Source organism: Thermothelomyces thermophilus, chromosome 1, assembly GCF_000226095.1.
Source record: "Thermothelomyces thermophilus ATCC 42464 chromosome 1, complete sequence".
In the NCBI taxonomy this organism is placed as follows: domain Eukaryota; kingdom Fungi; phylum Ascomycota; class Sordariomycetes; order Sordariales; family Chaetomiaceae; genus Thermothelomyces; species Thermothelomyces thermophilus.
In genome coordinates, this window is record NC_016472.1 from 426,149 (window position 1) to 491,178 (window position 65,030).

A 65,030-nucleotide genomic window follows, 5' to 3' on the forward strand; every position below is an offset into this window, starting at 1 on the left:
ACCATCTGGGATGGTAACGACGCAATGGGAAGGGGATAGGTTGCATGTACATTTTGAAGATCCCTGGTATGTATGTACATACACACTCGCATTGCTTCAGACCACAGCGTCCCGTTATTTGTACACAACACCTGTTCCAAATCCAACCTAACGTATTCAGAATCGTAGACGGCATGTGCTTCGTCCATCATCTAAAGCACCTATTCCCGTAAAAAAATAACTTCCGTTCCTGCTAAGATGTGGCCGGTGAAGTAAAGGTAAAGGATAAAAGAGAAAGAATGAGAAAGATAGCCAAAAGAAGGTGGTATCATGCCCAACAAGTTCACAGTCACCAATTTTCCCTCTTTGCGCCTCCGTTCGCCCCCTCCTAAGATGCTGCCGGATCAACCTGTCAGATGGCCAGTAACGCCTTCGCCAAAAAGAAAACCGCAGGGAAGAAAAAAGCCCAGTCCCTGCCGCCATCGCCCCAATGCCAATAGAACACCCAGCAAAATGACCGAATCGATGTTGAGGAAGAGGGCTAATTCGAGGGAGATGAGGTAAAGCAAAAAAGGAGAAGAGAACTGACGAACCAAAAAAACAAAAAAAAAAAAAGGAGAGCCGCGGGAGAAGCAAATAAAAGATACAGATACAGAGTAAACGTAAAATAAGGAAACGACAGGGTATATAGCGAGGAAAAACCAGACAGAGCCGAGAATCAGATATGGCTCCCCCCATCGCCAGCAAACCCAGCCCCGGTGACATGCTCGGCCTGCCACGTCAGGTAGTCACCCAAGTCGTGGCTGAGATTGAATCCCATTGGCACCATGTACTCGTTGCCGTCTACATCATGGCTGACGACGAGATCCATCATGGGGCTCTGCGGCAGGCTCTGGATGCTGTCGACACTGGGACGCCGCGTCGCATCGATGGAGAGGCCGGCATGGTTGCGGCTCTCAAAGGATGCCGAGTGCGTCAATTTCGGTTGGGAGGGCGCCTGCCCAAAGGTTGTGCTGCTCACGCTGCGTCGGTGGCCGGGGGAGTAGCCGGGTCCAGGCGGGACGAGCGACCGGGAAGGGAAGAAGCGGCCGGCGATAGAGTCACCGAGAGAGAAACCGTTGTTGTTATGATTGTTGCTGCACTCGGCGCCGGTTGCGGCAGGCGGATCAATCCGCCGCATGACGGGACTGCGGCCGTTGACTACCGTCCGCGGGCTGCTGTTGGGCGTGGAGGTCGGCGACGGAGGCGAGAGAGTAGGGGTGCGAGGGAAGACGGGGGTCCAGGGCTGGATAGGAGTCCGAGGTTCGCTCGGACCGATGAGAGACCCTGGCCCGCCGAACCCGAAGCCGCCGAACCACGAGGTTAGCTCTTCGAGCTCATCCAGTTCCGCCTCGGACGGCCGTGAGTAGTCGGTCGGCTCGCTAAAAAAGTCGCCTGCGCCGCCAAGGATCGCCATCTGAAACGCCGTCCAGTCCAGCGTGTCGTCGACGGCCGCGGCCAGTTTGCCGATTGGCAGATCGGCCTTGGCCAGGCGGATCTGGCCGTGCCGGAAGGTCGGCATCGTCAGAGTATAGGGATTGCTGTCGAGGAAGATGTAGTCATCCGTGTTCGCCTTGGCCGCAGTTCCGGGCGGCAGCGGTGTCGAGGTCGGGGACAGGGTCGCTTCCTCGGGGCCCGTCGTGATAACCTCAGGGATGGTGGGGAGGGGTGGCAGTTGCCTGCTCGGCATGCGGCGATGCGTAGGAGATTTGAGCGAAGGGGGCATTGGCGATGCAGCCAATTGAGGCGACGGCGCCGGCCGAGGTGGCGCGGCCGGCTCGCCCTCAACAACCATCATGATCGGCAGGTTCCCTTCATCTTCTCCCCCATCGCACGACTTGGCGGTTGGTGAGTCAGGTTGTTGTACAGGCAGCGGCGGTTCTTCCACTTGCGGTTCGGTGCTTGCCTGGCCAATCGCCGCCTCGCCTGCTGGTTTCAGCTGCCCTTTGGAGGGCGCCGTGGGCGTCTTGCAGTCCTCTCCTTGAGTCGCTGTGGCTTGGTTGATGACAGAGGCGCGGGGGGTAACCATGTCCTCCGCCATCGCGGCATCAAGAGAGTCGTCGAGGCTGAGAGGCTCAATGGGCGTAGTAGCTGCGCTCTCTTTCCCTTCTTTCCCTTCTTTCCCTTTCGGCTTCTCCTTGATGTGAGTGACGCCGAGTTCGGGGGACCTCGTCCAGCGAGCTGCCCTGCTCATGCGGATCTCTTGCAGCGTGCTTTCGGGCAGCATCTCGTCGACCTCTATCCGATGGAAGATGCGTATTGTGAACAAGTCCTTGGCGCTTTCCGTCAATTGCCACACGGATGATTGCCTTGCTGCAACACGGGGCTTTCTCCGGGACTTTTTGGACTTGGCCCGCTTCGGGCGAGAGCCCGAGGGAAGCCGCGCTTGGGCGGGTAACAAAGGGTCTTTCATCGATGTCTTTGTTGGAGACTTGACGGACTTGACCGAGCCTTGGCTTCGCCGCTGTGACTTCCTGCGCGCAGGAGCCGACACTGGCGATGGATTTTTGGGCTTCGGGAACTTGTCCAATTCAAGGTCAGACAACTTTCTGTGGCTCACGGTTTGGCCCAGTCCTGATCCCTCGCCGGCTTGGGGCGTGAGAGTCCGAACGTCCTGTGAGGAGACGGTGCTGTTGTTGGCCCCTCTGGGTGTCACTGGTGGCGGCGTCACCGTGACAGCTTCCGGCGACGTCGGCTGGCCGGTGCTGGCGGTCGCGGGTGTTGACGGCAGAGTATCCGGTGAGGTCACCGGCGTCTCAAGGGCCATGGCCATATCGGCTTGTTGGGGAGGGGACGAGGGAGGTGTCAGCTGAGGCGGCTGAAGCGTGTGGGTCGGCTCCGTGGCCCTGCCTCGCGTTGGATGTTGTTGGTCCTCAAATTGTTGGGGCAGAAGAAGCGGACTTCTTTGAGGGCTCCTCTGGGGACTCCTCTGAGGGCTCATCCAGGGGCTCGCCAAAGGACTCCTGTCCGGACGGCGGGGAGGCGAAGAGCGAGGGTTGGCATTCACGACGTAACCGGAGCCATTGTCAACGCTGCACAAAGAAGTAGTGGAAGACTGCGGCGTATCGGGCAATGGCGGGATGCAGATGATCTGGTGCAGGTCTTCGCTCCGCCGGACGTCGACGCTCGCTTTGGACCGCTTCATCAACCCCATTGGCGGCCTCCATGTCTTGATCCGGCTGAGTGTGTCCATCTCGTCATCGTCATCGTGGTAGAAGTACGACCCCTCGTAGTCCTCCGGGCCGTCATGCTGCTTCTTCTGGGGACTCGGGATCAGTTTGCGGATGCTAAAGGCCGGCCGGGACAACATGATGCTGTCCGAGAGCGGCTCAGGGGGAAAAGGGAAAAGGGAAAAGGGTGGGAAAAACGGGGTTAGGGATGTAAGCACATGGCAAGCGGAGAAGTATGGAGTTGAGGAATCTGAGGGGGGAGTGGTTGCGTTCCAGATCTCTGGCCACCAGATCTCTGGCCACCGTCTTGCTACTACCGGCCACCTTCGTGTCGGTCAAGAATGTGACGGCAAACACAACAGACAGTACGCGGTGAAAGGGGAAGGGAGGGGAGAGGTCAAATTCGCCGGGAAGGGCAGGGCGGGGGCGTGAAGGGAGGGGGAAGGTCAGAAGGTATGGGACGCTGTAATATTAAACAGAGCGGCGCATGGCCGTACACTACTGCACCCATTGGCATCCGCCGGGGCCGCCTCGCCCTGCGACTGGCTCGAGTCTCGGAGTGTGTGCTAGTGTGGTCTTGCACCGAGTGTGGCGTTCACCGCGGCCGAACCTGCCGGGCCTGCAGTCCATTAGTTAGTTACCTGCAGAAAGGATGCGAGACCAGGGCCCCGGTTTCGCCAAGCGGGCTGGGGCCGCATCACGCCAGTCGATGGAGAAGCGATGGTTCCGGTGGTGGTGCTGAGGGGAACGTCCCTCCCTCGCTCCTCGCCCATCCCTGCGTTCCCTGTTCTTTGTCGTTACGTTAGGTACCCATGCTGTGCCGCCAAAAAAACAAAACCAAAAACGGCGGGGGCGTCTTGTAGGCAGCCAGGGCGCTGTATCGGACTTTTTGTAATCAATTACAATGTTGTGATATCCTCGTAAAGTATGCAGGAGTGGAAATTCGACGGCAAATGCGCCGATGCGAACAATCGAGCCTGCCTGCCGACATCCTCGCAGCAGTTAATCGATGCGTTCGTGCGCGCGGTGCCGGTTGCTCGAGAGGGGCATCCCAAGGCCACTCGGGCGGGGGATTGATCGACGCGTAACCTGATAGAGAAGGCGGCAGCAACCCTTGTTCCTTGACCTTGTCTCGCAGCGACCCTACACTAAAGTCACCCCCAGCCCGTCCTCTCGCTGCGATCGCGCAGAGCAATCTGCAACAGGAACAGCCGGGCGTTTTGTGCCCTGGAGCTGGGTCGGGCCCCTTCAGCTCGCAGGCAACTGAAAATGCAGCGAAACGAGCAAGTCAGAGAAGGACCGGAAACAAGCGGGGTCGCCGCTGCAGGGAGAGGGTGACTGCTCAGGTTCCCCATCAGCGATGCAGCTTACTGTCTTCAACGCGATGGAGGTGGCCTCGTGATGACGAGAAGCCAACACGCCGTAGTTGGGAGGAGTCGAAGCCGGGTTAGCTACAAGAGACACTGCTGAGAGCGGAATCCGCTCGGGTATTGGTCGGCTGGTCAGCATTGGGGGTTCTCCGGCGCGACTCGCCGTCCGGAATGCTGCCTCGTCAAGCACCGCGAAGGCACAGAGTGCGAAAACTATCTAACGACGAAGCACTTTTACATATGTAGTTAGTGACGGGACCGAATCCACACACGCTGTAACCTGTGCGGGCAGCAATTGTTAATCACCAATACCAACGAGCCAAATCTGCATTCGGCGATTGTGGTCGAAGAAGTTGGTGATAACGATGGTGAAATGAGGATCAGAGCGAGGGTTCTCACCTCGACCATGCAGGACCAGAGAAACAAAGCTGCGTCGATCGTGGAGTCGGGCGGGGGGCTGAGCTCCGACGCGCATGGGAGGGATTGGCTGTGAAGTTGGGACGAGAGAGACTGGAGAGCGGCAGACCAGGAGCCGCTGCAGACTGCAGAGGCGGGAGTGCCCCGCACCATGTGATCGGTGGGCAATTTTGGCTGCCTTGGGTTGGCGCACCGGCCAGGCTCCACCGTTGAGGTCGATGGGGACGCTTGCGCCCTTAGCGGCCGTAGCGGCCGTAGTGGCTCTTTCGCGGGCCGCCCTGTGCACGAGCCTATTGAAGCGCGCTTGAGGAATGGTGGTGTACTGATTACAGTAGTGTACTAGGTAGTGTAGGCGAACCTCATCTGGATCTCGGCAGCTGGGACTCGGCGAGGGAAGTTGCACCCGACCCAAACGACCGACTCAACGGCAATCTGAAACCAGTTTTATCATGATCAACGGTCATTGCACATTTGAATATGCCAATTGAGCAGGCTGGATCCGGAGCCAGCACTGACAATATACCCGGAGAAGCGGCATTGGGTTGCTCGCTTACTCGCATTACTACATACAATAGTTTGCGCTCACCAGAAGCCCATGCTCTACTTGTACGCATGACGGATAGTGAACGTGCTATGTAGTAACTTGCGTATTCCGTGACTCCGCTCCCTCCGAAGCTAGTGCAATTCCGTACACAGTATCCGTAATCACTCCTCCGTAATATCCACCAAGAAGCCCTCCCCAACCCCCACAAACCTTCCTACCCCTGCAGAGGAGAGAGAGAGAGCCTGGTCCCATCCGCAAGCACGCACGTGGAGAGCGACAGGCCCTGCTCGTGCTGACAAGTTGGCTTACGTGTTTTCTCCCCTGGAATGAGTGCACCTCTGCTGGCACTAGACTGCTCATGACTGCACTCTGTTTAAATGTCCTCCTTTAAACAATTTTCTGCATACGGGTTCAAATTCTCGAAAGGGTTCTCTGCCGGTCCAGGTTGGCAGGTCAAGAGGCAGGCCAACAAGCTCCGGCCATACGACGGAAATGAAACAACCCCCGGGTCGACTTTGTCCGATCCTCGACTATCGGCCCAATCACCCGACAACGTGGGAACCGGGGAAGAATCCTACTAATACAGTACGGAGTAGTGTAATTCGTAAATTCGTAATCGCAGTGCGATTGCCCTAATACACGGTGTCCAAATTCAGAACCGCCGCTCTGCAAGCCTTGACGATAGCCGCCAGCTCCAGGCAGCCAGTTAGCTGATCGAGCCGAGCATGGAGCGTGTGCGGTAGTTTTTCAAGGGGGGGGGATTTTTCTCTTCGTCGGCTGCACACCATCTCGACTGCAACTGCCGCGAAGGTGCAGAGGCGCGGCGCCCCAGCCAACCAGAGATGCAGCCGCGATGGCAGCAAGCGCAAAAGCGGGAAGCTTCGCCACAGCCCAGGACCATTAGTGTATGCGCGCCTGCCTGACCCCTGCCGTGCACTGCAATCCCCAAGTAACGGCAGCCGGGTTGTGCGGCCCAGCGTCTTGTTCCTGACTTGCGCGCGCTGTTGCTTTGCGTTGCCCAGGACACCTGCCGTTTCGTGGCGGTGCTCTCCACCCTCGCCGGCGGCGAACGGAGAATTCCTCGCACGACAACGTCATTGATACACAAGGATGCAAGGCACTCAGGCGCTCGGCTGACCATCTCGGCGGTAGCAAGTATTACGAATTATAGATTACGGATTACGGATTACGGATTACATACAAGTCACTCGACTACAACGTGCAGAAGAAAAAAAGAAAATCAAGACTCGACAAAATCCTCGGTACCTTGAAGATGAGACTAGCCATTGCAAAGCCAAAAGCGTCTGCCTAAAACTCTCGGTCTTCCGGTTACCGGAGCCTTCGTCCTACCTCCGCCTCGGCCTCCACGGTGCCGGGTTTGGGTCCCAATGCCGCACGTCGCCTTCATGGCGGATATCAGGCACATATGGACGCAGTACATACATTGTGCGCCGCTGATGCTGGTCCGAGAAGGCAATATGGAGTATTCAATGACCGCTGATCTCGAACTCGATGGCCTCGAAGTCCAGGCCGGCAGACTGTTTGTTTGTTGACATGAGGTCATCGCCAGGTCCGCTTCACCGTGACCCCGCCTGTTGATCTGCTTCGTTTCGGAGCCAGGTCGAGAATCCTCCAATGCTCCATGTACACTACTCTGACGACCTCGACCGGGGACCCTTGAGGCCGAGTGATCGGTAACACCTTCTGTTCTCCCTTGTCAATTCATTGGACGGAAGAAGCCGCCATCCTTTGCTCCCGGAACCCCGCTACGGATCAAGACCGCACCGTTCATCGGTCAACCAACACCGGGTTGCTGACTGAGCCACGGTTGCACGCCCTGGACAAAATGGCTATGGGGAATAAGGAAGGTATCCGTACCTACCTTATGTATGTACGGACCAGTACGTAAGTATTACTGTACGCCGTTCCAGGCGCACGGCAAGCATTGTTCTGGCGAGATCCTTTCGCGGCGCACCGATGGCGCTGTTGTTTCATGAAACGGTAGTGTATTTTACCTGGGCCACCTCGCCGCAGGTGCTTTGCCTCCGTACGGTAGGTGCTGTTGTTGGATCGCCCATGCGGCGCCCTTCTCTGGCCAACTTCAATCCTATCAGAGACGGTCCCATCTCAACGGTTCCCAAGGTTATTGGTTTCCACAGGCGCCGCCCCGACCTGTTGGAACAGTCAGGCCCGAAACCGCGACCTGCTTCAAGTTCGTACACCACATGTCTTCTTTCTCGGTTTGCAAGATCTCATCGGCTTCATCGAGCGGGCCCAACACGGAGACCGCATTTTCTTATATATATACACAGTCGTTCAACATAGCTTCAACACACACCGCCGGGTCTCCTTTAACCCCCCACCTCCCCACCCCGTGTCACATTCTCCCCCGTCCGGGAACTTGACATCCGGACCAGGCCGCGTAGCAGCTCCTGCTATCTATAGACGCAGGCGGCCTTTCTCTGCGCCGGCCCCTTCGCCCTTCGGCCCCCTTCCCCCCAAAAAAACTCCCCCAGCCTTCTGTCTGTCCAGCCAGGGCGACTTGCCCGTTGGGGCCGATCTCCGGCTCCACTGTAGCAAGTGCCGCATCCAGCCGTCCGTCGAGAATCAAGCATGCCCCCTCCTTCGTCTTACTGTGTACACAGGAAGCGTGCCCACATTCTTCGTAACGGACCGCTGGTGATGGAACTGAGCCCACCTGTGCCTCCGTCTAAACGGAGAACCGGCTGCCTGTTACGGGCCAAATCAACCGCCGCCAGCGTTTACGGCCGCGTTTCTTTCCTGCTTGGTCGGTTGGTCGGTTGGTCGGTTGGTCGTTGTTATTGCTGTCGTCTTCTCGTTTCAAAACATATCATTGTCCACCCATGGTATTCTGATCGCTTCGGTCCATCATGGGCTCACACTCCTTCGTCCGGTCCGACTCGACCAATTTGATGTTGGCCCACGCAATAACGGTCCCGTTGGACGGTTACGTTAGGACCTGGCTGGCGAAACCGTTTCCTCCTGCTCTTGCTCTATCCCCGCTTGCTCGTTGTTGGGCGCGGTGCCGAAACAAATGTACAACCTCGCGTAATGTATGGTGTTCGTGACCAGCGCCATGATGACGATGGTAGGCAAGACGTACTAGAGCAACCTTCTCTGCATTGCAAGTGCGATATAATAATACGCGCATCTCTGCTCGGTGGCGTCCCTCTCCGCCGGAAAATGGCCCGGAAACCAATGGCCTGGAACAGAAGCGGCCATGGGCCGACCCCGTAACCATTCTCATCTTGGAAATCTCTTGAGAGATGGCTCTGAGATGCGGTGTTGTAGCATGACACCGAGAGACGCAGAGTGCCCAGCCTCCACAGCTTCTGGTGGGCCTCCCGAAGTCCAACAAGTCACTTGTGTTTGAATAGGCCGCTACATGACCTCCGGAGCTTATCCAGTTGATGACTTAGTCGAATCGAGTCGAGCACAGGAGGGTTAGGTATCCCGTGGCGTCTCTTCAGGGAAGGGTGGCATAATAGCATCGGGTTGAAGTTGCAAAATTCTCAAACTGCCAGTCCGAGAGGTGCGCCGTCACGCCTGAGAGCCAAAGATTCTCAGTTGTAAATATCGAGGCTAGAACTGGGGCGACAAACTCACACGCCGGGGCATACTGTCTATTCAACCTGTACCATCGCCTTCCTCCTCCCCTTCTCGGTCATCGTCCCCGTCGTCCTCACAGACCGCATACGGCACGAACCGAAAGTCCAAGAAGCTCGGCCCGGACCCCTCCACTTCCACCATGAACTGCATACTCAACACTCCTTGGCCGTCCCCGCGCATGCTAACCTTGCTTGCGATCCGCATGGCCTCGCTCGCCGATTTGATGATGTTGAACTTGAACGTCTGCGCCCACCGTCCCCTGACGGAGAAGGTCTCGAGCAGATCCCGGCCCTTGGCAAAATCCACGCTGCTCGACCCGAGCGGGCCGCCCGAACTGGTCAGTCGCAGGTACGGCTCAGTCCTGGATGCGACGATGGTCAGCTTCTCGGGGCTCGTGGGCGCCAGCTCGGTGAGCGCATCCAGCAGCCAGCGGGCAGACGTGATGATCTTGAAGGACAGGTCTTCGATGTCGAAGGGGATGTCGTCCGGCGCCTCGGGCACGTAGGTGGTCAGGTTGCACGTAGTGCTGACGCCGGCCTCGTCGAGCACAATGCTGAAGGGCTCGCCCTCTCGCGTGTAGGAGAGCGAGCATGTGCCCGACATGCCGAGGGTGTGGTTCGAGAAGGCGTCCGGGCGGTAGTTGCGCAGGTTGCTACGATACGGATCGGCGTCGGCCTTAGCCTGGCGGGCGGCGGCATCAGCAGCACCGAAGATCTGGAGAGTTTCGAGGAGCGCCGGAAGGGAGATCTGGAAGGTTGGGAACATGGGATCATCGTCTGCTTCGGCGTCTTCGCCGGCGTTGGGTGCCGAAGGGAGGTTCGTGGTGTAGGTGGTAAAGAGGCTCTTGCTCCAGTGGGCGACCCCTTGGCAGCCAAAGTCAGCATTCGAGAATTCACGGACAGACAGCCCTATAGCGTGTTGTACACACCTTGCATGACCCGGGCGTGGTCGGCCGCGAACCTTAGGCCGTGCTCTGTGACATCGACGTGCACCTTGTTGGTAAAGTTGATCGCCTTGAGGAGCTGATACAGAGGCCTCGTGGAACTGGCAACCGCCCGAAGTATGGGGGGAGTTGGAGCAGAGCCCTGCGATTCCATGGTGACGTATTGGAAGAATTGCGCGAAAAGGACTATGTGTCAAGCCTCAACGGATCTTTGCTTGGAACTGCGCGAAATCGACTTGGTTTCAAGAGACAGAGCTTCTATCGTACAGACTTGGCGGGAGGGTTGGGGTATCTCAGACGTAAACTCCGACCGCACAGAACATGTAAACCACGCCAAACCTGCAAAAAAGAGTTCTCCGTTAATTCGAGTCTTGCTGAGGATGGAGGAGCAGGGGAAAGTCGACATACGCAAGAGCTAGGGATGCTGGGACGGCGAGAAGAGGTATGTTCAGGACTGATCGGTCTAGAAGCAACGAGAACCATTAGAAAATCAAACTGGTTCTGGAAACAGGCGCGGAGAGCAAGTGGTTGCAGCCATACTCAGAGTAAATGCGCCGCCGAGGGAGAGGCCGGTCAGCAGCAGAACGAAGGCGACGATGAATTGGCTGTCCTTGCCGACGGTTGGGACAAAGGGCGAGCCAGCTGCTGCCTGCCAGACCTCATGCAGTGATGAATCCATGTGCTGCTGATGCCGCGGGCTCTGTAGGGTTTTGCGGGTTTTGCAAGAGGAAGCCGAACCCGGGAAACGATGAGTTGCTGATGGTGGTGGCCTGGCTGCAAGCAACTGAAATGTCAATTGGACAGCTTTCGCTTGCTGCTTTGTGAAGAGGGAAGCTTGGCAACCGACATGGGGGGCTGCCGCCTCTCGCCTTGAAGCTGCTAGTTAAGCCCTGCAGCCAACTTGAGCCCCACTTCTCCGCAATCTATCCGTACACTATCATCACCTTATCCATCAACCGCGGTCTCGAATCCAACGTTCCGGCGCCAACTTTCCCATCGCGTGACCGCTGCGCGTTCATCAAAATGAAAGACGAGAGTGAGTCTGCCGCTTTTTAGGACCCTCAACTTTACTTTTCCCACCAGCTCTGCTGACTTTGATGCCACAGACGGGAAGCGCAAGGCATCAGACGAGCCGTCGTCGCCTGTCGCATCTAAGCGCGTCAAACACGACAACTCGGCCGAACCAGAGCAGAAACCCGCCAACATCCCGCCAATTCCGTACCCTGAAAAGGTGAGTTTAGCCCACTGCCGCTCATATCACGTCCCCGACCTTTCTCATGTCCAACTTGCCCCACCTTCCCTCCCCTTTCCCCCCAAGGGCTAACCAACATTGCTCTCGTCCAGCCCGCGGTTATCGAAGAGCGCAATGGAGAGATCGAGTTCCGAGTGGTCAACAATGACAACCAGCGCGAGAGTCTCATCATCCTCACTGGCCTCAAATGCATCTTTCAAAAGCAGCTACCGAAAATGCCTAAGGATTACATTGCGCGCTTGGTCTACGACCGCACACATTTGTCCATCGCCATCGTGAAGAAGCCGCTTGAGGTGGTCGGCGGCATCACGTACCGGCCGTTCAAAGGGCGCAAATTTGCCGAGATTGTGTTCTGCGCCATCTCGTCGGACCAGCAGGTCAAGGGTTACGGCGCCCACCTCATGTCGCACCTAAAAGACTACGTTAAGGCGACGTCGGACGTGATGCACTTCTTGACGTATGCCGACAACTACGCGATCGGCTACTTCAAGAAGCAGGGCTTCACCAAGGAGATCACGCTCGACAAGTCCGTCTGGATGGGCTATATCAAAGATTACGAAGGCGGCACCATCATGCAGTGCACCATGCTCCCGCGGATCCGCTACCTCGAGATGGGCCGCATGCTGCTCAAGCAGAAGGAGTGCGTTCAGGCCAAGATCCGGGCCTATTCCAAATCCCACATCGTCCACCAGCCGCCCAAGCAGTGGCAGAAGCACGGCGTCTCCCCGATCGACCCGCTCTCGATCGAGGCGATCCGCGCCTCGGGCTGGTCCCCCGACATGGACGAGCTGGCGCGCCAGCCGCGCCACGGGCCCAACTACAACCAGCTGCTCCACCTCCTCAACGACCTGCAGAACCACCCGTCGAGCTGGCCCTTCCTGGTCCCCGTCAACAAGGACGAGGTGCTCGACTACTACGACGTCATCAAGGAGCCCATGGACCTGTCCACCATGGAGTCCAAGCTCGAGGCGGACCAGTACAACACGCCCGAGGACTTCATCCGCGACGCCAAGCTCATCTTTGACAACTGCCGCAAGTACAACAACGAGTCGACGCCCTACGCCAAGTCGGCCAACAAGCTCGAGAAGTTCATGTGGCAGCAGATCAGGGCCATCCCGGAATGGTCGCACCTCGGGGACTCTTAGGCAGGGTTCTCCCCTTCCACCTCCCCCCCTTTCTCCTCCTCCTCCTACACCACCGTCGCCTCCTCCTCCTCTTCCTTCGATCCTGGCCCCCTCAAGAAACGGTCGGCCGAGCGCCTCTCCACCGTCCGTGCTACTAGAGGCGGTAGTGGTGCCATGAACGAGGTAGGCGAGACATCCAGCGCAAGGCAGCGCCGCGGTCGACCTTCTGGTCGGGGTGGGAGGCGTGTCGGGACGCGGCGTTGACGGCGTCTGGGGCCAAGTTGTGGTGATTGAAGGGGAGGGGTTGGGATTGGGAGCCACGATGGAATGATGGAGCGGGTATATGTACATCCATGGTTACATTTGATTTTATACCGGCGTTGAGACGGCAGAGTTGGGTGGGTGGGTGTTTTTTTTGGCGTTGTTGGAGGAACCATAAGGAAATCCGGTGGCCCAAGACCGATGACTTCCATCCTTTCTTTTCGTTTGTTCTTCCCCCAAGCTTTTTTTCTTTTCTACTGTATCGCACAGCTTTACATACTCAATTCGGCAACAATGCCTTCCTCTCTTCAGTGTTCACGGTGCATTCTCGAGCAGTCAAGTGCGAATTAATGACCACCATTTCGTGTGAAGAAATAGCTAAATAATCATTATTTCGGTTGGTACTATCGTAAATAAGCTCGACCTCCTCATAGATGGCGAGCTATCGAGCTGAGGCCCAGATACAGATAGCAACCTCCTCCGTTGCCCGACTACGCGACCGGATAAGGTCTGCCAGCGCGAACAAGACGGAGACACTAAAGAGTAAAAAGATACCGCATAAAAGCAAAAGTACAACAGGCCATCGCTCATTAGCAATATGAATCGGATCCTCAACTCGACCACCGCTTCCGCACGTCCTCCGCCTCTCTCCTCCGGAGCTTGCTCCGCCCAAACATCTTGGTCCACGCGGCATCCCACGGATCAAGCTCCACCGCCCTTCTCGCCAGCCCGCCATCTCCCAGGCTCCTCTTAGCCTCAGAGTGAGTGTGCGCGGCCGTGATGTTGCCGCAGTCTGGGCGCTTGAGCTTGTTACCGAAGACATCAGCGGCCCAGATCAGCACGCCGTTGGTCCACCCGAAACCCTCGACGACCTCATACTCGCCGCCGCCGCCGGCCACGTTGGTAGCGCTGTCGGCGTACTTCTCAAACATGATGCCCGTAGCGTCCGGGCTGACGCCCTGTAGCTGTGGGAAGTCGCTGGTCGAGCCGCCCGTGGCATACCAAGTGCAAAAGGTGGAGTCCAAGTAGCGCTGGGCGAGGCGCAAGGCCAGCTTCTGCACGCCCTGGTAAGCCGGGTCAGACTCGCCAAAGGTGGCCGGGGTGTTAAGCAGGCCCTGCATCAGGACGTGCTGCAGCGGAGGCCAGACGTTGGGCTGGTCCCACTGCTGGCCGGTGCGGTAGTTGGTCGCGGCGATAGCGCCCTTCTTGGTGTCGAGCCTGCGCGACACGCGGGCATAGGCTTTTTGCACCGCGAGGGGGTTAGACTTGAGGTGGGCGGGGGCCGCGCCGGTCCAGAAGGGGTAGAGCTGGGCGACGTGGAACAAGACCTGCTGACCTGGCGGAGCCGCATATCGGTCGAAGGAGGCGGTGTCCTCGTCGGCCGGAACGAAAATGTTTTGCGCGTTGGAGGTCAGATTGTAGTCAAAGTAGGACCAGTGCGTGGCGTTCCACATGAGATTGTACATGGCTTCGCTGCGCTGCTTGGCAGCCGAGGCGAACCGCTTGGCTTCCGAGGAGTTGCCGGCCTTTTCGAGGTACTCGGCGATGATAACCTCGTTCTCGTAGAGGATGGAGTTGAGGTCAACGGGGACCATCTCGCGAACATTCAGCGAGCGGAGCGGGAAGTAGACGTCCCTCGCAGCGTCGTCGGGAACCCGAAGCCATCGCGCGGTGTAATCCCAGCCGGACTCGGCGCCGCTGGCTAGGTTGGAGTACAACACGGCCTTTTCCGTCTCGTTAAGGGGTGTCTTGACCGGGTATATTATGCCCGAGGCCGCGTAGTAGGACCCGTTATTAGCGGTAATGTAGTCCTCCCGGTACGACTCCGGGCGCGGCTGGTTGTTTTCAACGTGGTACCTGCAAGAGGCAAAACGTATTAGCAGCTGGTTTCCGAGGTTCGTCCGCGCGGGCTCACTCACCTGTGCAGAGTATACGTCTTGCCGTTCGACGCCGTGACGGACACGCTCCGGTTGTTGGTGAAGAAGTCGTGCTCCTTGATCAACAGCGGTAGGGCCCTCTCCAGGATGCTCGTGTCGTTGGTGTAGTCGACGTAGCTCTTCACCATCCGCGTCAGGAGAGGGGGCTGAGACCTGTTCAAGTAGTAGATCCTGGCGCCGTTGGGGATGAAGCCGATCGTGTCGATAAAGTCGAGGAAGTTCTCGATGATGTTCTTGGAGATCTGGGTGAAGGCACCGCCGGTGCGCAAGAGGCCCTCGAGAATCCAGTACGAGTCCCAGTAGTAGGGCTCCCGGAAGCGGCCGCCAGCCACGACGAACGTGCGGTTCACGGGGATGAAGCTGTTGGCGCATCCGGAGCAGTCGCCCGGGCCGGCATAGCGCCTGGTAAGGTCGGGCCAGATGTCGATCACCTTGCTGACGAATTCTTTGATGGTGCGATCCTCGAGCTTGTTGAGGAACTTGGGGTCGATCTGCAACTCGCCCTTGGGCACCTCTTCGAGCTCGTGTCCAGCCGGGGCAAAGTATTCGGCCAGGAAGTTGTTGAGCTCCGAGTTGTTAGACAGCGGCTGGCGCAACTTGCTGAACGCTGCAAGCACTTCGTCTACCGGCTTGAGCGTGGGCCTGGGCAGCAGAGATCCGGGTCAGTCCATGTCTCACCGTGGACCAGCAAGAGTAGGGCACTGCATTCCGGGCCAGCAGGAGGGCTCATGACTCACATGTCCACAAATGTCTTGCTGTCGACGAAGGGATGCGCCAATTCGACGCCTTTGAGCAGTTCGCCATGGCAGTAGATTGGCGAGTCGCAGGGCGCCGTGACCGAACCATTGATGTACAAGGCTGCAGCGCTTGAGGAAAGGCCGGCGAGCGCCGCCGTCGCGGCATGTCGTAGCGCCATTGGGTAGCTCTCAGCACGTCGTGGTGGTGCTGTCTTGCTTACAACGGTGTTGCTGTACCGTGTGGGTGGGACAGAACGAAAGAAGGCCCCGAGGGAAGCAGGGGATGTTGGGCCCTTTTAAAGAAATGAGAGAGAGAGAGATGCCGCCTGCTGCCCGGGTGGGTTGGAGAATTGGAAGGAAAGAGGAGCCTCTCAAGACTCAAGAGCCTGCTCGGCCGGGCCTCGAACCCGGATTGAAGGGCTGCCCGTCTTAGCTTCCAAAAATGACGGCTTGAGGGACGGGATCGTGGCCGAAGCTCTCCGGGGGCGGTCGAGGACCTCAACAAAGCTGTGCATGTAACCTTGCTTGCAGGAAGCCGCAGCTCTAGTGTATTCTTCGTACGTAAGGTAGTATTGGGGATGATGCCCGGACCCAAGGCTGGCCCTTCGTGTCCGGGGCATGGGGTAACTTGATCATGATCGTCGCTTCTCCAACTTTTCTGTTTTTCTTCCCGCTTTCGGAATCGGGAAGCAGGCATTGAGGCCTTGTCATTCTCAGCAAGGGCGTTCTATTTGCATCTGACTTCACTAACGTATTATTGAAGAAAGCATACGAAGCTGTAAGCCATATAATAAAAAGACAGCATCTCTGTACGTTTTCCCCAGATTCTGCCATCCAAGTTTCTTTTCTCATGGCTACAATCACTTTGACAATTTCGCGAGCGGCAGGAACTGCGAGGAACGGTTGGGAATTGGTGTTGGAGCTGCATTCCCCGCAGCCCCAAGCCAATTCCCCGGCGTAGCCCCGAATTAGGTGCCCTGATTCGCCGGGCTCTTGTGACGTCAAGCCGGGCTTTGGGGCGGGACGACAGGGGTTTAGTGCGGGGCAAAATTAGCTTTCCCCAGCCGGCAATGGCTTTTCCCCAGCCAATTCCAAAGTCCCGGTTCAGCTCAAAGCTGGGTTCTAAAGAACGCGTGGAGTTTAGGCCAGCCTCCAAAAGACGTCGATGTCAGTGGCTGCCGCTAGTTTGCTTAGCCTAGATCGTAACCTTGATCTGGGAAGCACAGACCCGCCCCTTCATGCTGAAAGCAAAGGGATTCGGCATATGTACGGATACCTACTGCAGTAGGCATGTATCCGTATGCTGTTTACACTAGGAATTCTGCAGTGGATACCCTTGCGTCGTCCCGGATATTCCGGCGGATTTCCGGCCAGGCCACACACTCTTGTGCCCAGCCTCGGCCAGCTCGTCTGCGTGGGCCGACTCCACGGTGAAGCCGAATCGTGGAGAATCCTCGGCCCTCCGGTCGGCCCTTCTTTGCTTCGGGGCGGGGGTGTCGTGGCTCATATGACTAACCAACTGACCGGGAGCAAATCTGGGGATAGCTCGTGCCCTTGCCCAATTCGCTGCCCAGCCGTCTGGAAAATTCTGTGCCAAGTCAACAAACAGACTTGTTGGCATTACTGCAGTAATCCGTACAAGCCACACCATGCGTTAGTTAAGGTAGCTTCGCACGTGGGTACAGTACATACTAACCACACTACACTAGGGAAGGCCTCTGCACGCCACAGTACTTTGTATATTTCCCCGAAGAACTGGCTTATCCGGAATTGGTGACCGATGAGAAACTCCTCCCGCGGGCTAATGCCGGCTTTAGTCCTGTTCGGCTTTGTTCGAGACTCATCAAGCCGATGATTCTACAAAACCCTTCGGGGAGAAGGAAAGAAGGAGAAAGAAAGTAAAAAGAGAAAAAGAGAGAATAAAGCGACGGAACGAAGAATAGTAAAAGAAAGAAAGAAACCTAACATCTGAAATAAGAATGAAGAGGGAAATAAGGAAACGATGTAGTAGTTATGGAAAGCATGAGTATCATTCGGTTTGACGGAGCGGTCAATTTCTCCCCTACATAGTAGTCACAGAGATGGTGGCAAGGTATGAGCCAAGAACAAGGGCAAGTCTCAGATTTCTACTATGTATACAATTTCTGATTGCAGTACGGGCAGACGCTTCACCGCGACCGATACATGGACGCTTCGCCAACCCTGTCACGAGAGACCGGGTCGGCTCCTGCCTTCTTACTCTCAAACACTGCTTTGAAGATGCTGGCTAGCTTCGGTACGACCACATCGCGCCGCTCGTAGATCTGATAGTGTATGACCAGCCTGCCGCCCATGAGCTTGAGTCCGGCCTCCTTTCCGAGCTGCTCAAACCTGGGCTCCGGGCAGCGAGCGTCCTCCAGGTCAAGCCAGACCATGTTGGTGTGTACCGGATAGACGAGCTTGCCGCCCAGGTCCGTCCACAACTTGGCCACCTCTTTGGCGAGGATGTGCGTGTTCCGGAGCTTGCCGCCCTCCCCGTTGGGACCCTTGCCGAACGTCTCGTCGACGGCGACACGAGCGGCCGCCGTGATGACGCCCGGCTGGCGCAAGCCACCGCCAATGAACTTTCTCACCCAGCGCGCTTGCTTGATCAGGTCCTTGGTGCCCAGCAGGATACTCCCGACGGGGGCTCCGAGGCCCTTGGAGAAGCATAGGGTCACCGTGTCGAAGCAGGCGGCATAGTCAACCAGGCTGCCGGCCCCGGCGGCGACGACTTCCCAGAGCCGCGCGCCGTCACAGTGCATCTTGATGCCGTGCTCCCGAGCAAAGGCCGAGATGCGCCGGACCTCATCCAGGGGCATGATCATGCCGTTCAGCGTGTTCTCGAGGCTGATGACGCGGGTAGGGCATGTGTGCTCGTCGTCGTCCAGGTGGACGTTGGCCTTGATGTCTTCCAGAGTGAGATAGACTCCGTTCTTTGGCACAATCGGCTTGGCCAGAGCGCCCGTCAAGACCGAGACGCTGGAGGAAGCGAACGGTCAGCTGACGAATCCGGCAAGTAAGTCATGACGCAAGGTCTCCTCGAGAAAATTTCTCACCCTCCGGCCTCGTAGTTCACAATGTGGGAACGGTAGTCGCACACGACACCGTGAGGGGGCTGCGTCAGCAGAGACCTCAAGGCTACCTGGTTCCCCATGGTGCCCGACAGAACGAACAGACCGGCCTCCTTGCCGGCCAGGGAAGCACAGTAGTTCTCCAGATCCGTAGTCGTGGGGTCCTCCTTGAACACATCGTCCAAAAGCGTGCACGACTGGATCGCGGCCAGCATGGATGGCGTCGGAGTGGTCATGGTGTCACCTTTCCGTGGTCAGCCACAGGAACTGGGGGTTGAGTCTTCGGTACTTGGGAAGGGGAACAGAAAGGGGGGGGGACGGGAGCCGTTGCCGGGACTCACTCCTGAGATCGTAGCCGCCGGCCCCGGCACTGCCGACCCAGGCATTGTGCTTCGGGGCGCCCGTGACCTCGGCCGTGTTCACGTTTGTTGCAGACATCCTGGATGTTGCTCGCGGTGCCCAGGTCCCAAAGAGACCCAGCGAGGCCGGTGGAAACGGTTGCTTCTTCAAATGCCCTCCAGGACCCAAACGATCTCTAAGCAGGGACGCGCGGGGTCGGGAACACGTCAAGCCGAAGAGGGCACTCGCCGGCAATGTTACAACGACTCTTCGCCGCATTGCATGCCCGCCTCGAATCTGCCAGTCATGTACTGTACATACAAAAATAGTCGTTTGGACGGGCGGATCAGTCCGGGTGGCTGACTTTGGAGGAGGCACCTTCCTCTGCCATTCGCTGATCTCGAGCGGGCGGCTACGCGGGGTTATGTTTTCAAATGGTGGAGATGGGTTTCTCACCTGCCTAACCCAGGCTCGCTGAAAGGTATGTACATACAGTACAGTACTAACCCCAAATGCCTTGAGAGCGGAAACCGTACAGTACTTTAAGCTACTAATACCCAAGATCACTAAATCTGTACCTCCCATACACTTGTAGCATGCTGCCACATCGACAAACATCTACTTTACGCTTAGACCTTAGTACTGGAATATATCGGTAGGTATATGCATGCATGTATGTATGTACGGATTACATATATACAGTACATGCATACACTTCGAAGGCAGGAGCAATCCATCACTTTAAGGCCAGTGCAGCCCACGCTTGTGATGTGATGGCAGGTGCGACCCACTCACGTGGCAGACTTCCGAGACGGCTGTGGGCCCGTTTTGGCATTCCCGGTCCCGCCTGCTCTGAACCCGGCGAGGCCACCGGGTAAAAAAAACATGGGCACTCAACAACCAAAGCCTTTCGCGCGTGGCAGGGTGCGGCGGCGAGACTGTTTCAAGCCACCGCGTTGGAAACTACACTAATCGAGGACTGAGGCGCGAGAGGCCCTGATTCAAGGATTTCGATCCTAGCGTTGCTGCGCTACAGCCGCGTTAGAAATGGCCTAGCGTTCGTCGGTCCGTCATCATGCAGCGGTTTCCACCGCCCGGGAGTCCGAAGGTTTTCGGTGCCGGAATGATCAAGCAGAACCCTCAAAAACAGGTTGGGGGCGACCAGGTATCGCTCTGGGGAACACAGCTGCATGTAATATGTAATACACAAATCTATATATATGAGAACTTGTTCCTCGCCCTTCTTGCACCTCGTGCTTCTCTCGTGGATTTTCTCCTCGCTAACCAATTAGGTCATCACCCGAGAGGGGAGAGAAATTTTATAAACTATGGTGTTGCGTTCTACAGCTCATTTTGAATCTCTTATTGTTTAGAGAGAACCATCTTTCTTTCTCGCCTGACACGGGGTAAGCAACCGCAGCCCTGCCATGCCTCGTTTCTACTTCAAACGCGAGATACACCCACGGCGCCTCGGCTGCCGTGTTTGCACATCAAAGGCACCTACCCCTCCCCCCCCCCCCCCAAAAAAAAAAAAAACCTGTGAAACAGACCCTCGAGTAGTTCCTAATGACAAAAAAGCAGACACGGAAGCGACATCCAATCTCAGCTGGGATGCCTGTACTCTGGGGACTGGGAAAGATGACACACGTCCCGGGCTAGAACTCTCACCGGCTCATATCTTCGGTGCTCGTGCTAGCCCCGCAGTCGTTGGCCACTCCCCGGCCGACGAATCCGTCCGGGAATACGGCCTGATGCTGTCGGATCCCGCTCTGCGCCTGTATTTGGCTCCATGATACGGGGTTGTCAAACCCGAGTGTCTGCCACTCCCAGTATTGGAGCACCTCGGGCGCCGCACTGTTGAACGCTGAGAGGCCGCCATCTTCGTACATGTTCAAGGTGTTGCCCAGGCCGTCCATGGCCCCCTGGGCTGATTGCCAACCGGGCTGGCTGTAGGGAATCGAACCCGCCGGGCCAAACGAGAAGCCGTCTCCTTGCACATACGGAGTGGTCGGGAATCCGCTCGACGGCACATAGACGGTCGTCGACATGGCGCTCGTTGGCGACATGAAGCTACCCGTCGAAACCGGGTACGCCGGGTGAGCTGGGGTCGGAAGCGCGAATGCGTTGGATTCCAGATGGCGATCGGTCGATGCAACGCCATTTGATCGCAGGACCTGTCTGGGCTGTGGCGGTCCTTCCGCTGACGGTGGTGATGATGATAATGATTGGGAACCTATGGATCGACCGCTCTCCGGCAGCGATATTGAACTCTCGCTGTGTGGTTGGAAGTTGGACGAATCCGGCGTGGAGTTGCTGTCAGAGCTCGCGCTGGTTGATCTGTGCCGGGGGTTGATATTCTGCTGCGCTTCGGCGCGGGGACCTTGCGAAGGTGAAGAGGAGCCGGTTGGCGACTTCGTGGGGACATGAGCTCTGACAATTGACGGCGTAACCCTCTCTCCCTTCATACGTTTGGTCGACCCAATCACACCAAGTTCCCTGGCGTTCAATGGCAGTTTGGCCAGAAGGCCCTTGAGGATGCGGTACAGCGCTGATGTCGTCTTGGATTGTGACGCCACCTCGGCCAGCATGCCCAAGCTCTTCTTTATCGCTTCGAGGATCGTCTCCCGCTGCGGAAGATTGCGAGCCTCGTCCTGGATAAAGGCAGAGCACATGACGGTTGCCGCATCGAAAATGCAAAAGATGGCGTAGTGGAACTTGGCGCCCACCGATACGAGGTTCTCGAAAAGCCTCCACGACGCCTCCATGAGACCTAGCGCCGCATCAACACCTGCCGCTCGAAGACTGGCTTCAAGCTCCGACATAGGCTCGGCCGAGCTCCGCGCGAGAAACGGCCTCAGCTGACTGAACAAGCTCATGTACGCAATCAGGTGCAGATAACGCCGTTGGAAGACAACCCAATCGAACTCGTCGTCCCACCGCATTTCCGGCTTCTCAACGGCGTACTCGGCCGGGAGGTTTTCGATCCAGTTCTCAACCACCTCCTTCGCTCGTCTGGCTGCTTTCGCCTTATCCTCGTCTGATTTCAACGGGCCCCCGACCTGCGCCGCCAAGTCGATGCAAAGCTGACAATGAAGGTTCATATGCCGGAACGGCGACGGCTGATCGGGGCGGTCTCAGGTGTACTCGAGGGTTAGTGTCGGCATTACGACGTTGCAGGTAGCATGGTTGATAATGAAAGGCCGAGACAACATGGAACTCAGCGAGCTGAAGAGCGTTAATTAGTAGGCCGCCTTCGTGGGCCGGACATGATGACCTACAAATCCCACAGATAGAGGATAACCCAGACGCGTCTCCTCATCTCACGGTCGTACTCCGACATCCCCTCCGAAGAGGAGTCTTGGTGTAGACCTTGGACGGGCGTCAGCCAGAGCCTGAAGACTACGAGATGTGACTGGGAGGCATACCTATCTCGTTCGCAGCGTGAACGGCCCTGCCCAGAGCATGCCATGATTCGTTCCACTTCTCGGCCGACTTGAACCAGAAGGCGGTAAGGAACAGTTGCTGGACATGGACAAGGCCCCCTTTCCCTAGCGGGATGCTGCTGCTGATCTTGTGGGCCGCAGCATGCATGCGGTTCGCGAGAGTTAGGACGTTGGTGGCGAGTTCCGTCTCCAGCCTCACTCTGACGTTGTCGTCCATGATAAAATGGAGCGAACAAGCGCAAACACGCAGGATCAGGCTCGTGAGTTCGGGGGTCACCTTGTTTCGGGGTGTCGCCCACCAGCCGTCGTACTGCGTCCTGAACTCAGGCGGGTACAGGGCGTAGTACTGATGATTTGCACCGTTAAGCCAGTTGTCGACGAGACAATCTGCGGCAAGTCAACCCCCGTACCGAAGCCATTGGCGGGATACCGAACAGACATACCGGTGTACCGTTTCTCCGGCATCAGACGTAGGGCGTCCTTGAGTTCGTCAGACTGTTCGCCGTCGCTTTCCTCCACTAGATCCCTGACTGCCTGCTGAATAGTTAGTCGGCTTCTCGCGGCCCTCTCCCGTGGTGCGTTGGCTCACTTTCGGACCGGAACCCTGACCAAGTACCAAGTGGTGGTGATGGGACAGGTATCCCAGGCCGGCCAAAGTCCCGCTCACGTCGACATCCGAGGCCGAATCATCGTCCCGTTCCAACGGAGCGCCTCTATCTGGGCCGTCAAGACTGCGCTTCCTAGACGTCCTGATTACGGTGGGAGCACCAGGTCAGTGGCGAGGCGATGCGACAACATGGTCGTGGACCTGACCTTGAGTTGCCGTCATGCGATCGGTCATCCTTGGGAGATTTTGAAGCGCCTGCTTTCGATTCAAACCGGCAAAGATGGGACACTCCTCGCTTTAAGCAATGGTTGCAGGGAAACTTGCGGTCACACTGGGTCGAGTCTGTCAGTCCAAAGTTTTCTTCTTGCGCAAAAGCAAGTTGACCTCGTGACGGCGGGGGCGCCCCGGCACGCTCAGAGGCCTTGTTACCTTTTGTTTACGCCGCCGGCATTCGATGCAAGACGCCACCGCTGTTGTTGCAGCGTTTGAAGCCATGTCTACCTTACGCGAATCTGTTCGCTGGTCGGTGAGTGAAAAGGAACGGATTCGAGATGGAGTTCCCTCAGAAGGATCACAGAGGCTCTGTGGGGTCGATGCCGGCAGCACGGCGGCACTTTGCCGTCGCGGGTAACGGTAGGGGGCAACAGGCGGCACCCCAGGGAAAGTGTAGTGTAAGCAACGCCGCGCCTACATACACACACAGACACACACACACTTTGTGTGGTAGGTTTGCTGAGATACTTTGAGCCTAGCCCCAACTCGGCCAGGCCAGGCCCCCCCCCCTGCTGTAACCCTGTTGTACCACAGCGACAATCTCGCCAAATGAGGATTCACAGAGGCCCCAATCACTGCCTGCCAAGAACGCGCTGGGGGTGGGGAGAGGACATCGTGGGCGCTGCCGCGCATGCAGCTTGAACTCTTGCGATATCCGGGGCGTTGGGACCTAGGCGGGTTGGTTGGTTAAAGGAAGCCAACCCTCGATCCGTTTGGGGTTTTGGCTTTGCAAAGTCGGTCGGACAAAGGATTGCCTAGCAATAGACGGACTGGTTGGCAGGAGCCACCCCCATACTAGTACAAATGCCTTTAGCACACAGTGCAATTACAGGTAAGCATCCACACGGCCAGGCAGACTATCTTTCCCCGTCGCAAATGCATGATCTGGGAACCTTGTTCTTCATTAAGCGACGGTCTTTACGGCTAGTCCACGATAAGTGTTACACAAGGTAAGATTATTAGGCACGCGCTTGGTCGTCGCCATAGGTCGCCTCTGCGTGTGTCTGGCGGACGAGTCGGCAGCGGCAGCACCGATCTACTGTGTTGTTTGTACTGTAAGCGCTCATCCCATGCCCCGTGTACACTAGTGTACACTAGTTAATCCGCACACTAGTCTATTTCCGCAGCAGGCAGCGAACCGTTGCATTCGAGATTAGTAGAATCCTTCCACCAGGACTACTCAATTTACACAGTAAAATACCGTGTGTGTATGTGATATTGTAGGGTTCCATGCCGAATCTCTCGCAAACCTTGTACAGAATGTATGTCTATACATGCATATATACTACTACGTTAAAAGCCGTAACAGTCAAGTAATCTGACTCTTGTGTGTATATGGTATGTTCCTGCCTGAAGTTTTGAGCCTTCATTTCTGGCAACCGCGGCATCACCCTAGCACCGTGCCCTCTTTTTCTCATTTCGCGGCCAGGTCGTGAACAAAGGCAAATGCCCCGGTAAGTCGAGACCCCGCAATACCAGCTTGAATGAAAAGGGGCCCGGTTTACCCGAAGCAGAGCGATGTTTGCTTTCCTCGGTCCCGGGGCCGAGATGTTCGCTCGCTCGCTCGCTCGCTCGCCCTTTCGCTCGGTAGGGGAAAGGGGGATGGCCGTGCGCGAGCCACTTTTGCACTGCACCCTTCGATCCCCCCCGCATCTCGCCAAATGGCGTGCGGTATGTATCCGTACAGATTACACACACACACCTCTACTTGTACGATCCGTAGTTACTCGCGCACACACACGCACACACACACACACACACATAAGGTAGAAGCAGGTACGGAGTATTTCGGTATCTGTGGAGGTTTCCGAGGCCGAGCTTACTCCTAACTACACTGTACGGAATACTCCGTACTTGCACCTACACTACACCCCCCGCCCCCCTTCTCTTTTTTTCCGCCCTTTCCCCAAAGAGGCGAGTGGCTGAAAGAGCTAAATTCCTGGGCAAGATGTTTGTCGGTCTTCTTTGGAATTTAAATCCGATGGATGGAGGTTTGACGGCGACGTGACATCAAAAAAAGAGAACAACGCCTTGCCTGCTTGTGCTTTGGTCGTGTGCATACCATACAGATTACTAGCCATTCGATGTATGACAATGTATTTGATGTACGGGATGCCGCTTTCCTCCACATGTACAGAGAGGGTAGTAGCTGAGATACTACACCTTTACGTTTGGCAGCCAATTAAGAAAGAAGAAAGAATCCTAGGAGCAAAACATACATAGTAGGGCAAAAAGAAAAATAAGAGTAACCAGACCAGTTCCCACTCCCCGGCTGCGACGCTAAGTAAGAACCAATCCTGTCCGGCCGGTCAGGCGATCGAGAGGAGCCGTGCCGATGCTTCGGACTGTGATGCTGATGATGTTCCCTCGGGAGACTAGGAACAGAGAGAAAGAGACTCATCCCGAGTGCAGGACATACAAGCAATATGTTTGAGCGCTGCGCCTCGCATCGTCTTATTCGCTGGCCTGTCTCCCTCTTTTCCTACTGCTGACCGGTGAGGAGACGGGCTGTTCGATAGCCGGGATTGGTCGAGGCCGGGGATGCCGTCTTGAGACCGTGTGTGGTTTTGTGCTACGAATTGCATGTCCATGTGTTGGTGTTTGTGGCGTATTCCGCGCGTACGCATATGCACACTCGCAACAGACTCGACTACGCCGGAACCTTGCCGCTTCACTGCTCGGTAGCCCCGAGGCATCATACCCCCCTTCGAAACTGACAACATGATAAACACAACGTTGCACATGGTGGGACATCCAACTTTGAGAGTGCTGGTGGTGACCCGTTACCTTAGCAGGACAACGAATGACAGAACCATTTCAATGCTTCTCAAACTCTAAACGCCCAACAGAGCTATACCCTGATATGCATGAGGTGAAAGTCCCCCTTCCACCCTGACCCAAGCCTGCGATGAACCCAAACCGCCTAGACCAAACACAGCCGGCTCCCCGGACAAAGCCAGACAGACAGTTACTTCAAACAGAAACCATTTCAGGTGTAACCAGACCCCAACATGAGACGGGAAGCGGGAAAAAAAAAGGAAAAAAGAGAGAGAGTAACTCCCCTTTGCAGAACCCCCAACAAGCCAATGATGACATCCAACAATCACAGCAGCAGCATCGCGGCCGCCGCTACCACCACCACAACCACCACCACCACAACCACGCTACTTCATCGCCGCCAAGCCTCAGGAGAGACCAAGGCTTATCCTCTTGAAACCAAAGCGCTCACGAGTGAGCAAGCCGGCAAGACCTCACTCCTTATTCAAACCCCTCCCACACCTCCCCGCTCCTCCCCGTCTCCGTCCCTCCAATCTCCTCCCCATCGCCCTCCAACTCCGCTCTTAGCAACCCACTCAGGACAGTCACGTCAACCCCGTCCCCTTCCATCAGCTGCCCGGCTTGCTTCTGCCCCTCGAGCACGTCGTGCAGCCGGTACAGGTGCCCGCTCTTGGCCTCTAGCTCGCCCTGCAGCCGCTTGATCTCGCTCATGACGCGGCGGCGCTCCCGCATGCCGATCGACTTGTCGAGCCCAAAATAGATTTCGTTGAGCTTCTTGAGCTCCATCTGCAAGTGGTCGATCTCGTCCTGCGTCTCCTTGATGAGCACGGCGAGGGCTTCTCCGGGCGGCATGGCCGGCCGGACGGTGGGGTCCTCCTGGCCTGATAACGGCGGTTGGTGCATGCGGTCCGAGACGGGTATGGGCTTCTCGGCCGAGACGATCTTCTTGCCGCGCCGCACGTCCTCGGGCGTGATGAGGATCTTGTTGGAGGCGGGAGCGGCCGTGGAGGTCGTTCTGTGGCCGGCCGGAGCCGACGTGGTTTTCTCGAAGCTGTTGTTGCCGCCGCTGCCATGGGCGGCAATCCGCACACAAATGTTGCAGTTGACAGAATTGTGCTTGCAGATCCCGTCCAACACCCGGCGGGCGTCTCTGCTGAGGGAGGGGAGGGGTTGCTGCGGCAAATCCTTGGCGGTGCCCTGCTTGGGACCATCGAGCGTGATGTCGGGCATGAAGAAGGCAGAGGTCATGTTGGGCTCCGTCGCGTCGCGGTCCGCCTCCGAGTTGCGGCGGAGACGCGACCCAGGACGAGGGAGGTCTTGAGTGTTGCCCTGCGAAGACCTGCGGTTGCGTACCGTGTTGGGAGCCTCTTCCTCGGTCTGGAGGCTCGCCACGCTCAGCGCTGACTTGACGCTGAAGCGGCCGGTGTCCTCGAATTGACTAGACTTCTTGAGGATTCCGGGGGGCTGAGCCTTCTGCTGCGCCGACTTGGAGGGGATTCCGCTATCCGATTTGCTTCTCTGAAGAGTCGGGGGAAGCGAGGGCGGCAAGTGGTCGGTGACTTCGAGATCCTGCTGCTGCGCCCGTTTCTGAAGCTCCCGATAAGTATGCTTCAGCTTCACGATTTCGCCCTCCATGACGCTAGCAAAGTCAGAGTCCCCGTCGGTGAGGTGAAGCTCCCTTGTGGGGTCGTCGTCGACGTTGACGGCGCTGCTCTTTCCAGTCATATCGTCCATCGCCGTCTGTGACTCCCGTGGCTCGACGATGCGAGTCACCTTGGCCGACTTCCCCGTGAACTCTTGCTCCGCTATTTCGCTGATTCTGTTGGATAAGCGCTTGACCTTCTGGACGGCTGCTTCACGGCGCTCGAGCTTCTTCCGGAGCGCCGCCTCCCTCTGCTTGAAGTCATCGTCCAAGCGGACACAATCGTCGGTATCATCATCCACCGCCTTATTGGAGCGGGACTGGTTGTGGCGAGCCGCCTTAAGCCTCTCATTGACCCACTGGCCATGTGTTTCCTCTTGCTCGGAGCGAAGACGCTGGTTCTCCTCCCGCAGTCTTTCATTTTCGATAGAAAGGTCGAGATTTTCCTCCTTGAGAGAGCGAATCCGGCCCTCCCTCACGCTGAGCTCGCTGTCCTTCCGCTGCAGCTCGGCGGCCAGCTTTTCCGTCTTGGTCTGTAGCCGTTCGGCTTCGGCTTGGAGTTCGGCATTCAACTCGAGGACGGCCGTGTTCGTTGTCAGGCCCTCAATGTTTTCGAGCATCTTGTCTCGAGAACTGATGCCCTTCTTCAAATCGGCGATGTGTTGGTCCCGGGCGGCCACTTGCGCCTGCAGTTTCTTGTTCTCCTTGTAGTAGTTGTCATTGTTGCGCTCCATGCTGGCATGGTCCTGTGCGAGCTGGCGCTTCTCCTCCTGCAGCGCTTCGTATTGCTTGCGCACCGAGACCAGCTCCTCGCGAGTCATGCGGAGGTCTTTCTGTACCCCGCTGAGTTCCCGTCGGAGCTTGTCGTTCTCGGCGGTCAGACTCTTGTTGTTCTGGAGTGCCGAGTCGCGTTGATTTTTGAGGGTTTGGTTCTCGGCAAGCAGATTCTCGTTCTCGAGCTGCAGTTCCTCCTTCTCCTGCAGCAAGTGAAGAGAAGACTCGAGGTCCCTCTGCGTGGCTTCCAGCTCGGCTTGGAGCTTCGTGGCGCGCTCGCGGGCGACAGAGGCCTGATGCAAGGCCTCATCGCGCTCCGCGGTGAGGGCAGCAGTGTGGATGTCGTTGACGCCGACCTGTCTACTAGCCTGGTCAAGACGATCCCGCAGCTGCGCAATCTCACGCTCCAGATCCTCGTTAGGCCCACCGCTGCGCCGGAACGAGGCATCGGATTCTGAGCCGATGGCACTATCCGAGAGCTTCCGGCCCTTGAGCCTCTTGAGCTCAGCCTGGAGCAGGTCGACTTCGCGCTGCAGCCTCTCGGCCTCGCGCTGCAGCATCGCATCGTGGTCGTGGAGCTCGCGGACCTCCTCCTGGAGCTTATCCATAGAGACGAATATCTCCTCGTCCTCCTTGCTGATGCCGACTTCGTGAATCTCGTCGTGGTCCCTGCCGTGCTTGTCCAGACGGACACCAGACTTGCCCGACCTGACGAAGACAGGGACGCCGTTCTTCATGGTACTAAACTTGAGAGTCCCCGAAGTCCAGTCGGGGAGATGGCGGAGAGGAGGTAAGAAGAAGGAGCGGCTGGTGGGGGTGATGACGCTGTTATCGAGCCCGACGGCGTGAGCCGGGGTTGCATGGTCGGGTTGTGCATCGGAGAGAGAGCGCTTCGGAGTGGCGTCGTGTCTGGTGGTGTGTTTCTCGGTCCGGATCTTGGACGCCATGTCCTGGAGGGAGCGCTTCGCGGCATCGGGGGACAGGACGGCGCCCGGCTGGGTGGGCGCGAACCGGGACCGGCGCGATGCCGAGGCCGGCCGCCCAGGCGAGAGGGAGAGGACGGTAGAGCAGTCGGACTCGTTCTCAACGCGCGCCTGTAGATCGGCGCGGACGCGCTTCCTCTTTGCGTCGGCCACATTCCCAAAGGGATTCTCATCCGCACGTTCCTGGTTCGGGGGCATGTTCTCCTTCCCGCCCGGGGAGGCAGAAACGGGCTCGAGCGCTGCGGCCATGTCGTCTGTTTTGGTGAGGGACACGTCGGCCTTGGACAAGAGACCAGTCCACTCGGGAAAGGTGCGAGCAATGACCGACGTGTTGAGGACCGTGTCCGTCTGCCTGGCGCCGAAGCGGCCTGACCGGGAGGCGTGGCGCTTGGAGGGATTGGGCAGCTCTTGGCTCAGTCGGCGGGTGCCCTCGCCGTCGGGACTGAAGGAGAAATCGGAAAGATTCCGGGAGAGCTCTTCGGTGGTGGTGCTGACCGTGTCGTGGGAGCCCGTGGATGATGGTGGTGAGCTGAAGGGGTTCTGGTGCATACGATGTTGGAGCATCTCTTTTCTGAGTCTAGAAATATGCTTGGGCTTGCTGCTGGCATGACTGCCTCTGCTGTTGGTATTGATGTCCATGGCGAGCCTGCCAGAAACGCGTCGAGCGCGGTGCCGGTTAATTGAGGGGCGTATCGGTGGTGCAGCAGGCGCGATTGGGTGCAAGTGCAAGTGCGGGCGACAATCAACCTCGATTTGCTCGAGTCACGCCGAGGTAGGTGCGCTGCGATTGCTGCAACTTTACGAGAAGGTGCGTTTTAAGCTGGGCGCAGTTGATTATTCAAACTGCATCTTCACTCCAGAGGAGCGCTTTCCACAACGTTGGGCGCGGGCGATGATTGAGCGGAAGTCGCGAGTCGACCCTGGCAGGCAAGCGAGTGTCGGAGACATGGGAGCAAGGACGCGATCGATAAATCCATTTGTTTACATGCAGGGGTCAAAACACTCCCAGGTGGGCCAATTTGACGGCTCCGGGGGTGGGGCTGACGCTGGGTGCAGGGTGCGCTTTCATTGGTGGGACTTGCTGCTTTCCTCCTCTGGTAGCGTACTATGTAAGTAGGACGATGGGAGCCAGCAACATCGCCTTCACTTGTGCCACGCTACAGGTGCAAGCACGCTATCAGTCCAAACACGCAGTGCACTAAAGGTCACCGGCACGTTTCAACTTTCATAGTTCCGTTGCCTTTCAATGTTTGCATTTTTTTTGCTCAACAAGTCGTTCCGTTTTCGTTGCCCACATCCATATCATAGTAGGTATTGTAAAACCCATCCACTGTGACCTCTCATCAAGGTGATACTGCAAACCATTACTGGGGGGCCTAGAGCTATGGCTCGAGGCAGAGTCGGAGATCTCTTGCGACGGTATATTCCTCGCAAACCAGCTGTTTCTCAGCGCTCCCCGGCCAGCCTCCTGCTCTGGACCTCCCCGAGCGCCCTCGTACCACTTAGCAGGGTGACGGCCGCGACTGCACCCATGACCGGTAGCACCTGGAACAGGTTCCAGGTCGTATAGTACAAGAAGAAGACAAACTCCATCGCCAGTACGGACCCAAAAAATGTAGCATGCGACAGCGGCGCGGCGCCGAAAGCCTTGGAGAGGTGGTTCAGATTTCCGCCGAGCGCGACCCACTACGGACAACAGTTAGCAATGAATCTGTGACGTGGAATCTGGGAAGGAAGTTGGAAAAGCAAAGAGCGAGCGTGGAATGGAGGAGGAGCGTACGCCGATGAGTAGGGCCGGTAGCGTGGCAATGACAGCAAAGCCAAAGACGAGCGACACCAGCTTGGGTGGGTTCTTAGGGTCGGGGCGGAAGATGTGATGGATCTCGGGCTTCTTGCCGTATCGAAGGGGCTTCTCGTATGTTGGGGGTGGGATGGCGGCGTCCTGCTCGATCTTGAGGTCGAAAACGGGCGCGTCGAGGCCTTGGACCGATCCAAAGGAGGCCAGAACGACGGACGCCTTCAGGGGCTCGGTAGCGACGCGGAGCTGGATGGGGAGGTCCTTTTGCGACTGTTGTCCCGCAAACATCAGCAAGCTTGTCCCCAACTCGTAAACGTGTTCGCGGCGCCTTACAATCTGAACGACCGCCTTCCCTGTCTCCTTCACCGTCAGCGGAAATGGTGCTTCGAGCCCAGACTCTCGCTCCTGCAGCACCAGGAATGCTTGGTGCGGCCGCTTGCCCTTGCCATTCTCCTTGGCGGTCAGGATCAGCTTCAGTGTATCGGCGCTTCCGAGGGAGATGGGGTTTGCGAGAGGGCCTTTTTGACTAAGACTGTAAACGGAGAGTGGTGTTAGTATTAGCGTCCATCGTGCGCCCGGCTTGCTTGATGTCGTGGCTCCGCATACCTCTCCTTGATGGAATCGCCCTTCTTTGCAGCAACCTGCACGCTGCCGTCGTCAAAACCCCAAGCAGAGGCGGCTTGAGCAACGCCTGCTGCAAGAAGCAGCAGTGCTGTGGTAATTGACTGTATAAGCCGCATTTTGGGTGGGTGCCGTGGGAGCTAGAGTGATTGCTTGCTCGTCGTTTAAGAGCGGCGACTGAACGGCCAAGGCTGACGACGGGTTGATTCCGAAGCTCTGGACACTTGTTCAGCTCTGGCACCTGCACAGCTAGCTCCAACGCACGGCTCATCTTGCCAAGACAACTCGCTCCTTGGGCCAAAGTACGGATAGTCCGTACAGTTTGCACTACGCCAAATCCGGCTAGCGCAGCATCCAAGCTTGGCGATCAATCCCCCGTGCCGAGACCGTAGTGTACAGAGTAAATCCGAGCAAGCACCCAGAATACTCCGTACTCTGGCACACATGCAGCATCGAACAATGCAGAACCGCAGGACCTCTCCAACCTTGCACAGGTGCCTATATCGATTGCCGGGGCGAAACTCTCGTGGTAATGACGTTATGTGGGGAGAAATGCCGATAAGAACGTATTCTTTTGGGATTCTGTTGGAAACTTGCAATGAACAGCGAAAAGCATAGAATAGGGCACAGTTACTCCGTATGTCTTGCTTTCATTCCGTACCTCAGCTTCCTTAGGGACTCCCAAAAACATAGCCAACTTTGGAACCGTCTGCTTCTTTTCAGCCTCTTTGCTCTCGAAACGTTGTTGGCTAGTACGCAGTACAGATGTCAATATTTACCCTTCTATACGGAGATACTTCGATCGTATATGGATTGCCTTTTTTTTGCCACACCTGGTTGTTGTCTTTCCATGCCCCGAAACGTTGAATCGAATACTGGGTGAGGATGGGAGGTCCTCTCGCCTGCGTAGTCAGACGAGGTAGAATACGCATCAAGCTATACTTCCGTCCAGGTCCTTGCGGGACCGCTTATCGCGACAGTTACCCCCGCCGCTTTGTTGTTGAATGGGCGCCCGGGGGGTTGCACTTGTATCCAGACAAATCACTCCACGCCACCCCCGGATATCCGGCCAAGGCCAAATCAAGAAATACATCGGGGCAGACGGCTTTGGCGCGGAGCAGTTCAGTGTTTCCCAACACTCCGCCGCCACGACAGCCTAGAAGGAAGAGGCGAAATGCGGCAAAGCCAGATACGAAGTTCGGCGGCGGTTGGGAATCGAATAGATTGGATCTTTCCCTGGCGGGGTTTCTCGTATGCAAATCTGCATGCAACCAACCTTTTTTTGACTAATAATCGGCATGTCATGGCGTACCTTAGCGACGTTGACTCCGTACTAGTACAGACTTGGTAGTATGATCTGGTACACACTAGAATAGGCAATTGAGCTTGGTATCGCCCATTTTCCCACCACATCACAGACGCCCAGAGAACAAATGCACACTCCAGCAGAGCAGCCCACCCGCGCGCCCGCCAAATGGCATCCATCAGAACACTCGACGCAGATGGTTCCTTCAGCGCAGCGGCGCCTCGCCAGTCTCCTCGCCGTCATCAGAGACGTGGATGGATTCGCCGCCTGGAAACGAAACGCCGCACAGGCAACCCAGATAAACCGAACCCGAGCTTGGATGGACAAATACGTCATATCCGGCATCAGATGAACGTACCGCTGGGGTAGTTGTAGTTATCCCAGTTCGTGTCAGAACCCCGCTCGGTAGAAGACTCGTTTGTTGCTCTCCGTAGCGTACGTATTGGTCCACAAAACAAGTGGGCCATTCCCGGTCCTAGCTTGAATGCTCTCAGCGGTTTACACTAGTGTATAGTAGCGTGGTGTAACTGACCGGGTATGTGCACTCCTGTATACTACTAGTTAGTAGTGTAGGCACTGGCGACGGGCACATGCACTGCTCAGAACCCAGCACGCGTTGAAGAGGACATGACTTGACGATAACTCCCTGCGATCGGCCTGATTTCGCGTCGTCGGAGAGAGACGATCGAGCCGCGCCGCAGGCGCCGCTTGCTTCAAACAGCACCCTGCCTCCTTCTCGCGATCCTAACAACAGTTTCCAAATGCAGGGCTGCGTCGCGGAACTTGCAGGTACTGTGGCTGCTGATCCCTGCTCTACCTGCTCTAGCGGAGCGAACGCGGGGGAACATTGGAACATGAACCGACAAGGATGTGTAAGCTCGAGCCTATCACGAGAGCGTCCCCGATTGAGCTGCCAAGCTCGGCCAATCCAAAGCAGCCGGTGGCCTCGGGAGCTTCCATGACGGATCCGGGGTTGCTGGAGCCGTTGAGCCGTTTGCCTTTAAAATCACGGCAGCGCTGTTCCTTCCTTCAGTGCCGTTCTCATCATCCTTGACCAGCTCAAAAAGCCAGCCTGCGCTCGCTCGTTTTGAAGAAGTTGTTTTGGGCCTGATTTCCTTTTTTTTATCCTCACTTTCGTTTGTGCAATTCAGCCATTGCATTGAAGCAAGCTTGGGTATATCCCTCGCTGTAATTGTTTAATTTGGCTCCGTAATCATCCCCCCTGATTCCTGATCCCTGAACCCGGAAAGCTTCATCAGACGAAGGTAAGTCAACAAACACCGTGACAAGTGCAGAAATGCGGGCTCCGTCCCCACGCCACCTCCATTGCTCTTTCTTGTTTTGCTGTCCGGCTCCGAGGTCCGAGTTGCTCACACAATATCTAACCACAAGTGGTCCGGCGCCCCTTCAATCTGAGCTTGGCAACTCCCAGATACCGCAACTCACTTCCAACGAGCTCCCCCGTCAGCATCCGCGATGGTTTCTTTCCGGACAACACTCCTGGCGCTCGCCAGCGCCGTCGCCGTCTCGGCCGATTACTACATCGACCCCGACTCGGTTCCGCTCTCGCTCCGGAGTAAGCTTAGCCCCCCCGAACTGAAAATTTCTCCAAGCGGCCCCAGCGGGAGGACTGACAGTGGCATGACAGAGGCGTGGTGCAGCGACCAGCGGAGCATGTGCAAGCCCATCTGCCTTGACATGGGCGCGAGTGGCCCGACGTTGGACAACTCTTGCGACCCCGTACGTATTTTTCCCCGGATCCCCCGGATATTGCAAATGAAAAAGAGAGAGAGGAACAGGAGAGAGAGAGCCATGGCAGACAAGCTAACCGGTGCCTTGACCAATAACAGGAAACCCTCACGTACGGTTGTGTCTGCAGCGACGGCAAGCAGCCTAACGTGTCCGAGTACACCCTGACGTTGCCGTACTACGTGTGCATGGCCTGGGGCGAGCAGTGCGTGGAGGGGTGCGGCGACGACAACCAGTGCCAGTCGGACTGCCGGGAGAAGCACCCCTGCGGTGCCCAGAGCCCCAAGAAGGCCAATACGACGCAGACGTCCTCGTCCACCACGGCTTCCGCCACCGCCGCCCCGACCGACCAGGTCTTCGACGGCCTCGGCGACGGCTCGGACGACTCGGACTCGGATAGTAGCAACAAGGGCAATGCGGCCGGCGCCCTGCGCCTCGGCGACTCGTATGGAGTTGCCCTCCTGGCCGGTAGCCTGTTTGCTGGCTTTGCCCTGGTGCTCTAGATGGTTTCAATCTAGGCGACAGCGAGAATCGGTAGATGGAAGTCGGGAAGTTGGTGCGAAGTCAAAGGACTGGTTGTTGGTCTTAATAAAGGCGGGCCGAGAAAACCTGGATCTGCCCAACAGGTCCTGTGGTGGGAAGTGGTTGGTTCCTTGGCAGCGGCGTGCCCCACGATTATACAGATAGGAGGGGAAAGTATAGGTTATGGCTAATTTCCTGTTTGAAACAGACTCAGACCAGAGAGTTTTGTGTAGTAATACTAAGGATTACAGCACAGGCCCAGCACCGGAGTAGTATGAGTACCTCCCGGGCCCCTCTTCCAAACCATGCTCTTGAATGTTTAGGACCAAAGATCTTCCTCTCTCGAACAAGAACACATTGCCCCATAAAATCCTTTGCTGAGGAATGTAGGTTTTGTTAGTCTTCTGCATCGTGTCATCCCCCCCCCCTCCTTCTCTGAATTGCCATTCGTGCCTCATCAGTGCTCCCCTTCCTCCTTCTGCTGGTCTTCCTCTCCCTCGATATTCCCATCCTTGTCCACGTTCTTCCCAGCCGCTAGCGCTGCAGCCCTCGCCTCTTGGGCCTCGGCGACGTTCTGCCTCGAAGCTCGAGCCAGGTCAGCCCACTTCCTGGCCTCACCAATGGGGTCCGCCCACTGCTCGGGCCTTCGCCTGCCTCCGGGATACACGTCGTTCAGGTAGCTCTCCCGCTCCCTCGCGAAGGCCAGCAGCTGCTCCTCAGCGCCCCACTCCCCCATCGCCATGAGCCCGACAGGCAGCATGCCCTCACCTTGCTTGGGCTCGACGTACCCGGCCGGGAACGACACGGCGGGGCAGCCGCTCAAGTTGGCGAGCCAGGCGTACGTCATGTTGCGGATCGACATGTTCCCGTCGAAGCAGCCGTACTTGTCGTCGCCTTCGGTAATGGGCCAGCCGGCCATGGGCGTCGCCGGGCTCAGGATCATCATGCCAGGGTACTTTTCCCACAAGAAGGCCAAGTGCTGCATGATGACTTGGCGGATCTGTCCGTACTTGAGGAAGTCAATGGCCGGGGTCTGGGAGCCCGTGCCGATGACGACGCGATTGGGATAGTTGAGCATGTCGAGGAACGACGAGGGCGTCTCGGCGCGGTTGCGCGCGTCAGCCGCCGCCTCGGTGACGCAGATGGCCGAGTGGGCTAGCTGGCCCTCGCGGAGGAAGGGCAGCCGGATGTCGATGACTTCGTAGCCGAGCGCGACGAGGTGGTCCAGCGACTGGTCTAAGATCCGGAGCACGTCCTGGTCGACCGTGCCGCCAATCCACTCTCGGCAGATGCCGAGGTATTTCTTGGCCGAGGGTTCCGGAGGCGTGGACACGGCGAACAAGCTCTGGACCGGGTCCTCTGGATTCGGCTGTGCCATGAAGCGGTAGGCGATGGTCAGGTCCGCAGCCGTCGATGCTATGGGGCCGAGGGCGCACACAGACGAGCTCATGTGACAGACCCGGTTGTGCGTGGGCTTGAGGCCATAGACGCCGCAGAACGCAGATGGGATACGGATACTGCCTCCTAACAAGGGAGATAAGAGAGGAAAAGACGAACACGTCAGAGCATTGCCTTAGCGGTTTAGCTCAGCTGACTCACCTGCATCTGATCCAACAGCGATAGGCACGAGCCCAGCAGAGACAGCAGACGCGCAACCCGATGACGATCCGCCTGGGTAGTACGACTTGTTGTACCAGTTCCGGGGGGTTCCCGTTGTTGGCTTGAGAATGGGTGCTGTTAGTTCACGCTTTCCATGACAGGGTATGCAGCTGTCAAGGTGCTCACGTTGCAGCCAGTCGTATCTACAATGCTGTTAGCAAACGGCATGATTTAGAAACGGCGGAGCAGAAAGAGGGAAGAAAGAACAAAGAAGAAGAAGGAGAAGAACGCACCCATGCCGATCTCGTGCTGGTTTAGCTTGCCCATCATGATGGCCCCGGCCTCCTTCAACTTCCTGACAGGCCAAGCTGAACGTTCTGGCAACGTGTTGAAGTACTTGTGGGCGTCATTCACCTTCATACCCATCAAGGACACGTAGCCTTCGACATCCACATCGTCCTTGACGCCGAAAGGCACGCCGTCCAAGTAAGAGAGCGGCTTCCCTTGAGCCCAGCGCTCGGTCGACGCTGCGGCCGCCTCCAGGACATCCCGGGCACGCATCTGCGTGAAAGCGATGGCGTATTCCTTTGGCTCCGGCTCGCGGTCGCGGTCGATCAGCGGCAGCAGAGCCTCGACCACTTGGGTCGGCGTCGCCGCTCCAGACTTGTAGAGCTCGTGATAATCCGCGATCGAGGAGAAGCGGCCGGCGAGGCCCGCGGGCTGGGGCTGGACCAGCTCCGGCGGGACCTCGAGCAAGCCGCGCGGGGTGGTGCTGCTGGAGAGCGGAATGACATCGGGCTGGGCAGATAGCACCGACGTGCTTCAGTACACTGCCCCGGCGGCATGTTCTCTGTAACCCGTACGTACCTGGATCCGCCACGCGACGCCGTTCAGGTCGGGGGTGAATTTGATTTGGCCGAACTTGGCGTTTTTCCAGAGCAGCCTCTGGATGAAAGCGAAACGTTCAACCCTGTGGCATATGTCAGCAACCTCGCTCCGCACCAAAACCTTCGTGTCCGCTCTCAAGCGTGGGAGAAATCAAAACAGCGCTTACACGAACGAAGCGATGACAAGACCTCGGCCGCGCAGAGGAGGGTTCGTGTCCTTCTCCAGACGGTATTCCAGAGCAGAAGCCGGTGCTTCTTTGGCCCCCGGATGGTTGGCGAAAGCTTTCCGATTGGCGTGAGCCATGCTGCTGGCCTCGACTTCGAAGTGTTGAGACGGACGATAGGCGATGAGTTAAGCGTTGGCAATCTGGTCTTTGATCGGTGCTGATGTCTGATTGAAGCAGCGATGCAGGTCGGCAGATGACTATCAACCGTCTGCCCGTTTCATCTCAACTTGCCGCAAGCGCATGTATGCGACTCGGTGCATATACGGATTACATACAAGCTCTGTAGGCAACGGATATACCTGGTATGTATGTTGTATGTTTCAGTGGTATAGTACGGAATGCAATCCACTACACTACACGGTCGGTTACACTACACAGTAAAGCGCGTCGGGTATTGCCCGATTGGGAATTGCTGGGCGCCATCCGCTCTCGCGCAGTGCAGGCGTTCCCGGCCCGGTTATGGAAGGTCCTGCTACACCCCAGGAACACAGCTGACTCGCTACAAACCAGGAGATCGGTTCAAGGCGCCTTCCATATCTTCGCCGCCCAACTCATCAGTGGGAGCGACTTCCCAAAAACTCATTTGTTGTTGCACAGACAGGCATAAGTTATAACCCAGAACCGGAGCTTCACCGCCCGTAGATTTTCACGTGTCAAGCCGATTGGTGTGGATCCTCGGAAGCCAACCGGGGAGCGCCCCCATCTCTGTTGGGATTTGATTCGCAATGTCTCAACAATTGAACTAAGAAAGGCAACAGAGAATCTCTGTTCAGTGCAGGAAAAGGTGGAACCTCTAGCGTCGCTTTGCACTCGAATTAGCGACCTCCATCTGCCGAATCCGTACACATCCGCTCGTTGTAATCCGTACAGGACGCAATTCTCCCGTCCCTCGGCTGAACAATTTTTTTTTCTTGCCTGTTCTTCATGTTCCTGCTTCTTTCCCGCCTTCCCCAACCCCCCCGGTCGACAAGCAGGAGCGCTCAACCAGGACCCTTGATTATCTGAAGGAAACCCCTTCCTGGCCGCTACCCAATCCCAAGCGCTTCCCGGCGGTCAAACACACCTGCCTTTCACAGTAAAGCAGCCCCTCGAACTGCAAGTTGGTGGTTGTTTGCGTCACCACCGGCACACCTCCTCCTACTCAGCAGCCGATCATGGATTTCTACAGCAGTAGTGCGTGAAGCAAGCTCCGCCCCGCCTTTGCTGATGCCCTGAATACGGCGCTCCTGGCCAGAGGCCGTTTACAGATCCCGTCCGAGCTAACCACGGCGCCGCCCACACCATAGAACAAGCAGCCGCCGAGTGCGTCTCGGACGAGGCCCTCATCCACCTCAAGTCCTACAAGTACTCGGCCGTCGACAAGTCGCCCATATCCAACTACATCCTGCGCCCATACGTACGCACTGCCCCGCCCCCGCTCGGCAAGTTTCCCACGCGCCCCGCGCGCGCCGACCGCTTGCTCTCTGCGATACAAGACGGACACAGCTAAGATGGGAACAGTGGAACGCCTTTGTCGAGCTGCTGCCGCTATGGCTGGCCCCAAACATGGTAACCCTTCTTGGGTTCATGTGCATCCTCTTCAATGTCGGCTTGATGGTCATCATGGTGCCGGATCTTGAAGGACCAGTAAGGCCCACCGATACGTCTTTTTGCAGCGCCCGGCTAACCTCCTTGCCCTTTTCCTCCTCCCCGCCTCCTCAAAGGCACCATCATGGGTGTACTACAGCTTTGCCTTGGGCCTCTTCATGTACCAGACCTTCGACAACGTCGACGGCAAGCAGGCACGCCGCACCGGCACCTCGAGCGGCCTCGGCGAGCTCTTCGACCATGGCATCGACAGCCTCAACTGCACCCTCGCCAGTCTCCTCGAGACGGCTGCCCTAGGCCTCGGCACCTCTCAGTCCGGCGTCTTTACGGCCCTCTGCCCTTGCCTGCCCATGTTCTTCTCCACCTGGGAAACCTACCACACCCACACCCTCTACCTGGGTGTCATTAATGGCCCGACCGAAGGCCTCCTGCTCGCCTGCACCTTCATGATCCTGTCGGGGTACTATGGCCCAGGCATCTGGACCGAGCCCCTGGTCAAGCTCTTCGGCCCGCGCATCGAGGCGCTCCGCATCTTAGGCCTGACCGACGAAACGCTCGCGCACCTCTCGATCCGCGACTTCTGGGTGGCCTTCATCGTGCTCTCCCTGCTCTTCACCCACATCCCCTTCTGCATCTACCACGTCGTGAAAGCTCGCCGCGCCCGGAACCTGCCCGTCGCGCCCGTCTTTCTCGAGTGGACCCCGATGGTCGTGTACACCGTCTCCATCGGCGCCTGGCTGTACTCGCCTTACTCCACCATCTGCTCCGAGAACCACTTGGTGCTGTTTTGCTTCATCATGAGCTTCGTCTTTGGCCGCATGACCACCAAGATGATCCTGGCGCACCTCACCCGCCAGCCGTTCCCCTATTGGACCGTCATGCTGTGGCCACTGGTCGGCGGCGCAGTCCTGGGGAACCTGCCCCGGCTGGGGCTGCCGGCCGTCTCGGCCAAGGTCGAGTACATGTACCTGCTGGGGTACTTGGTGTTCGCAGCAGTGGTGTACTTCCGGTGGGCGTGGCTCGTGACGACGAGCATCTGCCGCTTCCTGGGGATCAACTGCCTGACGATTCCGTACGAGAAGCAGAGACTGGTTCACCAGCAGTCTCAGGGGATCCTGAACGGGATGCCGGCAAATGGAAGGAAGGTGGACTAAATTCCTAGAGAGGACGAGGGAATGATAAACAACGTTCTGAGATGTGGTAACTGGTCAGGATATAATGGGAGAAATGGAGTAAATTCGATGACCGGCGCTGTGGGATGATGAAGGCATTGGGTTTTTTTGCATCAGAGCATGGCGTTTGTATGGTTTCGGGTTGTCGCCGTTGGCATTCATGCATGCGTTGACTTAGCAAGGCCCTTGCCGGCGGGCGATAGTGCTCTAAGCGGTCTTAGATCTTTGGTAATGAGCTGGAATGGTAAAGATAATAGACCACGCGTACATATATATCTTTTTCATCGCCGCTCACGAACTTGAACCCGGAGCAGCATTGACTATTCGGACCGTCCTTTAGAAAAGGAAGAGAAAAAAAAGGCAAAGTTTATCTGAGGCTTGATCAAGAGGCTTCTTACTTCAAAAGGCCGCTACTTTTACACGTGGGGAGGACTGCACAAGGACAGTTCGTCACTTAATATTTTCGGAGAAGATGAATGAGTGGTCATGATCCAAGATTATCATTACTCCAAACGTCGTGTCTTCGTTACAAGAGCGAGTATAGGAAAGGCGAGGCATGCGGCGCGAGGGCCATGCGCCGCATGGTCATGAGAAGAGGAAATCCTTTAGGACCGGCGAGCCCGAGAATTCTGGGTTCAACAGGATGCAGCTGGGACAAGTGTCAGCATCATAGGTCTCTCACTCTCACCAACACGTTTTCCTGGAATGAGAGGGTTTGGGGGAGAGAGGGACAGGGGAGGGGCGTCCGGGAAGGAGGGGTGGACGAACTTCAAGAAGTACTGCAGCCCGGCCCGCCTCTTCTCGAGGAAGCGCGGGTGGAAGCGCTTGAGCACGCTCTTGGGCGGCAGGGCCGGCACGGCCGCCTCGAAGCCGGGGAAGGTCTGGACCAGCCGCCGACGGAGGTCGTCGAACTCGGAGTAGCGCTTGCGGATGTTCATGCGGGAGCCCTGGAGGCGGGAACCCTGTCAGCTGTAACTCGCTCACTCACACGCACGCACACACACACACACACACCCCTCTTCTTCTTCCTCTTCCCCTTCCTCTTCCCCCTCCCCTCATGCGCACTTCCCTTCTCCATTGACCATGACCTAGTAAACTGGAGGAAGGAGGCAACGCGAAAAGAAAAAGAAAAAGGAAAAGGAAAAGGAAAAGGAAAAGGAAAAGAAAAAGGAAAAGAAAGAAACTCTGAGAGATCGGTAGACGCACGTTTAAGGTCTCCACCTTGATAATCCACACCACGAACGCTCCGATGTTGGTCGTGCTCCCGTTGACGAGCACGTAGTCGGTCACCTGCACGCTGCGCGCCCAGCAAGCCCGGTTGCGCTCGCGCCCGTGCCGGTCGCCGCCGTTGCTGCGCCGACCTCCTCCTGCCACCGCCCCCGCCGGCCCCACCGACGCGCGCCCGTTTCCCACCGCGCCGCCGCTGCCGTTGACCCCTTCTCCTCCCCCCTCTTCTTCTCGCTCGTTGTCCTGCAACGTGATGGCGCCCGGGGGGAGGACCGACTCGGCGGAGGCGCTCGAGACGGTGCGCGCGTGGCCGTGCTGCCCGAGGAGGCGGCCGGAGGAGGATGATGATGATGATGATGATGCGGTGGCGGTGTGTGGGCGGGGTTGCTGCCCGTTTTGCTGCTGCTGCTTCTGCTGCTGTCGTTCGAGAAGGCGTGGGTTCGTCCAGTACGGGGGGATGGAGGCGCTCGGCGAGACCACTTCGTGCGAGGCGGCGTCGTCGGAGGGGATCGAGACATCGGAAGCGGCGTCATTGCCGCCGTCGCCGTCTTCCGGGAACAGCGGTGCCCGGTTGGATTCGGGGTCGGGATCGGGATCGGGTCCGCATCCGCGCTCGTGGGACGTGCTGGCGACAGGTTGTGCTATGCCATCTTCCGGCGGTGTCTGCTCCGGCGGTGTCTGCTTTGCAGGTTCCTCGTCACCATCGCGGGCGGCGCTGCCGCTGCCGCTGCCGCCGCCGTTGGGGGAGGGCTCTGGCGGGTGTGCTCGTTGCACCGACTGTTGTGGATGCTGCTCTGACTCGTGTTCCGACGCCATCAGGCCATCCGAAGCAGAAAAAAAAATGGGCTACCTCATGAAGCGTGTTGATCTGTTCAAGGGCCGCCTATCGAGGCAATGCGCAAAGAAGACGCAATTGTTGCGGCACAGACAGAGCGCCGGGAAGGGGGGGGGAGGTTTGGGGATTGAATTGTCGGCCGTCAGCGCCTGCGGAGCACTAAACTTTTAAGGATTGGAACTGGCAAGGCTGTGTTCCTCTTGGCAAGCTCGTCGTGTTTAACTGTGCACTAGAGAGGATGTCATGGGGATTGAATGTATATATCAATAACTGTTCGAGATACTTCCATGTCTGAGTTGGCGAAACACGGGGGTTGTGTGGGACAATGGCACCTAAAATCAAACAGGTAGCGGTTTCACGCCAAGATGATATCTGTCACTGCTCTGCCGCAGCACTTGAGCGCTGCAACGCATATCGTCACTTGCCCCACTAAAGCGTACCTTTGAGGGACTGGACAAAGGCGACGCATACTTGCCGCATTAGGTAAGTAGATAGTGCTGAAGTAGCAATACGATAGAAGTCAATCTTGGATATACATGTACTGTACATTTGGCGTCATCTGGCTGGGTTGGTGGTGGTCACGTCAGCTACGTACGTTACAGATCTGTTAATTCCGTAAACTGTCCTGTTCAACAAGAGATCATTTTTTTCTATACAAGTTCGAGATTTAGGGTTAGGGTACTGTTCACTTGCAAGATAATAAAACAATCCCAACCCCCAACTAGACAAGAGCAAGCTGTCCATATCAGGAGGCTGGTTCTCTTGAGCTGTTACAGTGGGCGGCTTTGCAGTTGGCATTCGACATTGCAGGCCAGCTGGCAGCGCTCACCTCCTTACTTGCATGCATTGTGCTTGATTGGTATCGTTTAACTACAGTTCCTCCTTCTCAGAGTACTTGTCTCCTGCGTCGGACGGTGCCATGTCGGGAAAGTAGCCTTCCAAGTCCATCCACTCGGCCACAAACGCCGTCATAATCTTGGCCCAGTCCCTGATGGTTGGTACATCAAGATGGGGGCCGTCGTCGTCCATGGTATGCCACACGGACGGAAATGGCGAGGGGATGATGTGCAGGATATCGACGCCCCTCCGCATGAACGGGACGTGGTCATCCTGCACAAAGCCTCTGAACCGCGTCGCTTCTTTCCCGCTCTCGGCCAAGAAGGGTTTCCTCGGCTTCGTCTCGAGCAAGTCCAGCTTCCTTAGTCTCTCTTCAATCTTGGCCAGGTTCTGATACGCCCAGTGCGTCTTGGGGAAGTAGGACGGAATGTTTGGCTCGGCCGCACCCAACAGGTCGAGCAGAACAAACAGGCTGATCGCCTCCAGCGGCGTGGAAAAGCTGCTGCCAGCCTCGTACCGCGTCCTCTCCCACGCTTCGGCGAGGGCCCTGAACGTGTCCCCCCGCGTCAGTCCCGCAAGGCTACTAAGAAAAAACGAGGTGAAATGACATCTACGTAAGAAGAGAAAGAGGATAGATAAGACATAAAGAAGGGGGGGGGGGGGGATTGCAAAAGAAAGACTCTCACCTCGACCCGTACAGACTATCCCGCTCGCTCCATTCGACCCAGGCCTCCTCCCCGTCCAGCAGCAGGATCTGCAGGCCCTTCTCCTCCCCGTCGAGCCCGGCCTCCCCGCTCCGCTCGGCGGCCTCCCAGCGCCTGGTCAGCGCCGCGTCCACGGCGCGCGCCACGAAGAGCAGCAGCGCGCACGGCACCGCGCTGTCCACGGCCCCGACGAACCCCTCGGGCCGGTACAGGCTGTCGTAGTGCGCCGCCAGCGTCAGCCGCGCGACGTCGCCCTCCCGCGATGCCGATGCCGATGCCGGTGCCGGTGCCGGTGCCGTCGTCCAGGGGGGGTCCCGCCGCAGGACCAGGTTGCGGAAGGGCACGGCGCGGTCGCCCGTCGCGGGCGTCGCCGACGTCGTGTTGTGCCACTCGGCCGCCCACCCCGCGTGCAGCCGGTCGCGCGCGAAGGCGGCAAAGTGCTCCTGCACGGCCGCGTGGCCCGGCGTGCCCGGCACGCGCGGGCGCAGGATCGGGGCCAGCAGGGCGCCGTGGGTCGGGTCGAAGTCCGGGTCGAAGCCGTCGGAATAGTTCTCTGACGACGACGACGACGACGATGGAGAGGAGGAGGAGGAGGGGGAGGAGGAAGACGAAGAGAACAGGCGGGGCAAGTGGCGCAGGGTCGCGTCGGATAGTGGGGTGTAGGCAAATGAGGGACGGGCCTGGATGATGGTGAGGGCCAGGAGCAGGAGGGAAGTGAAGAGGTGTCTCATTGTTGTCGAGAGGGCACAGGAGCGCTGCGAGGTGCAGCGCGTTGTTTGGTCGGCTAAGGCAAGTTCATGCTTTTGGGTTGCTGCGTTCCCTGATTTTGGATGTGCGACCTTCAACCTCACGCCGGGGAAAGGCCAGGTCTATGATATGTCGTCTAGATGATCACCTTTGGTATGTAAGCCAGGTACGTATGTACTTATATACATACATACATCACGAATGGACCAACTCCGTAAAGGCAACGTGTATCGCCCGCTCCTGGCTGGAACAGGAAATAACTATATCGACGATCCGAGGATAATCGCACAGTGCTCAGGATTTGCTCCCGAATCCTCAAACTCAAGCTCGAGAATATGTTTTCAAGGGAAATGTATTAATAGACATTGCAGAAGTAGCAAGAAAGAAAGGCAAGGTCATGAAAGCCTTGTTAACGAGGTCACTACCATTCATGTTGTTTCATCGAGATAGACATGTTAAGACGATGGCTGAAGTGGCAGCACTGTGCGAAGGTTCCAATTGAGCCCGATCTGGGGTAACACAAATGCAAGGCACAGGGACCCATGACATCGACTGTCGGAAGCTGTAGAGCTTCTAAACGTACTAGCCACGCGTTTGCCACAGCTGTATGAGGCTGTTCAACACATTGGCCAGCTCCTTTGTCTATAAATATCAGTCGTTTTGTCTCCTTTGTAGATAGTTTCAACAAGGCACTCTTTCCTTCGTATAGCCACCTACTACAAACACTGCTTTTAACGCTCCTAGAAGCTTATTACTACGTTTAGCAGTTATAAGCCCGGCGCCTTAACTGCTCCTCTACCGATATATCTTTAATATTAGTAGTAGCTTCTTCTATTACGAACTCTCTTACCTTGCTTTAATACGCTTTTAACGACGTGTCTATTATGTCTAAGATCTTAGTCGAGACTTCTATATGCCTTATAGGGCCTAGTTCCTAGAACTTATGGTATATTAAACTATAGTTATAGGCTAAATTTGCTAGTATATAGGGATTTATTAACCCTTATGGCGACTATAAGCTGGATCTAGAAGTTCTATAGTACCTAACCTATAAGTAAGCTAGAGATAACCTTATCCTAGCTTCTTAGGAGTAGCTCTTAGAGGGATTATTACCTTCGATATCTATAGATTTAATGCCTTCTAATATAGCTATCGTAACTAAGTTTATATAACTATAAGACTCCTTTTACAAAGATATTATATATACTATAGACATTAGTAAATAGATAGGATAGCTATAATACTAGCTAGTATATACTATAGATCCTGAACTCTATAAAGTTATAAAAGCGTATAAGAAGAAGGATATTAACCTTATTAGGGGAATTATCTAGGCGCTTTACTCTATACTTACGTTATCTGTTGTAACGCTCTATACGATAGTTATAATATAATATATAACTAGTCTTAATATAGCTAAGCGTTCAGAAGTTAATCTATAGCGCTAGATTTGTAACTTTAATATTACCTTCTAGTAAGCCATCTAATATAACATCTTAGAAGTATAAAGCGTATAAGGACTTTATACCTTTTTTAACGCTATCGCTATATATATTCTACTAACCTAGGCAGCAAATAAGAGGATAGAAATCGAGCTTGCTAATAGTATAGGATAGCTACTTCTAGAGCTTAATACCCTTGTTATAATAGCCAAGATCCTAATTAATAACGACATGTAACCTAGAGTCTCTCGGAAGTATAGAATCTTCTTAATAACTTATATACTAACACTTCTTATAGCTTAGAAGAGTGGTAAGGAGAGAGGCGGAGACTTATATAAAGACTCTTATAGCGGTTAACGACGTAATATAAGATGCCCCTATAAGTGTCTAAGATATCTATAGGATCTAGTAGACTATTATATACTTAAGTAAGCTATCTATAGTAACAAGTAACGCTTATACCTTTCTAATAAGGAGTATAAGAGGATTTACTAAGAGCTTGACAAGCTAAAGTAGGCTAGACTAAAAAGCTAACTTATTACTAAGTAAGGGGAGCTATCCTATTCTAGGTAGTTAAGGGTAGGATACCCTAGTTCCCTTAATATATTAATTACTAGCCTTTAACTACTTGGCAAGCCCTTAACTTACTATAGAGCATTTAGTATAGTCGCTTTATAGCGCTATCCTCTCTTGGAAAGCACTTTACTAGACTTATATAGCATGACTTACTTAGTTAATAATAAGAAGTTCCTTTTACTTAGGACATTTATTAAGGTAGAAGATCCTAAGTTCGTTAAAGCAGGTATAACGACCTTTCCTATTAGTAAGAAGGGTACTTAGGTAATCGAGAACATTCTAAATGGACTATATAGACTATATATTAAAAGCCTAACGCTTAAGGATATTACTATCGTTAAAGGATTCTATATTAATATTATCTTAGAAGCTCTATTACTTAAGGCAGGCGCTTAGTACTATAGCTTAGATTGCTTACTATATTTCGGAACACTAGAAAACAATATTATACTTTATAAGTTAGAACATAAGTATATGTCACGGAAATATACATACAGATGCCGCCTAAGCCACTGGCACGAACAGGCCAATCAAGCCGAAGGAATGATAGACCAATCAGGACGGGATCACGCTTAGCAAGAAATAATCCTAACAGAGGATCACTAGCTCACGATATAAGCCAGGTAAGCCAGTATAAATGATCACCACAACTGCTAGTGATCCTAGGAGTATATATATATATAAATAGTCACTCGTTATAGTGGACTCTAGGAGTTCACCAGTGGTAACAATCACAATCACAGTACTCATACCAAGTATTGCTAATTACTATAAGAGATAACTCTAAGTGTTATTATAAACCCTTTGGCTTTACCAAATCCCTTAGACGACCTGCCTACTTGTCCTGCTTAATCTACCTCCGTCTAGACCCTTTTAGAAGAAGTCTAAGTTAGGTTCGTTACACGTTATTACCACTCCCTTTGTTCTGTCATAGTTCAGAACGGAGGTAACTTCGACCTTGATATCGACATAGCTACTAACGTCACGGCCGAATAGCTACTCACTTAGCTTAGTCAACTCTAGCAGTGGATCTAGGAGTTAGACTAGAGAGACAAGGCTACTTAAGCTCGAATCAAGGAACTTAAGAACCGCGAAAAGTACTTGTAGAAGTTAGTTAACGAGGCCTACGCCAAAATTGAGGCACTCGAGGGTGCCAAAGCAAAGCGTATCAAGATCGAACTATCTAGTAAATACGGAGGAACTAAGGAGGATCTTGTAGGATTCCTAATAAACCTCTGATCCTACTTTTGGCTTAATGACGACAAGTTTCTAGACGACAAAGCTAAAGTCCTCTATATAGCTACGAGACTAGAGGGCAAGGTACTTAGATAGTTTAAGCCTATATAGAATGACTATCTTACTAAGGAAGATAAAGATGACTAAGACATATTTATATAAGCAGTCTTTCAATCTTATAACTATTTTAAAGAGAAGCTTTAGAAGGTTTTTAGCGACAAAGACAAGAAGATTTATATATAAAAAAGACTTACTAATCTCTAATAGACTAAGTTAGTAGCCTCCTATACTATATAATTTAGACAAGATATACTTAAGTCTTAGCTTAATGATAAGGTATTAATATAATTATTCTATAATAGCTTAAAGGAAAAGGTTAAGGACAAGCTATATAAGTACGATTAGCCTAAGACTCTAGATAAATATATTATATAGGCTATTAGGATCGATAATCAACTCTATATATAAGAGTAGCAGAAACGAGGTCAAATAAACGGAACTATAGTTAAGGCTAACGATAAGAAAAAGCGAATATATGTCAGTACCTTATATAAGACATACCCTAGAGCTATAGATATAGATACAACGTAGAAGCAGGACTAGAAGAAGGCGACCAAAGACAAGTCTAATGTTACCTACTATAACTATAGAAAGAAAGGGCATTATAAGCAAGAATACTAGAGCCTAAAGAAAGAATAGAAACTAACCCCTAGAAAGAAAATTACGACTATTAACGAAACCACTAAGGACACTATTAAAGTAGTAGCTACAAGCTATAAAGACAAGGATAGTAATACGGATAGTCTTAGACACGATGGTAACGGTAAAGACGAACAAGCACCGTACTCCGAACTAGTCACCATAGACCTAGAGACAGGTCTCGCTAAATAGGATACGGCAGGAGAGTATATATTACTAGTTTCGATTCTCCTAGCCTTGAGGCAGTAGGGTTTCATAGTCACGTAGAGGCGGGATAGATCGTAGACAACCGACGCCTAAGGAATCGAAAGACCTAGACCTAATATTCTATTCCTCTAGGAACAAATCGAATAGTACTATAACAAAGTTCTCTGACTTAATACAGAACTACGTAAATGGGATGGGTGCTTGACTTGACTTGCCTAGTAGAGCGATAAAATAAAGGACAAAATAAGGGAACTCCGACATATTATAGAAGCTATTAAAGGAGAATAGCCTATGACATATAATAGGCCCGATAGCTACGCTAAGTACCTTGACGATTAGCAACTTAGTAACGATGTATAGAACCTAGAATACTAGTTTATGCGAGCAAACCGTGGGAAAGATAAGTATATATAGGAAAGTTACTAGAAGAAATACTCCTATCTTAGCATTAGAGTACCTATAGCCTATATATAATGGGAAGGATTCGGGAAAGAATTCCAATACCTCCTAGGCAACGCTACACGACTATACCCTCGACATAAGGCATATACGCAAGTGCCCTAGTTCTAATGTGTAGTATACGAATGCTAATATCACTTCTGTAACAAATTCGAAAATAACTACTAGCCGACCTGACAGGAAAACGGGGACAGAGTGTGACGAACCCAACTCAGACTTCTTCTGAAAGGGTCCAGACGGAGGTGGGTGAAGCGGGACAAGCAGGCAGGTCGTCTGAGGGATTCGGTGAAGCCAAAGGGTTCACAACAACACTTAGAGTTGTCTCTCACAGTAATCAGCAATGCTTGGTATGAGTACTGTGATTGTGATTGTTACCACTGGTGAACTCCCAGAGTCCACCATAACGAGTGACTATTTACATGTATATATACTCTTCCTGATCGCTTATGGCCTTCTTCGATCCTGTCTTTGGATCGCCTTTGGTAGCTAGCTATCCTCTGCTATCTTTCCCCTTTTGGCAATTGTTCGCTCGTGGTAGCCTTCGCTCCCTAGCGATCCGTGTCAGCCTCGCTTCGTGCCCTTCTTGATTGGTGGCTCATTCGGCCTGCTGCACCCCACCGGGTCGCGGTTTATGGTTGGCTCGTGACACGATGCCCCCTCTTTAGGGCTTTCGACCCGAAAGCTTCTTATGACTTATTTCAAATACTACTAACATCCCCTTTCTCAATAGGTAACGTCCTTCTTCCGCTAACCTCCTTTCGTCATGGCTGATCGTATTCCCAGGAATCGTCGCGATCTCAAGCGCGAACGACACGCTATTGCGATCAAGATCGAGCGAGAGGGTTACGAAGTCGCCATGCCTTGCGAGCGTTGTTGGAATGCGAAGCCGCGGAAGCGTTGTGTGATGATGGAGGGTTTGAACAAGTGCCAAAATTGTGTTCGCATGGGCAAGAAGTGCAGTAGTCCGAACGTTACGGATGCCTATAGGTTCCTTGTAGTTTTCCTTTGTAGTCTTGGGTTGCTGACTGTCTTAGTCCTTTCGAATTTGTCGGAGCAGGAGAAGGTTTCGAAAGAGATTGCCGAGACCGAGGCGCTGCTTGCTCAGATGCTAAGCCGTTTGAGTCGATTACGTCGTTTATAGCAATCCCTGCGCGATCGTGGTGCCGAAGTTTTTCGTCGTGGCATAGCTTGTCTGGAGGAAGAGGAAGAACCAGATACTCCTTTGCCGATGTCGGAGACATAGATCCTCACGGGTTAGGCTTAGGCGTTGGGTACTTTTGACGTGCTTGATTAGGAGTCGATCGGGTTGGATCTTGGTCCTAATTCTGGCGGGTTCCCCTCTTTTTTTGTCGGGGAATGGGCTTTGGAGCCGGTTCTTGTGGCCGGTTAGGATTCCGCCGGTGGAACTGCTCTAGCTTCTTAGGGTAATTTAGGTTCTTAACTAGTTCCTATGAGTTGTCTTCTGGTCCAAAATCAAGCTATTTGACTAGGTACTATAGTTCTCTATTGATGATGCGTAAATCTAGAATTTCTTCGACGTCCTATTCTTCTTCCTTGTCCTCTGCTTCGATGTGCGTAGCAACCTTGGCGCTCTTTGGTACTGGTTCGAGAAGTGAAATATGAAAAACATCCGTCCGTAGTCGTATAGATGACGGTAACGATAGTCGGTAGTTGGATGTCGAAATTTGTTCTTTGATAACGAAGGGTCCGACCTTCTTGAAGTCTAGCTTCGTGCTTGGTCGTTTGGTTCGTAAGTTCCGTACAATCAAGTAGACTTTGTCTCCCCTCTCTAGGCGAGGTCCCTCGAGCCTATGTTTGTCGTAGTAGTTCTTTATTCTGGTTCTGACAAACTCGAGTTCCTTTTTGAGCTTTTCATGTAGTGCGTGCATTTGTTCCGCTTTGACTGCTGCTCTCGGCACTGTGACTTCTGGTCCTTGCCTAAGGTCTGCTTCGTATCCATAGTTCGCGAAGAACGGTGTGACTTTGGTCGTTTCTGTCGGCATCGTGTTGTAGGCGAGTTATGCTGTTAGTAATAGCATGACCTAGTCGTTTTGCTAGTAGTTGACGTAAGAACGGAGATACTGCTCGACAACTTGGTTTAGTCGCTCCGTTTGTCTGTTAGTCTGTAGGTGATATGCCGTTGACAGCTTGCTGTTAACGCCCAATCGTTGCATTAACGCTTGCCAGAACTTCGATGCGAATTTGGTGTCTCTGTCGGTGATCCATTCTTGCGGCCAAGCATGCACTAATGCAACTTGCCGATAGATCACGTCTGCCAACTGTTCCGCTGTCCAGGACTCCTTGTAGGGAAAGAAGTATGCCTACTTAGTTAGGCGATCTACTATAGTAAGAATACTATTATAGGTCACTCCTGTGGCTATGTCCTTAGATTCTGGCAGCTTCGTGATAAAGTCTATCGTAACTAAACTCCATGGTTTGTCAGCTATTAGCAGTGGCTGAAGTAGCCTATACGGCTTGTATCGTGCCGTTTTGCTTCGATTGTAGATGTCGCAACTCCGTATGACTTCCTTAACTCGTGCCGTTAACTGTGGAAAGTCGTAGTGTTTCTTGACTTGTGCGACAGTCTTCGTGACTCCTTTATGTCCTCCGAGTTTCGACTCGTAGAGTTCTCGAATCATCCGTAGCTGTTAATCTTTGTCGTGGATGTATGCTTTACCTCGGTACTAGAGTTTCCCATCTTTTTCTTCTACTCCGTTAGGTACCACTGGTCCGGGTGCTACTTGATACTGTGCCTCGTTGATCCTTTCTTCTCGAAAGATTGCGTAGCATTCGAGGAACGAGTCGAGTGGATCATCTTCTACAGGTGTCTGCGTCTCGTGATGTAGCGTTCCGTCTGTCCGTTCCTTGAACAACGGTGGTGTCGTTCCCGTTCGTCCTTCCGTGTGATCCGTTCGTCGACTTAAGATATCCGCTCGTGCGTTCTCTTTGCCCTTCTTGTAGCGGATCTCAAAGTTGAATTCCGCGAGGAATTCTGCCCATCGTATTTGTCGTCCGTTGAGTTCCTTCGTCATTATAAAGTATCGCAAATTCTTGTGATCTGTATATACTTGTACCGGTTTAATCGTGCTGCTGAGGTATGGTCGCCATTCCTTGAAAGCTTCGACAATCGTAAGTAGTTCCTTATCATAGATCGGATAATTGAGACGTGGTCTATCGAGCTTCTTTGAAAAGAAGGCTATAGGATGTAGCTTCCCTTGTTCGTCTCGTTGTCCCAATTGTCCTCCGATGGCGTAGTCTGAAGCGTCCGTTTCTACCTCAAATGGCTTCTTGGGGTCTGGCAGTACCAGTACTAGGTCTTCGGTAATGGCGTTCCAGATCTGCGTGAATGCTTGCTCGTGTTGTTCTTCCCATTGGAATTCAGCATTCTTCTTGGTAAGTTCGTACAAAGGTCGTGCGATCGCTCTAAAGTTCCTAATGAATATCCGGTAGAAGTTTGCAAATCCGATGAAGCTTCGTATTTCCGTGACTGACGTCGGTCGTGGCTAATTCTTGATAGCTTCAACCTTTGAAGGTTCCATCCGGATTTGTCCTGGGGATATCTCGTATCCTAGAAACACCGTTTTCCTGACGTGGAATTCGCTCTTTCCCTTGTTGACTGATAGCTTATACGCGTGTAGCGCGTCTAGCATTGCTTTTACGTGCTTCCGGTGTTCGTCTATCGTCTTGGAGAAGATGAGTATATCGTCGAGATAATATACTGCAAATTTGTCGAGAAAGGGTCGGATAGCTTGGTCAATCAGGGCTTAGAACGTTGCCGGCGCGTTCGTAAGTCCAAATGGCATGACGAGGTACTCGTAGTGGCCATAAGGTGTCCTAAAGGCCGTTTTCCACTCGTCGCCTTCTTTGATCCGTATATGGTTGTAGGCCGATAGCAAGTCAAGACGCGTGAAATATTAGGCTCCTGCCAACTGATCTCGGAGCCGTGAGATTAGTGGTAACGGGTATCGATTTTTCACGGTCTGTTCGTTGAGTTGCCGATAGTCGACGTATAACCGTAGCTTTCCGTCTTTCTTAGGCACAAACAGGATTGGGTAGCCTGCTGGCGATGTCGACGGGCGGATATGTCCTCTTCGAAGGTTCTCCTCCAAATATCGCTTAAGTTCTTCGTCCTATGTCTGGCTCGTGTGGTAAATCTTGAAGAACTTCAGTCGTGCTCCTTCCTTGAGCTTGATCTCGTGATCCTATGGGCCGTGTTCTGGTAATCCTTCCAGATGCTTCGGTTCGAATGCTGGGTGTCCTTCGTATTCCTTCGGTACTTCCCCAGTCTTGTCTTGTCTCTCGGTTTTCTAGTAGTATGCGAACTTGGTTCCGTCTATAGCGATACTAGCGATTTCTCCTATCTTAACCCACTGCTCCTATTGTAGTGCTCCGCATTCGTCAACGGAGAGAACAGCTATCGGCGATTTAGCTCGTTCCTCCTGTCGCAACGTCGGTATCGTTATGCCGCTTCTTCTAGAGTCCGTAGTGGTCTGCCTGCCACTGTCCGTCTCTTGCGGTGGATCCGTAGGACATGCCTTTCTCTGAGCATCGTCCGCTCGCGATCCTTACGCGCTCCCCATTTCGCTGGTCGAATACGACTCCGTTCGGGGTCATAGGTGGCCACCATTCTTCTAGCTAATGTCCGGGTCGTAATCTTTATACCATGGTAACCCCAATATCATATCTTTGTCGTTGCCCATGTCCACAATGCTAAATACGACTGCTGTGGTCTTCCCTGCCACAGTGATGTCGATCGGTTCGGTCTCCCTGCGTACCCATTACGTCGGAAATGGCCCTTTGACTATGCCATGCTTCCGCTTCATTCTCCAGGGTATCCGCAGCTAATTCACAAGTATCGGCGAAATCAGATTCATCTCTGCTCCACTGTCCACTAGTGCGAGCATTTCGTGCTGTTTCCACTGTGCTGTTATCCACAGCCGCTTGTCTTGCCGCCGTCGTCCAAAGATTGCGGCGATTTCCTATGTTTCTGCCGGGAGGTCTCGGTATAGTGGTCTCTTGCGCTAGTTCCTCCTGTACTGTGCTACCACTCGCCGCTGTGCGGGCGTTAATGGTTTCCGGGCCCCTCGAAGGGCCCTGACCCGTTTCCTAGGTCAGTGCTGACCTCTCCGGTTGTTCGGCTAATAGCGGCTTCGTCGATCGTGCTCATTTCCGTGAGCCATTGAGTGCTTGCGGCTTCCTACTATTGGGTCCGTTCCGCTTTCCGTCGTGCGTGCCATAGCTTCATCTGAAGCTCCCGAATTCGTAATTTCTTTTCGTCCGCGTGATAGAGGCAATCGTTGCTCTAGCACGAGTCCTATATGTCTCGTCCGGTTCCGTAGTGCCTAGGCCAGGCTCGTCTTGGAACTATCGTAATGCTTTCTAGATCGCGGGCTTCGATCTTCTAGAGCAATTCGGCCGCTCTGTTTCCTACATCATAGACCTATTCTACAGGGCACAAGCCTCCGTCCCCGTTCTCCTGTCGGGTCGGCCAGTGGTTGTTTTCGAATTTGTCGCGGAAGTAGTATCGGCATTTGTGTGCTACACACTGGAACCAGGGCACTTGCGTATGTGCCTTATATCGAGGGTGTAGTCGCGTGGCGTCGCCCGGGAGGTATTGGAATTCTTTCCCGAATCCTTCCCATTGTACGTAGACCGTAGGTACTCTAGTGCTGATATAGGGGTGTTTCTTCTAGTAGCTTTCCTACGTACGTTCGTCTTTTCCGCGGTTCGCGCGTATGAACTGGTATTCGGGGTTCCGTACGTTGTGGCTGAGTTGCTGATCGTCAAAGTGCTTGGCGTAGCTATCGGGCCTATCATATGTCACAGGCTATTCCCCTTTGATGGTTTCTACGATACGTCGGAGTTCCCTCATTTCGTCCTTTATCTTATTACTCTGCTAGGCAAGTCGAGTCAAGCGCCCATCCCGTTCACGCAGTTCCGTGTTGAGTCGGAAAACTTCGTTACGGTACCATTCGATTCGTTCCTGGAGGAATAGAGCATTGGGTCTAGGTCTTTCGATTCCTTGGGTGTCGGTTGTCCACGATCCATCCCGCCTCTACGTGACTGTGAAACCCCACTGCCTCAAGGTTGGGAGAATCGAAATTGGCGGCGTATACTCTCCTGCCATGTCCCATTCGGCAAGACCTGTCTCTGGGTCCATAGTGACTAGTTCGGAGTACGGTGCTTGTTCGTCTTCACCGTTGCCGTCGTGTCCGAGACTGTCCGTGTCACTGTCCTTGTCTTTGTAGCTCGTGGCTGCTACTTTGGTGACGTTCTTGGTAGTTTCGTCGATGTCCGCGATTTCTTTTCTAGGGACTGGCTTCTATTCTTTCTTCGGGCTCTGGCATTCTCGCTTGTAATGCCCTTTCTTTCCGTAGTTGTAGCAGGTAACATTGGACTTGTCTTTGGTCGCCTTCTTCTGGTCCTGCTTCTGCGCTGCGTCCACATCTATGGCTCTGGGGTGCGTCCTGTACGAGGTACTGACGTACGCTCGCTTTTTCTTGTCGTTGGCCTTAACCGTGGTTCCGTTTATTCGACCTCGTTTCTGCTGCTCTCGTGTGTAGAGTCGATCATTGATTCTAATGGCCTGTGCGATGTATTCGTCTAGGGTCTTAGGCCGGTCGTACTTGTATAGCTCGTCCTTGACCTTTTCCTTTAAGCCGTTATAGAATAGTTGTATTAACGCCTCGTTGTTAAGCTGAGACTTGAGTATGTCCTGTCTGAACTGTACGGCGTAGGAGGCTGCTGACTTGGTCTGTCGAAGATTGGCGAGTCTTTCTTGCGTATGAATCTTCTCGTCTTTGTCGCCGAAAACCTTTCGAAGCTCTTCTTCGAAACGGTCGTAAGATCGGAAGACTGCCTGTGTGAACGCGTCTCGGTCGTCTTCGTCTTCCTCAGTGAGGTAGTCGTTCCACGTAGGCTCGAACCATCTGAGTGCCTTGCCCTCTAGTCTCGTGGCTACGTAGAGGACTTTGGCTTTGTCGTCCGGAAACTTGTCGTTATTGAGCCGGAAGTAGGATCGGAGGTTTGTCAGGAATCCTGCGAGATCCTCCTTGGTTCCTCCGTATTTACCAGGTGGTTCGATCTTGATGCGGCTCGCCTTGGCGGTCTCGAGCGCTTCGATTTTGGCGTAGGCCTCGTTGACCAACTTCTGCGAGTACTTTTCGCGATTCTCGAGTTTCTTGATTCGAGCTTGAGCAGCCTTGTCTCTCTAGTCCAACTCCTGGATCCGCTGCTAGAGTTGACCAAGCTGAGTGAGCAGCTGTTCGGCCGTGACGTCAGTAGCCATGTCGATGTCGAGGTCGAAGTCTCCTCCGTTCTGAACCATGACAGAACAAAGGGAGTGGTAACAACGTGTGACGAACCCAACTCAGACTTCTTCTGAAAGGGTCCAGACGGAGGTGGGTGAAGCGGGACAAGCAGGCAGGTCGTCTGAGGGATTCGGTGAAGCCAAAGGGTTCACAACAACACTTAGAGTTGTCTCTCACAGTAATCAGCAATGCTTGGTATGAGTACTGTGATTGTGATTGTTACCACTGGTGAACTCCCAGAGTCCACCATAACGAGTGACTATTTACATGTATATATACTCTTCCTGATCGCTTATAGCCTTCTTCGATCCTGTCTTTGGATCGCCTTTGGTAGCTAGCTATCCTCCGCTATCTTTCCCCTTTTGGCAATTGTTCGCTCGTGGTAGCCTTCGCTCCCTAGCGATCCGTGTCAGCCTCGCTTCGTGCCCTTCTTGATTGGTGGCTCATTCGGCCTGCTGCACCCCACCGGGTCGCGGTTTATGGTTGGCTCGTGACACAGAGGCTTGTACCCTATAGAATAGGTCTACGATATAGGAAATAGAGCGGCCGAATTGCTCTAGAAGATCGAAGCCCGCGATCTAGGAAGCATTACGATAGTTCCAAGACAAGCCTAGCCTAGGCACTATAGAATAAGACAAGATATATAGGACTTATGCTAGAGCAACGATTACCTCTATTACGTAGACGAAAAGAAATCGCAAATTCGGGAGCTTTAGACAAAGCTATAGTACGTACGACGGAAAGTAGAACAGATCTAATGGTAGGAAGCCGCAAGTACTTAATGGCTTACAGAAATAAGCACGATCGACAAAGCCGCTATTAGCCAAATAACCAAAGAGGTCAGCACTAACCTAGGAAACAGGTTAGGGCCCTTTGAGGGGCCTAGAAACCATTAACGCCCGTGTAGCAGCAAGTAGTAGCATAGTATAGGAGGGACTAGCGTAAGAGACCATTATATCGAGACCTCCTGGTAGAAATATAGGAAATCGCCACAATCTTTAGACGACAGCAGCAAGACAAGCAATTATAGATAATAGCATAGTAGAAATAGCATGAAATACTTGTACTAGTAGATAGTAGAGCAGAGATAAACCTAATTTCACCAACGCTTGTAAATTAGCTATAGATACCCTAGAGAATAAAGCGGAAGTATAGTATAATCAAAGGGCCATTTCCGACGTAATAGGTACGTAAGGAGACTAAACTAATCAATATTACTATAGTAGGGAAGACTATAGTAGTTATATTTAGCATTATAGACATAGGCAACAATAAAGATATAATATTAGGGTTACTATAGTATAAAGATTATAACCTAGACATTAGCTAGAAGAATAGTAGCTACCTATAACCCTAAATGGAGTCGTATTTGACTAGTAAGATAGGGAGCACGCAAGGATCACAAGCAGACGATGCTTAGGGGAAGGCATATCCTATAGATCCACCGCAAGAGACAGATAATAGCAGGCAGACTACTACAGACTCTAGAAGAGGCAGCACAATGACATCGATATCGCAATAGGAAGAACGAGCTAAACTGCCGATAGCTGTTCTCTCCGTTAACGAATGCGGAGCACTATAATTAGAGCAGTAGGTTAAGACAGGAGAAATCGCTAGTATTGCTATAGATAGAACCAAGTTCGTATACTATTAGAAAACCGAGAAACGAGACAAGACTAGGGAAGTACCGAAGGAATATAAAGGACACCTAGCATTCGAACCGAAGCATCTAGAAGGATTACTAGAACATAGCCTATAGGATTACAAGATTAAGCTTAAGGAAAGAGCATAACTAAAGTTCTTTAAGATTTACTATATAAGCTAGACATAGAATGAAGAACTTAAGCAATATTTAGAGGAGAACCTTTGAAGAGGATATATCTGCCTATCGACATTGCTAGCAGGCTACCTAATCCTATTTATGCCTAAGAAAGACGGAAAGCTATAGTTATATATTAACTATTAGTAACTTAACGAACAGACTATGAAAAATCGATACCTATTACTACTAATCTCATGGCTCTAAGATTAGTTAGTAGGAGCCTAATATTTTACGCGTCTTAACTTGCCATCGGCCTATAACTATATACAGATTAAAGAAGGCGACGAGTAGAAAACAGCCTTTAGGATACCTTATAGCTACTACAAGTACCTCGTTATGCCATTCGGACTTACGAACGTGCTAGCAACGTTCTAAGCCCTAATTAATCAAGCTATCCGACCCTTTCTTGACAAATTTACGGTATATTATCTTAATAATATACTTATCTTCTCCAAGACGATAAACAAATACCGAAAGTACGTAAAAGTAATACTAGACATACTATACGTATACAAGCTATCAGTTAACAAGGAAAAGAGCGAATTCTATGTTAGGAAGATAGTCTTTTTAGGATACGAAATATCCCTAGGACAAATTCGGATAGAACCTTTAAAGGTTAAAGCTATCAAGAATTGGCTATAACTAACATTAGCTACGGAAGTACGAAGCTTTATTAGATTTACAAACTTCTACTAGATGTTTATTAGGAACTTTAGAGCGATTGCACGACCTTTACACGAGCTTACCAAGAAGAATACTAAATTCCAATAGGAAGAGCAACACGAGCAAGCATTTATATAGATCTACGATGCTATTACCAAAGATCTAGTACTAGTACTACTAGACCCTAAGAAGCCATTTGAGGTAGAAACGGACGCTTTAGACTACGCCATTAGAGGACAATTGGGATAACAAGACGGATAAGGGAAGCTATATCCTATAGCCTTCTTTTTAAAGAAGCTTAATAGACTATGTCTTAATTATCTAATCTATAACAAGGAACTACTTACGATTATTAAAGCTTTCAAGGAATAGTAACTATACCTTAGTAGTACGATTAAACTAGTATAAGTATATATAGATTATAAGAATTTATAATACTTTATAATAATAAAGGAACTTAACGGACGACAAATACAATAGGTAGAATTCCTTATAGAATTTAACTTTGAGATCTACTATAAGAAGGGCAAAGAGAACGTACAAGCAGATATCTTAAGCCGATAAACGGATTATATAAAAGGACGAACAGGAATAACACTACCGTTATTCAAGGAACAAATAGACAGAACGCTATATCACGAAACGCAGACACCCGTAAAAGATAATCTACTTAACTTGTTCCTTAAATACTATATAATCTTTCAAGAGGAAAGGATCAACGAGGCATAGTATCAAGTAGCACCCAGACCAGTAGTACCTGACAGAGTAGAAGAGAAAGATAGGAAACTCTGGTACCGAGGTAAAGCATATATCTACGACAAAGATCAATAGCTACAGATGATTCGAGAACTCTACGAGTCGAAACTCGGAGGATATAAAGGAGTTACGAAGACTGTCGCACAAGTCAAGAGATACTACGACTTTCTATAGTTAACGGTACGAGTTAAGGAAGTTATATAGAGTTACGACATCTGCAATCGAAGCAAAACAGTATAATACAAGCTATATAGGCTACTTTAGCTATTGCTAATAGCTGATAAACTATAGAGTTTAGTTATAATAGACTTTATTACGAAGCTGCTAGAATCTAAGGATATAGCTATAGGAGTAACCTACGATAGTATTCTTACTATAGTAGATTACCTAACTAAATAGGTATACTTCTTTCCCTATAAGGAATCCTAGATAGCTAAATAGCTAGTAGACATAATCTATCGGCAAGTTACATTAGTACATGCTTGGCTATAAGAATAGATCACCGACAGAGACACTAAGTTCGTATCGAAGTTCTAGCAAGCGTTAATATAACGATTAGGCGTCAATAGCAAGCTATTAATAACATATTACCTATAGACTGACAGACAAACAGAGCGACTAAACTAAGTTATCAAGCAATATCTCCGTTCTTACGTCAACTACTAGCAAGACAACTAGGTCACGCTATTACTAACAGTATAACTCGCTTATAATACGACACTAACAGAAACGACCAAAGTTACACCGTTCTTTACGAACTACAGATATAAAGCAGACCTTAGGCAAGGACCAGAGGTCATAGTGCCAAGAGTAGTAGTCAAAGCAAAATAGATATACACACTATATAAGAAGCTTAAAAAGGAACTCGAGTTTGTCAGGACTAGAATAAAGAACTACTATGATAAACACAGGCTTAAGGGACCTTACCTAGAGAGGGGAGACAAAGTCTACCTAATCATATAGAACTTATAAACTAAACGACTAAGCGCAAAGCTAGACTTTAAGAAGGTCGGACCCTTCGTTATCAAAGAACGAATTATGACATCTAACTACCGACTATTATTACTGCTATCTATATAACTATAGATAGATGTTTTTTATATTTTACTCCTCGAACCAGCACTAAAAAACGCTAAGGTTGCCATATATATCGAAGTAGAAGACAAGGAAAAAGAATAAGACATCAAAGAAATTCTAGATTTATATATCATCAATAGGGAACTATAGTACCTAGTCAAATAGCTTGATTTTAGACTAGAAGACAACTCATAAGAACTAGTCAAGAACTTGAACTACCCTAAGAAACTAGAACAGTTCTACTAGTAGAACCCGGATCAACTACAGGCACTAGCTTAGACAAAACAGCTAAGTCGGCCTCCGACAAATCTAGGCCTAAAGAAGACTAGTCAAACGGGACGTCAGCACCCTAGGACCATATATTACTAATAATACGTGCTTCGGACTCCCGTACCCTCCGTTCTTCTGCCTCTATTTCCTCTAGAGACTATATGCCTCGACGAAACAGCTCGGAACCCCGCTCCTTCAAGAAACGTTTCCAGCGACGAAGACGAGCTAATCGACTAATAGCCGTCTAAAGTTAAGTCTAAAGGACAAAAAGGGCCTCTTTGGCATCGGCCTCTTTTTATTCTACACGCTTTTATTCGGATATAATCTTCGTTACTATAAAGAATTAGCTATAAACATTAAGGCAATAAACTAGGTTACAAATAAGTAGACGTTATATTAGAACCATTATAAGAACGACCCTAATATATGTACTTGCTATAGTAGGAAGAGCCTAATGCTATACGATAAGCCAAGTTCCGCTTAAAACACCATAAACACGGTATGACGTCCACATTAGAAGAATTAATAAAAGAAGCAAGCGTAGCACACTATTAGGATTTCGAGGATTAGCGTTTAGAAATACAATCTACTATCTTATCAGTCACTAGTAATACAGAAAAAGGGAAAAATTACAAGGTATATATAGAAAGGATGTTAGCGCTATTTGAAATGGCCTAAAAGAGGGCTTTTAGGTCGAAAGCCTCGGAGGGAGGGCATCGTATCACGGAAATATACATATAGATGCTGCCTAAGCCACTGGCACGAACAGGCTAATCAAGCCAAAGGAATAATAGACCAATTAGGACAGGATCACGCTTAGCAAGAAATGATCCTAACAGAGGATCACTAGCTCACGATATGAGCCAGGTAAGCCAGTATAAATGATCACCACGACTGCTAGTGATCCTAGGAATATATATATATGTAAATAGTCACTCGTTATGGTGGACTCTAGGAGTTTACCAGTGGTAACAATTACAATCACAGTACTCATACCGAGCATTGCTGATTACTGTGAGAGACAACTCTAAGTGTTGTTATAAACCCTTTGGCTTCACTGAATCCCTTAGACGACCTGCCTGCTTATCCTGCTCAATCTACCTCCGTCTGGACCCTTTTAGAAGAAGTCTGAGTTGGGTTCATTACAGTATAATCTTACCTTCCTCGAATATAAGCTACTTTCCTACTACCTAAGCTTCTTAGACTATATCTTGATTAGTAAAGCAGGTATTGTAAACGTTTATATATCCTTATAGAATGTATTTATTATATATAGTAGAAGGTCCTAGACGTAAGTATTACCTACTATAAGAGAGGATACTAAGGATCTTTAGCACTTAAGAGCTAGCTACCTTAGACTAGAAGCGTTAAAAGCGCTTGTCAATAACGCTAGAAACGTCTATATCAAGGGGACGGCACGTATTAAGTATAAAAGCTATACTCGCACTTATATAAGCAAGGTTATCTCTAGGAAAATATTACCTAAGCAGAAGTCTATACGCCTATTCTAGCAAGTAGCCTAAAATCTATTTAACTATCTTAAAGCGATTAATAGATCGTAATAGCTACTTATAATTGTTAATAAGTATAGTAGGAAGCTCTTCCCTTTCTTCCTAATGACAAAGTCGCTAGACTAGATTATAAGAGTTATCTAGAATTTCAAGAGCTAGGTAAGACGCTAATATAGGCTTGCTATCCATAAGATTAAGTAGAATAACGATATTATAACGATTAGTTTAGCAAGGTATATACCAATACGCTACTAGACTTAGGCTATAGAAAGCGGTATTAATCTTAAACTCTTACCTTTGTATACCTATAAGCCTAATAGACTAGTAGAGTAAGTAGGGCAAGAACTAATCTTACATTTAATTAAGATACTTAATAGCACGAATCTACCTATAAAGCTCTAGTCAGAAAGTATATAAGTAATAACGTACTTATATATAATAAGCCTAAGCTATACTTACTCATTTAAAACTTCTAATAAGGTACTCCATAGCTAGTTTAAATAGTATTTTTACTAGTATAAACCTAGCTTAACAATTACATTAACTAGTGACTTATACCTAGACTAGAGTAGTATCTTTATATATAGATACTAAGTATATATCTTTTATAAGGATAGGGAAGCTAAATGGTATATAAAGGACTTTAAGGTACTACTATACAGGCTAATAAGGTATCTCGTAGGATATTATACTTCTAATATTTATTATATTTAGATACCTAAGCTTGATAAGATTATTATAACTTATAACGTTCGCTTCGATAAGAAGACTTTCTACCGTCTAGGTAAAGAGCAGCTAACAGAGTTATTACTAGCAGTAGCGAGCTAGGAAGTTAATTAGTTCGATCTTAGCAAAGATTCCTAGGATAGTAATTTTCTCTAGGAAGCATTATAATAGACCCGACAACCAATAGAAGACTCTATTATAGTGGCTTAGCTACCTTTATTATAAGAGAGTCTAGCGGTAGACTAACCTCTCTAATGGGGTTAAGACTTAGGAGTAAGGGAGCTCTCCGATATATAGTCTATAAGCGAGCAATTAGTTCTAGAGACTCTTATAGCAGAGATATAAATAATAGACGAACTTACCAAATGGATAGAGAGCTTTAAAGGACTCTTAACCCCTAAATATACGCCTAAGCCCTTAGTAACTTGCCCTACGCCAGCTAGTAAAGGGGATATCTACTAGGAAGTAGAAAGGTTTAAATTAGGGCCTTCCTAGTTACTAGCTAGCTAATTAAACGCTAGGGAGAGCAAGGGAGCCGTCAAATCTAATAGAGAAATACCTTCTATAAAAGAATCTAGTATATATAATAAGTAGATAGAAGAGCTAGAAGCTAGGGATGGTACTACTAATATATTATACCTAGCTAGGCTAGAGGAATAGAGCGTTAAGCGAAGTCCGGATTAGCTAACGTATTCTCTAAAAGATAAAAGCAAAGGAGAAGCTATTTAGTAACCTCTTATAAGGAGAGGCAGAGGTAAGAGGAAGGCTTATATACCTAGGGACCCTATTTAATCAAGCGAAAGGCTATAAAATAAAGAGAAGGTCAATTACTACTACTCCTTTATCTATATAACTAAGGAACTCTAGCAATAGTTCTATAAGACTTACCTACCTAATTAATGGAAAGCTTACCTAGAGGACCAGAGTATAAGAACGATATATACAATATTCGCTACCACTATACGATAGAAAGATACTATACGCCTTAGAGTAGCCCCGAATAAGCTATATTAGTATATTAACGATCTTACTTGCGTTCCTACTAACTAGTAAGACCTATATAACCACCTATTAGGATAACAATTTAAAGATATAGCTTATAAGGAGATATATAACTTAGAGAG

The 65,030-nt window shown here is 52.6% G+C and overlaps 16 protein-coding genes across 16 annotated transcripts; 4 read left to right on the forward strand and 12 right to left on the reverse strand.

Moving 5' to 3' along the window:
* Window positions 1-662: 662 nt before the first annotated feature.
* Window positions 663-3,621, reverse strand: MYCTH_2294088 (uncharacterized protein). Its single transcript, XM_003658340.1, has one exon. It carries the CDS (start codon window positions 3,326-3,328, stop codon window positions 698-700), a length of 2,631 nt encoding a protein of 876 aa, XP_003658388.1. The 5' UTR covers window positions 3,329-3,621; the 3' UTR covers window positions 663-697.
* Window positions 3,622-8,947: 5,326 nt separating this feature from the next.
* Window positions 8,948-10,425, reverse strand: MYCTH_2294089 (uncharacterized protein). Its single transcript, XM_003658341.1, has 3 exons — window positions 10,078-10,425; window positions 9,147-10,012; window positions 8,948-9,086 (listed from the first exon to the last, which is right to left on the reverse strand). The coding sequence occupies exons 1-2, from the start codon at window positions 10,244-10,246 to the stop codon at window positions 9,168-9,170; spliced, it is 1,014 nt and encodes a 337-aa protein (XP_003658389.1). The 5' UTR covers window positions 10,247-10,425; the 3' UTR covers window positions 8,948-9,086; window positions 9,147-9,167.
* Window positions 10,426-10,437: 12 nt separating this feature from the next.
* On the reverse strand, window positions 10,438-10,929 carry MYCTH_2294092 (uncharacterized protein). Its single transcript, XM_003658342.1, has 2 exons — window positions 10,633-10,929; window positions 10,438-10,555 (listed from the first exon to the last, which is right to left on the reverse strand). Exons 1-2 carry the CDS (start codon window positions 10,769-10,771, stop codon window positions 10,452-10,454), a joined length of 243 nt encoding a protein of 80 aa, XP_003658390.1. The 5' UTR covers window positions 10,772-10,929; the 3' UTR covers window positions 10,438-10,451.
* A 121-nt stretch (window positions 10,930-11,050) lies between these two features.
* On the forward strand, window positions 11,051-12,926 carry MYCTH_61659 (histone acetyltransferase-like protein). Its single transcript, XM_003658343.1, has 3 exons — window positions 11,051-11,128; window positions 11,199-11,323; window positions 11,437-12,926. Exons 1-3 carry the CDS (start codon window positions 11,116-11,118, stop codon window positions 12,487-12,489), a joined length of 1,191 nt encoding a protein of 396 aa, XP_003658391.1. The 5' UTR covers window positions 11,051-11,115; the 3' UTR covers window positions 12,490-12,926.
* Window positions 12,927-13,092: 166 nt separating this feature from the next.
* On the reverse strand, window positions 13,093-15,582 carry MYCTH_75490 (glycoside hydrolase family 37 protein; the record flags this gene model as incomplete). The annotated part of the gene is made up of 3 exons (XM_003658344.1): window positions 13,093-14,586; window positions 14,649-15,308; window positions 15,404-15,582. The coding sequence occupies 3 exons, from the start codon at window positions 15,580-15,582 to the stop codon at window positions 13,341-13,343; spliced, it is 2,085 nt and encodes a 694-aa protein (XP_003658392.1). The 3' UTR covers window positions 13,093-13,340.
* Window positions 15,583-17,255: 1,673 nt separating this feature from the next.
* MYCTH_2294099 (uncharacterized protein) lies at window positions 17,256-19,267 on the reverse strand. The gene is made up of 3 exons (XM_003658345.1): window positions 18,837-19,267; window positions 18,481-18,739; window positions 17,256-18,403 (listed from the first exon to the last, which is right to left on the reverse strand). The coding sequence occupies exons 1-3, from the start codon at window positions 18,931-18,933 to the stop codon at window positions 17,572-17,574; spliced, it is 1,188 nt and encodes a 395-aa protein (XP_003658393.1). The 5' UTR covers window positions 18,934-19,267; the 3' UTR covers window positions 17,256-17,571.
* A 1,097-nt stretch (window positions 19,268-20,364) lies between these two features.
* On the reverse strand, window positions 20,365-22,205 carry MYCTH_2294100 (uncharacterized protein). Its single transcript, XM_003658346.1, has one exon. The coding sequence runs from the start codon at window positions 21,933-21,935 to the stop codon at window positions 20,499-20,501; it is 1,437 nt and encodes a 478-aa protein (XP_003658394.1). The 5' UTR covers window positions 21,936-22,205; the 3' UTR covers window positions 20,365-20,498.
* A 20-nt stretch (window positions 22,206-22,225) lies between these two features.
* MYCTH_2294101 (uncharacterized protein) lies at window positions 22,226-22,701 on the reverse strand. Its single transcript, XM_003658347.1, has one exon. It carries the CDS (start codon window positions 22,492-22,494, stop codon window positions 22,234-22,236), a length of 261 nt encoding a protein of 86 aa, XP_003658395.1. The 5' UTR covers window positions 22,495-22,701; the 3' UTR covers window positions 22,226-22,233.
* Window positions 22,702-26,285: 3,584 nt separating this feature from the next.
* MYCTH_2141282 (uncharacterized protein) lies at window positions 26,286-29,973 on the reverse strand (the record flags this gene model as incomplete). Its single annotated transcript, XM_003658348.1, has 1 exon — window positions 26,286-29,973. One exon carries the CDS (start codon window positions 29,971-29,973, stop codon window positions 26,416-26,418), a length of 3,558 nt encoding a protein of 1,185 aa, XP_003658396.1. The 3' UTR covers window positions 26,286-26,415.
* Window positions 29,974-30,550: 577 nt separating this feature from the next.
* Window positions 30,551-32,348, reverse strand: MYCTH_2294104 (uncharacterized protein). The gene is made up of 4 exons (XM_003658349.1): window positions 31,739-32,348; window positions 31,466-31,664; window positions 31,115-31,402; window positions 30,551-31,020 (listed from the first exon to the last, which is right to left on the reverse strand). The coding sequence occupies exons 1-4, from the start codon at window positions 31,870-31,872 to the stop codon at window positions 30,781-30,783; spliced, it is 861 nt and encodes a 286-aa protein (XP_003658397.1). The 5' UTR covers window positions 31,873-32,348; the 3' UTR covers window positions 30,551-30,780.
* A 2,368-nt stretch (window positions 32,349-34,716) lies between these two features.
* MYCTH_2313262 (uncharacterized protein) lies at window positions 34,717-35,582 on the forward strand. Its single transcript, XM_003658350.1, has 2 exons — window positions 34,717-34,799; window positions 34,910-35,582. Exons 1-2 carry the CDS (start codon window positions 34,758-34,760, stop codon window positions 35,309-35,311), a joined length of 444 nt encoding a protein of 147 aa, XP_003658398.1. The 5' UTR covers window positions 34,717-34,757; the 3' UTR covers window positions 35,312-35,582.
* A 108-nt stretch (window positions 35,583-35,690) lies between these two features.
* On the reverse strand, window positions 35,691-37,758 carry MYCTH_2294109 (uncharacterized protein). Its single transcript, XM_003658351.1, has 4 exons — window positions 37,223-37,758; window positions 37,116-37,132; window positions 36,930-37,050; window positions 35,691-36,854 (listed from the first exon to the last, which is right to left on the reverse strand). The coding sequence occupies exons 1-4, from the start codon at window positions 37,488-37,490 to the stop codon at window positions 35,788-35,790; spliced, it is 1,473 nt and encodes a 490-aa protein (XP_003658399.1). The 5' UTR covers window positions 37,491-37,758; the 3' UTR covers window positions 35,691-35,787.
* Window positions 37,759-38,806: 1,048 nt separating this feature from the next.
* Window positions 38,807-41,174, forward strand: MYCTH_2294110 (uncharacterized protein). Its single transcript, XM_003658352.1, has 4 exons — window positions 38,807-39,216; window positions 39,330-39,439; window positions 39,544-39,669; window positions 39,747-41,174. Exons 1-4 carry the CDS (start codon window positions 39,198-39,200, stop codon window positions 40,782-40,784), a joined length of 1,293 nt encoding a protein of 430 aa, XP_003658400.1. The 5' UTR covers window positions 38,807-39,197; the 3' UTR covers window positions 40,785-41,174.
* A 1-nt stretch (window position 41,175) lies between these two features.
* Window positions 41,176-42,975, reverse strand: MYCTH_2294115 (uncharacterized protein). The gene is made up of 3 exons (XM_003658353.1): window positions 42,009-42,975; window positions 41,571-41,749; window positions 41,176-41,451 (listed from the first exon to the last, which is right to left on the reverse strand). The coding sequence occupies exons 1-3, from the start codon at window positions 42,843-42,845 to the stop codon at window positions 41,388-41,390; spliced, it is 1,080 nt and encodes a 359-aa protein (XP_003658401.1). The 5' UTR covers window positions 42,846-42,975; the 3' UTR covers window positions 41,176-41,387.
* Window positions 42,976-43,590: 615 nt separating this feature from the next.
* MYCTH_2294116 (uncharacterized protein) lies at window positions 43,591-45,592 on the reverse strand. The gene is made up of 2 exons (XM_003658354.1): window positions 44,388-45,592; window positions 43,591-44,248 (listed from the first exon to the last, which is right to left on the reverse strand). The coding sequence occupies exons 1-2, from the start codon at window positions 45,134-45,136 to the stop codon at window positions 43,735-43,737; spliced, it is 1,263 nt and encodes a 420-aa protein (XP_003658402.1). The 5' UTR covers window positions 45,137-45,592; the 3' UTR covers window positions 43,591-43,734.
* A 4,852-nt stretch (window positions 45,593-50,444) lies between these two features.
* On the forward strand, window positions 50,445-51,250 carry MYCTH_2294124 (uncharacterized protein). Its single transcript, XM_003658355.1, has one exon. The coding sequence runs from the start codon at window positions 50,535-50,537 to the stop codon at window positions 50,910-50,912; it is 378 nt and encodes a 125-aa protein (XP_003658403.1). The 5' UTR covers window positions 50,445-50,534; the 3' UTR covers window positions 50,913-51,250.
* The last annotated feature ends 13,780 nt before the right edge of the window (window positions 51,251-65,030 follow it).

Bases quoted from the DNA above. Each gene is read 5' to 3' on its own strand.
- MYCTH_2313262 (XM_003658350.1), top strand. From the start codon at position 34,758: ATGGGCGCGAGTGGCCCGACGTTGGACAACTCTTGCGACCCC. The intron at 34,800-34,909 runs GTACGTATTTTT...GACCAATAACAG, and splicing joins TGGACAACTCTTGCGACCCC to GAAACCCTCACGTACGGTTG.
- MYCTH_2294099 (XM_003658345.1), bottom strand. From the start codon at position 18,933: ATGTCTGCAACAAACGTGAACACGGCCGAGGTCACGGGCGCCCCGAAG. The intron at 18,740-18,836 runs GTGAGTCCCGGC...GACCACGGAAAG, and splicing joins CGGCGGCTACGATCTCAGGA to GTGACACCATGACCACTCCG. The intron at 18,404-18,480 runs GTGAGAAATTTT...CGCTTCCTCCAG, and splicing joins GTGAACTACGAGGCCGGAGG to CGTCTCGGTCTTGACGGGCG.
- MYCTH_2294088 (XM_003658340.1), bottom strand. From the start codon at position 3,328: ATGTTGTCCCGGCCGGCCTTTAGCATCCGCAAACTGATCCCGAGTCCC.
- MYCTH_2294110 (XM_003658352.1), top strand. The intron at 39,440-39,543 runs GTACGCACTGCC...AGATGGGAACAG, and splicing joins ACTACATCCTGCGCCCATAC to TGGAACGCCTTTGTCGAGCT. The intron at 39,670-39,746 runs GTAAGGCCCACC...GCCTCCTCAAAG, and splicing joins TGCCGGATCTTGAAGGACCA to GCACCATCATGGGTGTACTA.
- MYCTH_2294101 (XM_003658347.1), bottom strand. From the start codon at position 22,494: ATGGACGACAACGTCAGAGTGAGGCTGGAGACGGAACTCGCCACCAAC.
- MYCTH_2294092 (XM_003658342.1), bottom strand. From the start codon at position 10,771: ATGGATTCATCACTGCATGAGGTCTGGCAGGCAGCAGCTGGCTCGCCC. The intron at 10,556-10,632 runs GTATGGCTGCAA...CGTTGCTTCTAG, and splicing joins CGGCGGCGCATTTACTCTGA to ACCGATCAGTCCTGAACATA.
- MYCTH_2294115 (XM_003658353.1), bottom strand. From the start codon at position 42,845: ATGGCGTCGGAACACGAGTCAGAGCAGCATCCACAACAGTCGGTGCAA. The intron at 41,750-42,008 runs GTGCGTCTACCG...TCCCGCCTCCAG, and splicing joins TCAAGGTGGAGACCTTAAAC to GGCTCCCGCATGAACATCCG. The intron at 41,452-41,570 runs GTTCGTCCACCC...CACTTGTCCCAG, and splicing joins GGGCTGCAGTACTTCTTGAA to CTGCATCCTGTTGAACCCAG.
- MYCTH_2294089 (XM_003658341.1), bottom strand. From the start codon at position 10,246: ATGGAATCGCAGGGCTCTGCTCCAACTCCCCCCATACTTCGGGCGGTT. The intron at 10,013-10,077 runs GTGTGTACAACA...TTGGCTGCCAAG, and splicing joins CCACGCCCGGGTCATGCAAG to GGGTCGCCCACTGGAGCAAG.
- MYCTH_2294100 (XM_003658346.1), bottom strand. From the start codon at position 21,935: ATGAACCTTCATTGTCAGCTTTGCATCGACTTGGCGGCGCAGGTCGGG.
- MYCTH_2294109 (XM_003658351.1), bottom strand. From the start codon at position 37,490: ATGCGTGCCCGGGATGTCCTGGAGGCGGCCGCAGCGTCGACCGAGCGC. The intron at 36,855-36,929 runs GTGAGTCAGCTG...CTCCCTTGTTAG, and splicing joins CGCTGTTGGATCAGATGCAG to GAGGCAGTATCCGTATCCCA.
- MYCTH_61659 (XM_003658343.1), top strand. The intron at 11,324-11,436 runs GTGAGTTTAGCC...GCTCTCGTCCAG, and splicing joins CAATTCCGTACCCTGAAAAG to CCCGCGGTTATCGAAGAGCG.
- MYCTH_2294116 (XM_003658354.1), bottom strand. From the start codon at position 45,136: ATGAGACACCTCTTCACTTCCCTCCTGCTCCTGGCCCTCACCATCATC. The intron at 44,249-44,387 runs GTGAGAGTCTTT...GGACACGTTCAG, and splicing joins GATAGTCTGTACGGGTCGAG to GGCCCTCGCCGAAGCGTGGG.
- MYCTH_2294124 (XM_003658355.1), top strand. From the start codon at position 50,535: ATGGCTGATCGTATTCCCAGGAATCGTCGCGATCTCAAGCGCGAACGA.
- MYCTH_2294104 (XM_003658349.1), bottom strand. From the start codon at position 31,872: ATGCGGCTTATACAGTCAATTACCACAGCACTGCTGCTTCTTGCAGCA. The intron at 31,665-31,738 runs GTATGCGGAGCC...CTCCGTTTACAG, and splicing joins GGCGATTCCATCAAGGAGAG to TCTTAGTCAAAAAGGCCCTC. The intron at 31,021-31,114 runs GTACGCTCCTCC...TGTTGTCCGTAG, and splicing joins TACCGGCCCTACTCATCGGC to TGGGTCGCGCTCGGCGGAAA.